At 36.2% G+C, this 72,089-nt stretch overlaps 1 protein-coding gene and 1 pseudogene across 3 annotated transcripts; both read right to left on the reverse strand.

The window, feature by feature from the left end:
- Positions 1-20,462: 20,462 nt before the first annotated feature.
- On the reverse strand, positions 20,463-21,092 carry LOC149811970 (pentatricopeptide repeat-containing protein At2g02980, chloroplastic pseudogene; annotated as a pseudogene).
- Positions 21,093-23,710: 2,618 nt separating this feature from the next.
- LOC149811971 (protein ACCELERATED CELL DEATH 6-like) lies at positions 23,711-48,902 on the reverse strand. 3 transcript variants are annotated; one of them, XM_089993379.1, is made up of 6 exons: positions 48,230-48,902; positions 48,008-48,144; positions 46,954-47,077; positions 45,908-46,359; positions 36,904-36,960; positions 36,736-36,818 (listed from the first exon to the last, which is right to left on the reverse strand). In XM_089993379.1, the coding sequence occupies exons 1-5, from the start codon at positions 48,756-48,758 to the stop codon at positions 36,910-36,912; spliced, it is 1,293 nt and encodes a 430-aa protein (XP_089849505.1). In that variant the 5' UTR covers positions 48,759-48,902; the 3' UTR covers positions 36,736-36,818; positions 36,904-36,909. The 3 variants fall into 3 exon arrangements, with proteins under 3 accessions (XP_089849504.1, XP_089849503.1, XP_089849505.1); XM_089993378.1 differs by lacking the exons at positions 36,736-36,818; positions 36,904-36,960 and adding an exon at positions 23,711-24,420; XM_089993377.1 differs by lacking the exons at positions 36,736-36,818; positions 36,904-36,960 and adding an exon at positions 23,711-24,426.
- Positions 48,903-72,089: the final 23,187 nt, after the last annotated feature.

The raw sequence follows: 72,089 nt of genomic DNA on the forward strand, positions 1-72,089 counted from the left end.
TAACGACTACTTTTTTAAAAGCTATATAAACACACTCAAATAAACTATTCAAAAAGGGAATGGAATAGACGTGTGAGCTTACAACGAGAAAAATTCTATTCATTATTTGAAAAGAGAGCCTTGAAAAAGAAAGAGAAAAAGAAAAGAAAGAAAAGAGAAAAAGTCAAGTCCAGCTCTTTGACAAAGAGTATCCTCTGAGTGACAAACAGAACATTCTGAGAATCCTTCATTCGTGCATTCATATCATTCTGAAGGTTCTATAAGAAGTATTGTAACTCTGTTATTCATTGTATTCCTTCTTTGTTGAAAGAAGTAGACCTCTGAGAAAGAGGGTGTTGTCCTTCTTTGTTGAGAGAAGAAGACCTCTGTGGAAGAGGGTGTGCCCCTTCTCTGTTGAGAGAAGAAGACCTTTGAGGAAGAGGGTGTTGTACTATTTATCCGGTGACTCGGATGTTCAAGTGGTTTGCTTGAGGACTGAATGTAGGTCTGGGTATTGACCGAACCAGTATAAATTCTGTGTTTTATGTGTTGTGCTTTATTGCCTGATTATTTTATTTTATCGATCTTTATCGTATTTCACTATTCATCCCCCCTCTAGTGGAATTTCATTTGGTATCAGAGCAGGTTTGCTGGTTTCGACATAACAAGTCTTCCAGCACAAATGACATCTACCTCTTATGCTCGTGATATTGAAGGTCAACACACATCTCGTCCTCCTTTCTTCAATGGCTCCAACTATGGATACTGGAAGTGCAGAATGGCTATATTTCTCAAATCCATAGATTTTGCTGTATGGAAAATTGTTCAGCATCCATACACATCTCCATCCGCAGACTATAACTTATGGTCTGATGAAGAAAAGAAAATGGCAAACCTAAATGCAAAGGCTATGAATGCCTTATATTGTGCCATTGATCAGAACGAATTCAATAGAATATCTATATGTGAATCTGCATATGACATTTGGCATTCTTTGGAGGTTATTCATGAAGGAACCAACAAAGTAAAAGAAGCCAAAATCTCATCTCTTGTTAGAAAATATAAGTTGTTCAAAATGAACAAAGATGAACCCATCACAGAGATGTTTACCAGATTCACCAACATCACCAACGATCTGAAATCTCTGGGTGTAACATATTCCCAGACAGAAAAGGTGAAGAAAATCTTGAGATCTCTCACAACTGATTGAGAGAAAAAGACTACAGCTATTGAAGAAGCTCAAGATTTATCTAAGCTTACTTTAGACGACTTAATAGGCAATCTTATGGCCTATGAAGTCTACATGAAGGAAAGAAGGGAAGAAGAGCAACCATTAAAGAAAACTCTAGCTTTCCTAGCTCTATCTGAGAATGAAGACTCAGATAAAGAATCCGAAATTGCGCTACTAACCAGAAAATTCCAGCGCTTCATGAGAAGGAACTGGCTTCCAAACATGCACAAGAAAAGAAAAGATCCTAAGGAAGATCCCATGTGCTATCAGTGTAATAAGCCAGGTCACTTAAGGCATGACTGTCCCCTTCTCAAAAGAAAATCCAAGACCGAGGAACCAAAGAAGAGGTTCTTCAAGAAAAAGGCTCTGCATGCTCAATGGGATGACTCAGAACCATCCACCAGTGAAGATTCAAGTGATGATGAAGCCGAAACTGCAAACATGTGCTTCATGGCAAACGAAAGCTCTGTAAGTGAAATTTCTGATTTTTCCTTTGAAGAATATCTAGATGCTTTTCAAGAACTATTTAAAGAATCTAGAAAATTAAGCTCCAAAAATAAAACATTAAAATCTGAAAATTTAGAGCTTTCCCAGAAAAATGAAAAACTCAGCAGTGAAAACTCTGAGTTGAAAAAGAAAAATCTTCTTATTGCTTCTGAAATCTTATCTACTAGCTTCAAGACTAAAAATCTGCAAGTAGAAATTTCAGAATTAAAAAGTAAAACTGAAAACCTTATGAAAACGATTTTCAAGTTTACTAAAGGAAAAGAGAACTTGGATAAACTCCTATCTTCTCAAAAAGTCTCCTTCTACAAGAATGGTATTGGCTACTCTCATTTCAACAAGCCTTCTTGTATGAATCAAAAGACCACGTTTGTGAAAAGTTCGTCTGAACCAAATAAGGAGTATTATAATTTTTTTTACTCCTCTAAGGTTGTAGACAAACCCAAATCCAAATGGATATGGGTTCCAAGGTCTAACAAAAAGGGACCCGATTGGGTACCAAAAAGAAATTTTACTTGATGATTTGCAGGCTCCAAATAAGAAGAACAGATGGATTCTAGACAGTGGATGTTCAAAACACATGACAGGACATCCAGACCTTTTTGCTGTTCTTCATCATAAAGAAGGAGGAACCGTCACCTTTGGAGATAACAACAAAGGTTTGATAATTGACATTGGTAATATTGGTAACATAGATAGACCTCTTATCAAAGACGTTCTCCTTGTTAAAGGCTTAAAACATAACCTACTAAGTATCAGTCAAATGTGTGACACAGGTTATAATGTTAGCTTTAATCATGATGCATGCCTCGTAGCAGACACCAACGAAAACATCATCTTAAAAGGTATAAGAAAGAATAATATATATGAACTATACCTAGAAAACATCACAGAACATTGCCTTATAACTAATAATGACTCTCAACATTTATGGCACATGAGAATGGGTCATGTAAATTCTAAGTACATGTCTAAATTAGCTAAAAATAAGTTAGTACGTGGGTTACCCAAAATATCTTTTAAAAAGGATTATTTTTGTGATGCATGTCAATTAGGAAAACTGTCCAAATCATCTTTTAAATCAAAAAATATCATTTCTAGCAAAAGACCTCTAGAGCTTCTCCACCTGGATCTTTTTGGTCCTTCTACGGTAGCTAGTCATAATCACAATAAATACGTTTTTGTCATTGTAGATGACTACTCAAGATTTACTTGGGTGATATTTTTGAAAAACAAAAGTGATACGTTTTGTCAATTTGAAATTTTATGTAAAAAATTACAAAATGAAAAATCTTGTTCTATTGTTAAAATCCGTAGTGACCATGGAGGGGAATTTAAAAATGAACTTTTTGAAAATTTTTGTAACTTGCATGGTATTTCTCATAACTTTGTCTTTCCTAGAGCTGCACCTCAAAATGGTGTAGTAGAAAGAAAGAATAGAACCCTTCAGGAATCTGCTAGAACTATGTTCCAACACAATAATCTTGCTAAATCTTTTTGAGCAGAAGCTGTTAATACTGCATGCTACATAACAAATAGAGTTCTCATTAGACCCTTATTAAATAAAACTCCCTATTAACTATTCTATGACAGAACTCCAAGAATAGACTATTTCAAAGTCTTTGGTTGTAAATGCTTTATCCTAAACACAAAAGATAGCCTAGATAAATTTGATGCTAAATCTATTGAAGGCATATTTTTAGGATATTCAAGTCATAGTAAAGCATACAGGGTTTTCAATAAGTGTTCTAAGTCTATTGAAGAATCTATGCATGTTAGTTTCTGTGAATCTATTGATCAATCTGTTCACAAGCAAACTAACGATGATGATGTTGAAAGTACAGATTTATTTTTAGATAACACAGATAAGTCTAATGAAGATGATCATCAAAGAACATTTGTCGATATCAAAGATCATCCTCAAAAGCAGATTTTGGGAGAACTGACAAAGGGGGTTCAGACTAGAGCTCAGTTAGAACGGATTGCAAATATGGCATTCATTTCTCAACTTGAACCAAAGAAGATTGATGAAGCCATCATCGATGAGTTCTGGATGCTAGCTATGACTGAAGAACTGAATCAATTCCAAAGGAATGAAGTTTGGGATCTTGTACCAAGACCAAAGGATCATCCGATTATTGGGACAAGATGGATCTTCAGAAACAAGCTAGATGAAACAGGTAATGTTATAAGAAACAAGGCCAGACTAGTAGCTCAAGGATACAACCAGGAGGAAGGTATTGATTTTGATGAAACATTTGCTCCTGTTGCTAGACTTGAATCTATTAGAATGTTTTTAGCATATGCAAGCTATATGGATTTCAAATTATATCAAATGGATGTTAAAAGTGCTTTTCTAAATGGATTTATAAATGAAGAAGTTTATGTAAAACAACCTCCAGGATTTGAAAATGAACAATATCCTGATCATGTTTTCAAACTCAAACGTGCTTTGTATGGTTTAAAACAAGCACCTCGTGCTTGGTATGATAGACTTAAAACCTTTCTGTTAAAAACTGGTTTTCTGTAGGCAAAGCAGACTCTACATTATTTGTTAAAATAGTGAATAATCATACCCTAATTGTTCAAATATATGTAGACGATATTATCTTTGGATCTTCTAACAACACTTTTTGTGAAGAATTTTCTAAGTCCATGCAGAAAGAATTTGAAATGAGTATGATGGGAGAACTCACCTACTTTCTTGGACTGCATATTAAGCAAACCAAGGATGGAGTTTTCATCAATCAATCTAAGTATGCTCGTGAACTTCTGAAGAGGTTCAACATGAACTCAACTGCTTCAAAATCTACTCCTATGAGCACTACTACTGTTTTGGACAAAGATGAAGATGGCAAGTCTGTTGATACAAAGGTATACCGAGGTATGATAGGATCACTTCTATATTTAACTGCTAGCTGTCCAGATATTATGTTCAGTGTTTGCTTGTGTGCTAGATTTCAGTCAAATCCAAAAGAATCACATCTTAAAGCTGTAAAAAGAATAATGAGATATTTAAAAGACACAGTTGATTTTGGATTATTCTATTCAAAATCCTCTACATTTGATCTAATCTCATACAGCGATGCTAACTTTGCTGGAAGTAAATCTGATAGAAAAAGCACAAGTGGAACATGTCATATGCTAGGGCACTCACTTGTATCATGGTTCAGTAAGAAACAAAACTGTGTATCCTTATCAACTACTGAAGCCGAATATATTGCTGCTAGCCTAGCCTGTACACAAGTTATCTGGATGAAACAAACCTTAAAAGATTTTGGTTTAAATTTTGAAAATACAACTATCTTCTGTGATAATACTAGTGCTATAAACTTATCTAAAAATCCTATTCTACACTCACGAACTAAGCACATTCAAATAAAACACCACTTCTTAAGAGAACAAGTCTTAAACAAAATAATTAAACTGGAATTCATACCCACAAATCAACAGTTAGCAGACATTTTCACTAAACCATTGAAACATGAAGACTTTACACGAATTAGAAGAGAACTAGGAATATGCAAACTAAGTGACTTATAAATTAATCATACTTATTATAATACTTCTTAAAATCTTATTTTAAAAGTTTTTTTTCCGATTTTTGTTAGTCAAACTAGATTTCCATATTCACGTACACTTTAAAAATCTTATAAGACACATTCTTTATGTCTTTCAACTTGTCAACTTTTCAAGTAGACATCTATTATGACTTCTTGTCCTATCTCCTTTCACTTATATCCATAAAAACTAATTATATTAAAAGCTATCATGACATTGTTCACATCACTCATCTCATAACTCCTTTATTATTTTTGTCCTTTTGTGAAAACTTCTCTTACGATAAATTGATTCACCTTCAACATAATAACATAATTAGTTTATGAAAAATCTTGCTTTTCAAATTTTTGGTTAAATTCGGATGATTATTTTTTTTGGTTCTTTTACCTTATTCTAAAGATCTAGTTACTATGTTCTCACGTAAATTTTTACTATATCATGTGATATCTCATATATTACGTACACTCTATTATATCTCACATACATTTTTACTATATCATCTTTTATATCATAGCCTAAAGAACCATCTATTATCATCTCTTCATGTTTTACATCTTTTACAAAAAGTATTGTAAAAAAACTTGTACTCCACCCATTAGTACGTTTTGTATCACCTTTTTATCTCTCTCTCTCTCTACATTATACATAGCTCCTTCTCATCCGTGACCATGACTCTCTCACACATTTTATATCTCTCTCCAATCGAGACTCATTAAAACCTTGTCCTTCATATTTTTTATTCTCATTAGTACCTTTAGTACTTTTTCTCTCTCTCATACGAATTGAGCCTCCATTCTTGTCAATTCATGTTTGTGACTCCTCTACTAATTTAAAACTTAACTTTATTCTTTAAAAACTATGAACTTCCTCAAATCGAGTTTCTTTAAAAATATGTTTATCAAATAAACATTAATTCATGTCAATCATAACTTTATCTCATGTCTTTCATCTCATATCAATCATGAATTTTTTATTACTTCTTATCCTACTCGACAATCCATATATGTCATCTCACTTTTCTCCATGACTACTCTCACTCCTTCTACACATATCCATAATTTTTTTTTCTTATACAAACAATTATTACTCTTCATTCTTAAATATCTTTTTGTCTCATCACTATTTATAGTCAAAGCGTGTCCCTCTCATCTTTACGTATACTCATAAAACAATACCAATGTGAAGACACATTAATCATGACATATTTTTTAAAGCATTCTTTTCCTTCAAAAATGTCATATCTTTCAAACCACATATCCGTATCACCCTTCTTTATGTCTATTCATTCTTCTTCCACGCCTATCAAAATATATATTTATTAAATAACCAATTATTGCCTCTCACTCACTCATCTTTGTTTGTCTTATTCCAAAATCACACTTCACGAATTTGGAATGCTTCCATATCAAGTAATATCATGTAGTTAAAGTTGTTTGTTTTATTAGGCCATTATTTTCTTCACTCTCTTCAATAGGTTACTCCATACTCCATTCATAACATTTCTCACTACTCGATACACTCTCCCATAGTATATTTGTTCAAATCTATGTCCTTCTTAACTTACCTACCAATATGATACACTATCTTCCACCATTGATTTGATTTGTCATTCACAAGCCCCTTAACTTACAACTCACGAATTTTCTTATTCAAACTACAATCCAAAAATCCTTCACGTCCAATATCATTCATTTCTTATCACCATTATTTCTCTTCTTCTATTTATTAGATTGATTCATATCTCATTCCCACAATTTTCTCTATTCTCTTACAAACCCTTACTCGTTCCAAGATCTTCTCTCTTGCTCGTTTTCTTTTTGCTCTTGCAATGGCATTCTCTGGCACATCCGACTTACTCCAAGCTTCTGAGTTGAGATTTCCTGATCTCGTTCACACTTATCACTCCATAAAATCTTTGACCATCCTACCAGGCAGCTTGATTCACCTTGAAGCCCTTCCAGCATTTGACTTACAAACTTCTCTTTCTGAACTTATTCTTGTTCTAGCCTCTCCAAAACAAATGCCCATCTATCCTCACCTTATCAAAGTTTTCTACACCAACCTTTCTATCGACCATGATCACTCTTCTATCACTTCCATGGTACATGGAAAAATTTTCTCCTTTGACATATCTCAGTTAGGCAATATTTTGAATATTTCTTCTTACGGTATTGAACTTCCCAACGTTGTTCCTCTCGACCACTCTGTGTTTCAGAAAATCCTCCTCTCCACTCGCTCCACTCACTTCCCATGGCATGAGAGCAATCTCCAACCTCATGCTCTGTTGTTGTCCAAAATTCTTTCCTCCAATATCGTCCCCAAGTCGCCCTCCAGGGGATTTATTGCAAATGAAGTCTCTCTTCTTCTTTATGCCATCTTCTCTGCCTTTCCTATCAACTGGTCCAGTGTCATCTTCCACAACATGATCAACTTTCGTTCTTTTAAGTCTCTTCCCTTCGGATACTTCATCTCACTCATTCTTGAATTCTTCCAGATTCCTCTTGCAACCGATGTCGTCTACTACTCAAACAATATAATTGATGACTCCTCTCTTCATTAAGAAGAGTCCTCTCCTCTAAACTCTGACGACGAAGGCCCTCACGAAGCAGATCACGCAGCAACTTCTGACCTTGACATCTTCACAGCTATTGTCAATATTCAGAACACCCAGGATCTCCTTCTAAAGAATCAAGCTTCACTACAACTCGGCCAAGATGCATTACTCCAAAAGTTTCACCCTTCCTACGGCTCAAAATAAACCTTTTTTTTGGTCTGTAATAACTTTTAATTACTTTTGGTCTGTAATAACTCTCTTACTCTGATCCCTTCCTTTTTGTCCATGACAAAGGGGGAGAAAACCTGTCTCCATTATTGGAGAAATACTCTCTTTAAACATTTTTCAATATTTTATCATATTATTATTTCTATGCATAATGTCTCTTTGACAGGGGGAGCATATTTTGTCATCATAAAAAAGGGGGAGAATGTTGAGAAACTCTGTTTTGATGTCACATAATATGATACACTGTCGTATTTGATTTTATATGATATGATAATATGTCCTCTTGAAAAATGTTATATTATGACTGAATATGTTTTGCCATAAATCTAACGAGTATTTGATGCAAGGATATCTCACCCAAAAAGGATGGAGACTTTCTGTTCAAGTACAACTAGTGCAATCATACTCCTTGAAGAAAAAGCTTGATGAGCCATGCATTCCTAAAGATCAACTGAAGAGATCGGCTACCTCAAGATGAAAATTTTTTCTTCTTTAGAGTCATATGTAACAGAACTTTCAGGAACATGCATATTGCATATTACATACTCATTCATAAAGACTATATCATAAAAGTATACGATAGTTTCAAAAAGCTCCTTTTTGAAAACTAATAATTGTACCTCCTTACAACCATTTATGAAAAAGGTATTTTGACATGATTTCAAAATGTAATAATTGTACCTTACATCATATACAAGACAACATAAAAAGAAATGTAGGAAAAAGACAAAACATGAAATCAGCTACATAACATGAAAACATGAAATGTAGGATATGGCTGCGGATACGGGGTACAACAATTTTTATGAAATTTCCAATATAACTTGTATATGAAGGGATATGGAATGATAGTCAAAATAGACTAATAGAGTGTCTGTGTGACATAACTTGTTGGATAGTTATGTAGGTTGTAGTGTGACAATCTTTTATGGTTCTTTTTGCCTTTTAATCACTATCTTTCTAGGGTGTTGATTTTGTTTTTAGGAAGCCGAAATTCAGAATGCCTCTCTTCTTAATTACCTCTGATAAGCAGATAATATGCTATGTTATTCTTCAGCAGTGATTACCATGAGACTGACTATGAATTACAGAGATTGTAAACTTTATAGCTGAAAATATGGCTATGGATTTGCAACTACATTTTTTTTATACATATATCTTCATAGATGACGATATAAAGGGTGTATCATAGAAAAAAAATCTATTGCTAGGGTCTTTAGTTTGTATCATTTTCTTAGACAGGTGCTCCTTTCACTATCAGGAAATTAGGCCCCTACTTGTTCATGTTGACCCTGTGCAATGAATCCTAAATTGGCTTATTGTCAACAACAACAACAACAACTATGCCTTCATCCCAACACAATTGGGGTCGACGATATGAACCAAAAAAGAATATCATTCTGGGTCTTCCACATGAATCCTTCTCCTCCAATCATTTCTATCCAATGCCATGTCCTCGGTGAGGTTCAAAGCATTCATATCCTTTCCTATCATCTCCATCCAAGTCTTCCTAGGCCTACCCTGACCTCTTTTAACTAATATATTTTCCCATTTCTCCATCCTTCTAACTGGAGCATCATTAGGCCTTCGTCGAATATGTCCAAACCACCGTAAATGATTCTCTCTCATCTTATTTTCAATGGATGCAACACGTACCTTCTTACGTATCTCCTCGTTCCGAATCTTATCTTTTATTGTATTTCCACACATCAATCTAAGCATACACATCTCACTTACACTCATTTTTTTAATATGATGTCTCTTGGTAGCCCAACATTCCGTACCATATAGTAAAGTGGGCCTAATAGTCGTCCTATAAAACTTTCCCTTCAACCACAATGGCATTCTACGACCGCACAACACTCCAGTTGCACTTTTTCATTTCATCCACCCAACCTTTATCCTATGATTTACATCTCCATCAATTTCTCCATACTTTTGAATGATAGATCCCAAATATTTGAAACAATCATCCACCGGTATTTCTTGCTCATCAAGCTTCACTACACTCCCAGCACTACTTCGTTGCTTACTAAACCGACATTTCATATATTCTGTCTTACTCTTACTCAACTTAAAACCTTTTGCTTCCAATGTCTGTCTCCATAATTCTAACTTAGCATTAACCCCAACTCTAGACTCATCAATCAAAACAATATCATCAGCAAACAACATACACCACGACACATTTTCTTGAATTGATCTCGTGAGCTCATCCATCACTATAGCAAATAGGAAAGGGCTTAAAGCAAATCCTTGATGTAACCCAACCGTTATAGGAAAATTGGTTGTCACCCCTCCACAAGTGCAAACATTGGTTACTACTCCTTCGTACATATTTTAATTATACTAATGTACTTGAGAGAAACACATTTCTTCATTATTGTCCACCAGAGAACATCCCTAGGTACTCTGTCGTATGTCTTCTCCAAATCAATAAAAACCATATACAAATCTTTGTTCCTCTCTATATCTCTCAATACGTTGTCTAAGAAGATGTATAGCTTCCATAGTTGATCTTCCAGGCATAAAACCAAATTGATTCTGCGATACCATGACAACCTTCCTCAACCTATACTCAATCACCCTCTCCCAAAGTTTCATAGTATGACTCATGAGTTTTATACCATAATAGTTTGTGCAATCTTGTATATCACCCTTATTCTTATATAGAGGCACCAAAGTACTCTTTCTTCACTCATTAGACATCTTATTTGTCCGCCAAATATTGTTAAAAAGATTTGTCAACCATTCTAAACATTTCTCTCCCAAGCATTTCCAAGCCTCGATAGGTATACCATCTGGGCCAACTGCCCTTCTTGATTTCACTTTTTTCAAAGCCTCTGCAATTTCTTTCTTTTGAATCTTGCACATGAAGTCACGATTCATCTCATGAAAATGAATAGAGAAGTCTCCAACACCCTGAGCATGACTTCCATTAAATAGCTTATCAAAATAATCTTTCCATCTCTCCTTAACCTCTTCATCTTTGACTAAAACCCTTTGCATTTCATCTTTGATACATCTAACCATACTCAGATCCCTCGATTTCTTATCTCTCATCTTTGTAAGCCTATAAATATCCTTCTTGTCCTCCTTGGTATCCAACTTGTCATAAACCTCCTTATATACCTTATCCCTCACATTTTGAACTACTTTTTTAGCTTCCTTCTCAATTGACTTATTGGTAAGAACAAAAAAAAAGCCGTGGACTGTCTGGGTGCTTTTCTATCAACTGAACATGTAATTATTGTGCATCTCCATCTTGGAGCTCTGACCTTGATCTACATGTTGAGCACCTGTTGGACAAGCAATCAAAGTAGTATCACTAAATCGAGGTTTATTCTGTTATCTCGATTTAATTCTTCATGTGGGTTTACATGCTACCCTTTATCACAAGAATGAATCATATGATTCATGGAGATGAACACTACTTTATGAAATGTCATATTTTCATGTACTACACTATAATTCACCTTCAGTGCCTTAGCATATTGAAATTACCTTTATGAATAGGTTAGTCTCTTACCTATTATATTGGTCATTTATACAAAATCAACAATTTACAAAGCCATAAAGAATCAAATTTATATACACAAATGTGATCACTTAATGTATTGTCATACATCAGAAGAAATAAAAAAGACCCATCTCCTTTACATGTTGGGAATACAATCCCGGTGCTAGCCCTTTAGTAAGAGGATCTACAGTCATTTTCTTCATTCCAATTGTATCAATACATACCAGATGATTCTCAGTCATATCTTTAATAACAAAGTATTTTAACTCCATGTGTCGACACAAGATTAAGCTCTTGTCGTTATTTGAAAATAACACGACTGCTTCATTATCACAAAAGATCTTTAGTGGTCTCTCAATAGAGTCCACAATACCAAGACCTATAATGAAGTTTCTTGTCCAAATGGCCTGTGACAAAGTCTCGTATAGAGTAATAAATTCTGCCTCCATGGTATGAGCAACAGTGATAGATTGCTTTCCACTTCTACATGAGACACCACCACCCGCTAGTAGGAAAATGTATCTAGTAGTAAATTTTCTACTGTCAATACACCCTCCTAAGTCCGCATCAGAGTATCCAACGACCTCTAGGTGATCAACTTTCCTATAGGTCAACATATAGTCTTTCGTTCCTTATAAATAGCGCATGACCTTCTTCGCTGCCGTCCAGTACACAATACCTGTATTTGATAGATATCTACCAAGCATTCCCACAACAAATGCTATATCAGAACGAGTGCAGGTTTGCACGTACTGCAAACTTCCAACTGCCGAAGCATATGGGATAGCTGCCATCTAAGCCATCGCAATATTATCCTAAGGATAGTCCTTTAAGCACAATTTATCCCCTTTCACTATAGGTGTCAAACCAGGAGAATAATTCTCCATCCCATATCTTTTAAGAACCTTAAAAATATATGATTTCTGAGAGAGGCAAAGGACAACCTTAGTTCTATCATGACGTATCTCGATTTCAAGGACATATGTGGCCTCACCCATGTCCTTTATATTGAAATGAGAGGAAAGAAAATATTTTGTTTCATATAATAGACTCAAATTATTAGTTGCAAGAAGAATATCGGCAACATATAAAACCAAAATTATGAACTTACTTCCACTAGTATTTATGTAAATGCACTGATTTGTTGAGAAACTCTGTTTTGATGTCACATAATATGATACACTGTCGTATTTGATTTTATATGATATGATAATATGTCCTCTTGAAAAATGTTATATTATGACTGAATATGTTTTGTCATAAATCTAACGAGTATTTGATGCAAGGATATCTCACCCAAAAAGGATGGAGACTTCCTGTTCAAGTACAACTAGTGCAATCATACTCCTTGAAGAAAAAGCTTGATGAGCCATGCATTCCTAAAGATCAACTGAAGAGATCGGCTACCTCAAGATGAAGATTTTTTCTTCTTTAGAGTCATATGTAACAGAACTTTCAGGAACATGCATATTGCATATTACATACTCATTCATAAAGACTATATCATAAAAGTATACGATAGTTTCAAAAAGCTCCTTTTTGAAAACTAATAATTGTACCTCCTTACAACCATTTATGAAAAAGGTATTTTGACATGATTTTAAAATGTAATAATTGTACCTTACATCATATACAAGACAACATGAAAAGAAATGTAGGAAAAAGACAAAACATGAAATCGGCTACATAAAGAAAACAAATATAATATGTTTTGAAAAGACTCTAGTTACCTTCTTTAAAGAAATATTTTTAAATATGGGTAAAAGACAAAACATGAAATCAGCTACATAAAGAAAAACAAATATAATATGTTTTTTGAAAAGACTCTAGTTATCTTCTTTAAAGAAATAATTTTAAATATGGGTAAAAGACAAAAGATGAAAATCGGCTACACAAAGAAAACAAATATAATAAAGTTTTTGATAAAGACTCTAGTTACCTTTTTACAAACCCATAGAATGTCGACTTACTTGAAGTCATCATTCTCTTTGTGCAAGCATTAAATACCTCCTGTAAGAAATCCTTGTTTAATATCCTTCTCAAGAATGTCGACCTTCTTGTAGTCCTCATTCTCTATGAAGACTTTGAAAAACACAACATAAAGAAAACACTTGACATGACTATGTACAAATAAATATCTCAAAGCACTGATTGTACTTACACTCATTTAAAGTAAAGAAGTACTTATGTACCTCAAATCATTAATTAGAATAAAGACAAAACTACAATCCAACGTTCAATGTACTATTATAAGAAATAGACTTTTTACATAAAATATGTATTACCTAAAATATTACAACGACTAGTGTACCCTATATTTTACTTTTATGGAAAAAGGCATTCTCGAATTTCTCTAAAAGATGTTTTTGAAATGACATAACATTTCACATTTCAAAAAGGCTACGATTTCAAAATGTAACGACTACTTTTTTAAAAGCTATATAAACACACTCAAATAAACTATTCAAAAAGGGAATGAAATAGACGTGTGAGCTTACAACGAGAAAAATTCTATTCATTATTTGAAAAGAGAGCCTTGAAAAAGAAAGAGAAAGAAAAGAAAGAAAAGAGAAAAAGTCAAGTCCAGCTCTTTGACAAAGAGTATCCTCTGAGTGACAAACAAAACATTCTGAGAATCCTTCATTCGTGCATTCATATCATTCTGAAGGTTCTATAGGAAGTATTGTAACTCTGTTATTCACTGTATTCCTTCTTTGTTGAAAGAAGTAGACCTCTGAGAAAGAGGGTGTTGTCCTTCTCTGTTGAGAGAAGAAGACCTCTGTGGAAGAGGGTGTGCCCCTTCTCTGTTAAGAGAAGAAGACCTTTGAGGAAGAGGGTGTTGTACTATTTATCCGGTGACTCGGATGTTCAAGTGGTTTGCTTGGGGACTGGATGTAGGTCTGGGTATTGACCGAACCAATATAAATTCTGTGTTTTATGTGTTGTGCTTTATTGCCTGATCATTTTATTTTATCGATCTTTATCGTATTTCACTATTCACCCCCCCTCTAGTGGAATTTCATGATCAACAATGTTTTTAGTGAATCCAAAGTTCATAATTACCTGATTGAACTTTTTATCACTGACGGGAGGCCTGTTTAAGTCCATAAATTGACTTCTTCAACTTGCAAACTAAATTATTCGAGTCATCTATACTGAAACCAGGAGGTTGTTGCATGTATACCTCCTCATCCATATCCTCATTCAGAAAGACAATTTTCATATCTCTCTGATGTAGCTCTAAATCAAAATGAGCTACAAGCGACATGATTATTTTCAATGATTTCTTAGTTGAGACAGGAAAAAAAGTCTCATTATAATCAATGCCCTCTATCCGTGTGAAACCTTTTGCAACAAGCCTAGCCTTTTACCTCTCCATATGACCTTTAGAGTCTATTTTGGTCTTATAGACCCATTTATAACCAACAAGTCTAACTTCATTAGGTCAAGGTACAATATCCCACACTTGGTTCTTTGCCATAGAGTCAAGTTCTTCTTTCATAGCATTGATCTAATGTGTTGATCTTTTACTTTCAATGGCTTCTGCAAATGTGAATGGATCTTCATCAATCTCTATGAAATCATTAGACTCTTGTAAATACACCACATAGTTCAGATGGATAGTAGATTTCTTGATTCTCGTTGACCTCCATATAGGTGCTACAGGTAGTTCAAATGACATGAGAACACATCCTATTTCCTGAGAAGATGCTTATTTCATGCTTTGTTGGTTTTCTCTTGTTCAGAAATGTCTGCAAAGAGTTAGCAATATGTACTGTGCACCAGAATCAATCCACCAACTATATAATGAAATATGAATTAAATTGCACTCATGAGAAACAAATGACTTATTACCTTTATTTTTGAGCCACTTCTTATACTTCAAACAGTCCACCTTCTTATGCCCCTTCTTCTTGCAGAAGAAACACTTTATAGAAGAGCCTCTTGACTGGAATTTAGCTTTAGCCTGAGAGTTTGAGCTCTCCCAAGCAGTTTTCTTCTTGAAGGAGTTTTTTTTTGGTCTCGACCTCTGTTTATTCTTATGAGAGGCCATATGTGCACTTGGCACCCTCTTACCCTTCAATCTCTCCTCTTCTTCAACACACTTGGCCAAGAGGTAACTAAAAGAGTACTCATCATTATGTGTGTTGTAAGAGATTTTGAAGGGTCCATACTCAGTAGGTAATGAGGTTAAGATTAGATGGACCAAGGAGTCAGAGATGACAAACTTCATGTCATTCAGTTGAGTTGCAATATTTCTCATTTTTAAAATGTGCCATCGGATCTGAATATCACCAAAATATTTTATAGACACTAATTTGGACATGAGCGTACTGGCCCTTGCCGTATTAGAAGTGTCGAATTGAGCCCCAATGGCTCTCAAAAATTCCTTCATTGTCTTGCAGTGAGGAATGACGTCTCAAATATTCTTTGTTACTCGAGATTGCAAAAACAACATGCTAAGTCTGTTCGAGCACTCTCACTTCTCAGAGGCAGCCTTCCGATCGGTTGTACTATGCTCTATAAGAGCAGGAGGTTCATCAATTCTAAGGGCCAGATCTAGATCCATATAGCTCAAAGTGAATAACACAATTTCTTTCCAATCAGAAAAATTTGTCCCGTTTAGAAGGGGGGTATTACTAGAACCGTCGATAAGGAAGGAACCTGATACAACAAAGAACGAAAACAAGACATTACTATTATTGCTCAGACGCGATTTGTGTTGAAAAGGTAAAATTGAGACCCTTTATTTTCACCTTTTCTGAGACAAGCATAATTGAGCCATTGTCATTCCACTTTGGTGGAAACGACAATACTCATAGTTGCTCCGTTTCTTCAATTAATAAGGAATTGACTTCAGTTGATGAAAGTAACAGATCATGTAACCAGAGGCAATTCAACAATATACCTTTGGGTACGAGCATGCTTCATGGGCTGGAATACACATCTACTATTACACCCTTTGTGATTTTGAAACACAATGACCTACCTTTGGGTAAAATCGATGTTTCATAAACTCAAACACAATCATAATAACGAATCTTAATACGGTCTAAAGAATTTGCAATCAAGACAACTCAGATCACTTTGGTGATTACATAAATTGGTTAATCAAGATCTTTTACCGAAAACATATTCGTATTATGGAGCATGCCCATGCACACATTTTAATGCATGAATATTCATGACAAAATACAAGTTCATGCTTCAACTTATATGCATAAACTAATTGTTACGAATTTAATCATAATTCATGCCTAAAACCATCATGCATAACCTAACTAACATAAAACACATGAATCAACATACATAAGTCATGCATTCTTTAGAATAAACACTTTATACAATATGAAAAATAACAAAAGCAAGCTCATATGAGTAAAACCCGGGGTTCACAAGTTGGAACCGGTCTGAAAACACCCCAAACTGACCCTGAACTGGTCATCAAAGGGTCTGAATCAGTTTTGAACCTTATGAACCGGTGCCAAGTATGAACATAAGTTTATAAAACCCTATAACCATATGCCAAAATTCTTGTATCTTTATATATTTATGACAACAGGGTCTTAGCATCTCAGAACTGGTGAAAAAACTGAAAGGAATCGATTAAAAAAGGCTTCGAACCAGTCCCCAAAAGGGCTGTATCAGTCCTTTATCCAGTTCAGGTTCAAATAGTGTATGGACCCTATTATGGATCCAGGTTTGGCCAGATCCAAAGAGGATCCGGGTCTGACGTAATCCAAATCTGGATCTGAGTCTTTCGGATTATATCCAGACTCGAATACCTAATGGGTCTGGATCATAACATGGTCCAACCAGATCAGATCAGACCCGAAACCAAATGGGTCTGATTCTGATCTAACTGTGTCGGATCCGATCACTGACCCGAACCCCATAGAGTCCAGGTCCGACCCGATCCACATAGGATCTGGATCAGACCCAGATTAGATCCAGACCCGAATTCCTAATGGGTCCAGATGTAGAGTCAGACCTAAGTGGATCCGAATCCTATGAATTCGACCCCCAAAATGGATCAGACCCAGACCCGGATACCGAATGGGTTCGGGTCCAATCCTGGGACCCGTCACCCAATGGATCCAGGCAAACCTAATCCACCCAAGATCCGAGTTTGAATCAGATCTGCCACCAGGTCAGAATACCCCGTCCGACTCAGGTCACCCAATAATAACATAAAAGATCGTGAGTTCAGTTTCTTAGAAACCGAACTACTTCACGATCTAAACAATGACCCACATCGCCTAAGAGCATTAGTCAGCAACCCACGTCGCCTGAGTGGCAGCCTGAGGTCATCGGCACCGACGGCCAGCCGAAAGGCCACCAGTGATGGCAACCGTCCCCCATCAGTGTCACATTTGGGGTTAGAGGAAGAAAAAAAAGGGAGGGTTTTTCAAATCTTCAATTGCTGCATGTCGCTGGACGGCGAAAGCACTCCCTTCCCCCCGCCCCCCCAATGACATCCTGCGGCAATCCCGATGCCGCCAGACCATCCTACAACCCTACAACGTAGGTAAAATGCGATCCACTGTATTTTTTTTGATCTTCTATTTGATGCCGGTGATGCTTGGCCGGTAATCGACAAGCCACGTCGCCCCACGGTGACGGGCTGCCGCCTTCAACCGACGACCTGTTGTTGGCTAACTGTATCCAGTGCCACCAGCAAAATCGTCGGCGGTCCACTGGCGACAAACAAACGGCAAAAATTGGATCGGGTTTGCCGGGAAACGCTGTCGCCCCATGGCAACAGTTGTTGGAGTCTAGGCAACCATTTGCTGAATACAGATGAGCCATGTCACCCCACGACAACAGGTTCAATCTGTTACAGCCACCCCATAGCACCTGCAACTTACCTCGCCCTATGACGACAGTCGCAACAAATGCTAGAAGGCCCTACACGCACCCACGCGCAGCAGAATGCGTGGGTCGTGAGCCCATAACCCAATGTTGGCGCATTCTGCATAAACAAACACATAAAGCATACCTATAGTCGCCATAAAGTGCAGATGCAAGGTATTCAGCGTTCTCCTCAGCTGGTCGATGCCCATGATGAGCCCATGCCTAAGATCGACGATGAGCAGGACCCTGAACCCAGTTAAACTTTAACGTGAACTAGGCTAAGGCTATGCAATGTCACTCATCATCCATTGCAGCCAGCCATCCCTTTATATAGTGGAGGAGGGAGAGGAGGTACAATGATTCCACATTCACGTAACCTTCTCCCTTACTGCATTAACCGCCTTCTACTATCATGCCCACTGGCCCACTAGCCCACTACCTTATTTTAATGTCCAACCAGGTCACCCAATGGGTTGGACCCAGAGCTGTATGTCCAACATTTTGGAGTAACAAAATCAGAGCGTGTTAATCATCATCTAAACACTATCAACGTGATGAACTTCAGCATGTTTATAGTACTAAAATAGGAGAGCATTGAAGTCCATGAACTTGATTTCTCTGGAAATCAACCGTACTATAAGGAGCTGAACCAGTAAAGACATTTCCTTTCATTGCTCTCATAATACTGTGCACCGAATAACTGCTTACGTCTGAACTTTATATGAGTGCTATGTAATTTAGGTAGCATGTTACTCAAGGCAACAATTTAGAGTGTGGACGTCCGAAGAATGGAATTTATCATTCTACCAATCAAAGCAAAATTTTATGTCAGAACAAGTTTGTCTGTAAGACATTCTTCTACTTGAATGATAATGAAATAGTGACAGCAAATTTAAATAGGGAAGATCCGACACACAAATTCCAGAAGGCAAGGCCCATTTGTACTTGGCAATATCCAGTTGAGCATATCATAACAAGCAACCCTCGAGCTTTGACAACTGGCACCCTCAGTTCTCTTCCTCTCCCTTAACAAGTACTCCATCAACTAATTTTTCTTCTTCTTTTCTTGTAGATTTACAGTTTCTAATCTTCACTTTTCCATTTCCAAGCATGTTTCTGTACAAAGATATGTTACTTCAAAATGCATAGTTTTAAATATTCAGTCATCAATCTCAAGCGACTATACAATTGATTCTTAATCTGATTGTTCCAACAATAAAATGACCCCGAGATGCTCCAGTTGCTCTCTGTCTGCACCCTTGATCCCTCAGGTGGCCCTTTAGATAGTCCATACCACCTTTGTTCTTGTGTTAAAACACGGAAAAGAAAGCTTGACATATAAGGCTAAGGGGATGGTGCCTGGTCTGTCCTACGCAAGCAGGGGGGAAATATTAAGAATGATAATGCCTTGCAGGGAATAACTCAGTTAAGAATAGAGCTCCATACTGTTTTCACTCAAAGGTCCAAATAGCTAAAAGCTCATACCAATCTAGGAGCTTCACCAATAATCTCTGCATGAACATAAACCTCCAGTAAAATGGTGGAAGCGTGCACGGTCTCTGACTATAATTTTCCTCTCATAAATTCTACATGTAAGCTTGATCAGTTCCTGGCGGGCGCTGCATATCCTAAGGTTTTTTCTGACAAGAATGGGAGAACCATGATTGGTGCTTAGAAGACCAAAGGCAACAGCCAACTTCTCACTATGAAAGGAGAGGGCATTTTCCTTCTCCTCTTCATCTTTGTCATGCAACACAAAAGATGTTTTTGGGGCATACCCAAGTAAGTAAGTAACCTAGCCCTTGCACCAATCTCATCCAACTTCTCATAGATCTCCTTTCTCCTTTTGTGTTCTTGGTCTCCCATGACAAAATTATGAATCACACCGTCCACCTCAATGTAGCTAAAACTAGGTGTCTTGATAACATCCACACGCTTCATGGCTTCCCTCGTCCTCCCCACATCTTCCCAACGAGCACACGCAGCATATACATTGGACATGAGCACAAAGTCCCTATTGTTATTGAATTTCAGCTCAACTGCATTGCACGCTCAGCTAGATCAGCATTACCATGAGTGTAACATGCACCCAACAAGCTCTGCCAGAGGACCACCACCGCCTCAATAGGCAAACTGACAATCAGATTATATGCTTCTTCCAGGCTGCCAGCACGGTCCAGTAGGTCTACCATACAACCATAGTGTTTGATATTTGACACAACACCACAGTCCTCCATGAAGGGCAACAATTCACGTCCCTCTTCCACCAACCCAGCATGACTGCATGCACCCAACACAGCCAATAACCTGACTGAGTCAGGTGCCGCCTTTGCCGTCTTCATTCTCTTATACAACCCCAATGCATCATGAGCACGGCCATGCATTGCTAACGCCATTATTATGGTGTTCCACGAAACCAAACTTCTCTGAGTCATTTCATTAAACACTTGGCATGCCCGAATCGCACGCGCGCACTTTGCATACATGTCTATCAGAGGATTTCCAACAAACACATGGCGATCGTGCAAGTGCTCTTGGGCGTACGCATGCACCGATTCGCCATCATCTAATGCACCCAATTGCGAGCACACAGACAGCGCCCCCAAGACGGTGACCTCGTTGGCCCGCAAGTCCTGACTCAGCTGCATGTGGCGAAACATCGCCAGCGCGTCAGTGGAGCGCCCGCCCCGAGCGTAGCCCGTAATCAGGACATTCCAGGCCACGATTTTCTTTATTAGGCATTTCGTCGAACAGTTTGCGTGCGTCGTCCAAGACACCCGTCTTGGCGTAAAGGTCCATCAGAGTCGTCTGCAATAGCGGGTCCGAGCCAAACCCGAACCCGAACCCGAACCCGAACCCGAAGATCTGGGAGTGGAGCTTCTGGCCTTCCCTGATGGCCAGGAGGCGTGCGCACGCCTTCAGGGTCAAGGATGCGGAGAGGGCATCGGGCGGGAGCGGTGTCTGGATCCGGGCGTAGCTGGAAGATCTCGCCGGCGTACTTAAGGAACTCGCCGGCGGAGAGGAGTAGCATGGTGAGGGCGTGGGAGCTGCGGAAGAGGCCCGTGACGACCATGTGGGCGTGGAGTTGCTTGAGGTGGGCGAGGTCAGTGCAGCGCTGCAGCTGCGACAGGGCTGAGGAGGCTACTGGGTCGGATCTTACTGGGTTTAGTGCCTCCATCTCTCCTTCCGTCATAAGGGAGATCGATATCATATCATGGTGATTTAAATTTAAAACAAAAACAAAACCCCGTTTTTTCACACATATAACTGATAAATCTGATTATTCTTTCAAGATATTTTAAACAATATCAGGATATTTGTCGCATTGAGTAGCACTCTCACTCACCCCGTTCTCGAGTGTAAATGGATCGAATTTAGCATACTAGTTTTTGGATACGGACCTTAACATAGAGCCCGAATATGCGCTTTGGCTGTAGGCTTGGATCTGAATTGAAGAACAGCATGTAAATTTCGTCAGTGCTAAATCATTTGTGTGTGATACAGTTTTTTCCCCATAAAACAAGAGATTCAAGTCACTTTGGAATGTCGGAGAGATTTAGCCTGCCCCAATTCAAATACAATTTGTTGGACTCATTCAACCTGTTGCTTAAAAAATGGCGCCATGATTCAGGCCAATGGCGATACACCTTTATCCGATTCATATGCACCTCCAACCATTTGACAAACGTTTTTATCCGCAAAGTCTTGTTTTTCAAAAACTTGCGAGAAATTGATTTTTTTTCTTAAATCTTGCATTTTTTTTTGGCAAAATCTCGACACTAAAAAAATAAATTAAAAAATATTTCTAATAAGAAAATATTAATAAACATTATTTAAAAATAAAAATACATGTTTTTTTCATGATAAATAGCCGTTTAAAACGTAAATATCGCGTTTAAATGGCGGTATTTATGTTTTTTCATAAATCTCGCGATATTTTGAAAATCTCGCAAGAAATTGCCGTTTTAAACTTTCAGGCAATTTCTCGCGATATTATCTCGAGATTTTCATAAATCTCGCGATATTTGTCACTATGCCTCCAACATCGCAGGAGGAAAAAATTCTGAGACATAAATGGGTCGAAGGTCAAACCTAGATCACCGCCAGATCTAGATTCAAGTATCAATGAAATGGATCTAAGTGTTTCTTTTGTGTTTTCGCAACTTGTTACGTGTTGACTGTTATGCGTTGTTAGGCTTTAAAGTGATATTCAATTTTGATTATTAAGTGAAATCTGTTTTCTAAGTTGGTTAAACGAATTGTTAATGGTTAGTATTTCTGTTAGCACAGGTTATATCATTTCACGAATTTTCAGTGTTAGGTATTTAAAAACACTGGTTTTGGTTTCTTTGAGAGAAGCACACCAACTGTTTGGTGAAACACCTCAACGACAAAACTGAACCCGTGAGGTTCAGTTTTTTGGCAGCCTAAACACCCTCTCTTAAAGACTGATTTCCCGTAGCGTTAGGTTATTTTTATCGGCATTTAATCATTTTGGGGACTCTGTTTACCGGACTGATTGGGCCCCTAAAACAGCACCCCAAACCAGTCCCAATTGTTGCGCCAATTAGTCTTGGATTTCTGTCATTTCTCCTTGTGTGCTTCCATGATTGATCATTCTCATTGTCTGTTAGGACACGTCTCTGTATTGTGTCAGAGATAGGGAGCTCCTCGTTTTAATGATATTGAAAGAGAACAACCAAGGTACTCTTGTCTTCTTTGTAAGAGGTGTAAAAAATTGTAAATAAATTTGATTTTTGTATTAACTCTGTTCTTTGAGTTATTTTCTTGTAAGTGAACACGTACATTTACCCTCTGTGTTATACTTGTCTTGACATAATAAAGATATTATTTTATTTTTACTTTTATGATATATTGTGGTGAATGATATATATTTGTCTTCTTTTTGTGATTTGTTTGATCTTTGTTTTGCATTGATTGTTGAGATAAATTTGATCCCATTCTGCGCATCTCGGCTCCAGCTTAACAAGAATTTGCTGCTTAACATTGCGTAAAGTGTATAAAAGTTTTATTATTCCGTATGATTTTAACAAGGCTTTAGTTTTAGTGACATGCCATGTTTAGACTCTATTTTTATTTTATCAAACTCGATCATAAAGCTGTTTTGTCATTCTCAGCTACTTTCTATTGTTTACTGCCTTTTGCTATTTGTTTATTGGCTGACTGCTCGTCCCCATATCTTCCATCCTCTTTGTTCATGCTTAAAAAATGTCTAAATTAGATCCAGTCGGTGTAGAGAGAGAGAGAGAGAGAGAGAGAGAGAGAGAATTACAATTACAAAGTAAAAAAAAACGGAGAGTTGTTAATGTGTAGACACGTTACTTGCTAAAATGCTAAACAAAAACCCCTAGATAAGGGAAATAATGAGTGCTGTTTATGTAATTAAAGCTACTGGTACCAAAGCAGGCCACTTCTTATCACCTTGTATAGGTTATGGATATAGCGTATCAGCCAGTAATGGAAGGAGTATAGTAGGATGAAAACAAGAGTCCATCTAAGCTTGCTTCCTGATAAAAGAACTATAGTTGCTATAAGTGCCAACATCATGAAAAAGATGGACTCGTAGAGATACTCTATCCCTTGCTGTGCAATGACTGAAGCAGACCTACCATTCACAAGGTAGCCCTTCCGAGCATGCCCCAGAACAAGGAGGAAGGAAAGCAGAGCGTTGATGGAGCTCCCAATCGACACGATGTCTGCAACAATGAAGATGATGAAAAAAGCTCTGTTTAAGAGCAGAGGTATGCCTGTATTTTGATTAAGGCCACCAGGTATTGTATAGAGGGCGGCCGAAGCAACGGTGGCTACCAGTGCAGCAACTACTGAATGAGACACTGCTATGCTATTAGCCCACTCGCTATCTTGCTTTATGAACTCACTGTGACAGCTAAGAAACAACTGCTTAGCTGTTTCTCCGTTGCAGTTTCGACGGGTATGGAGCTTTGGAGGCGTGATCTCCTCCACAGACTGCATCTTGGTGGAACATAAGCAGAGAGTCAGATTCAGAAGAATGCGAAACTGATAAGAATAGACAAGATGGAGAACAGACCACTGCGGCGGTTATCGATGTGGTCAGTGGGGTCCTGTGTCAAGCTGATACAAGATCAAACCCCGCTGATGCATGGGGGCTGCCGTTGCTTTATCATGGTTGGGACATGTAAGGCTGGAACCTGGAGTTTTACTAGCAGGGAGACAGGCTCATTACGAAGCAGGTTATATGTCCCCCCCCGGAAGACGGCCGTATCTCGTGTTCGGGGTCTCAATGAGCGCCACATATAAGAGCTCATGGAGCTCGTATCCCTGTGTGTGTCGGCATCACTTAGCATCGGAATTTCGTGCGGTTGCAAAGACTTAAGTACCCTTTCTTGCTATGCTTGCCATGAATCGATGGTTTGATAAAATTACAAAAATATCCTTTATCTAGAAAAGTGAAGCATTGGTTTAAGAAAAGTACAAAAATGCCCTTCATCTAGAAAAGTGAAACACCGTTTCGAGAAAAAGACCAAATTATCCTTGATCTAGAAAAGAGAGGATGATCTTAACTCTTAAATATTCCAAACGTTCTGTTTTCCCCCGAAACCGTAAACTTTTGCAATTTCTGCTGTAACAAGAGATCTCTTTGACGACACACCCATTGTCGTCGTTTACTGCCATCGGACACTCCTTCGCCGTCGTCTGCTTCCACCGAAGCACCATTTGCCGTCATCTGCTGCCGCTGGAGCATCCTTTGACGTCGTCTGCTGCCGTCGAAGCATCCTTTGCTGTCGTTTGCGCAGTGACTGCATTGTTGCCACCATCGACTGTGTCTCCCTTCTGGGTGTTTCTCCTCCACTGTCGGATTACCAAAACTTCTATCGTTTCGGTGGGTTTCTTGTAAGGTTTCATTATGCAAACAAATCAATTTGTAAATCTGAATGCTAAATCTTACAACTGGGTGACCGTCTTCATGCTAAATAACACATATTTTTATACTAAAACAAATTGATTTGTACCTATCCACCTTCTTGGCATTGAAAAACAGTTAGCATGATTTGTTCTTATGAAAGCCAAACATTTCAACGATATGTACTTATGAAGGCTAATTTTTAACAACGATTTGTACCTTTGAAGCAGTAACGATTTAATGAAACTACCATGATTTGTACTTAATTTTGATAAATCGTACAACAATGTATACGTATGAAGCCAAATGTTACAACAATATGTACGAAGGTTGCGATTTATACAACGATTTGTAAGTTTGAAGCATCAACTATTTATATATTTAAAGCACTAGCAATGTGTATTTATGAAGTTACTTCGATTTGTACTTAAGTTTGCTAAATCTTACAACGATTTTTACTTATGAAGTCAAATATTGCGATGATTTGTAATGTTGGTGATTGTTTAATGAATGAAATAATTTGTATTATTATATACTTGGGTAGGCGGTTGTAACGTATAATGATGCGGTTAAATTTATGTGTTGTGCAGGTTAGCAATTTCTACAACTCGTCAGGCAAGAAATAACACTTTATTCCATGGGATGAATATTAGAGAAGTTATCCGTCAATCCTATCTATATGAGCGTTATGAAAGGTACCAAAATATAATGAAAATTGAGAATGATAAAGGCAAGGAGAAATCGTTGGAATTGTATTATGCGGAGGATTATCCATCAGATATTGAGGCTAAATACCAAAGAAAGAATGAGGAAGAACTAAAGATGAAGAAGAAGGATGGTGAATAGAAGAAAAAACAAAGGAATAAGGAGGAGGAGAACAAAAAACAAAGGCAAAGAAAGAAGGCGGAGGAGAGGGAAATGCAAAGGAAGAAGGGGGAGGAAAATGAAAGGCAAAAAAATAATAATAAGGAGGAGGAGGAGAGAGAAAGGCAAAAAAAGAATAAGGAGGAGGAGGAGGAGAGGGAAATGTAATTGAAGAAGAATGAGGAAGATAAGGAAAAACAACTGATGAAGTAGGAATATTTTGAAAAGCAAAGGAGGATAAGGCAAACGAAGAAAGAGGCGAAGGAGAGGGAAAGACAAAAAAAGAATGAGAAGGAGGAGGAGGAGGAGGAGGAGGAGGAGGAGGAGGAGAGGAAAATACAATTGAAGAAGGAGGAAGAAGAGAAGGAAAAGCAAATGATGAAGATGGAAGATGAAAGGCAAAGGAAGAAACATCAGGATGAGGAAGAGAAGGAAAGACAAAGGAAGAAGAAGGAAGACGAGGAAGAGAAGGAAAGGCAAAAGAAGGAGGAGGATGAGAAATAGAATGAAAGGCAAATAAAAAAGAAAGAGGACGAGAAAGATAAGGAAAGAGAAAGGAAGAAACATGAGGAGGAAGAGAAGGAAAGGAAAAGAAAAAAGCAGGAGGAGAAAGATAATGAAAGGGAAAGGAAGAAAAATGAAGAAGAGAAGGAAATGGAAAGGAAGGAAGAAATTGAAAAGAAGAGTAGGGAGTCGAAGGAGCGAAGGAAGGAAGAAGAAAGGCGGAGGATGGAGGGAGGGGGATAGAGAGGAGAAAAGTGTGACCAAAGTACGTAAATCGATCCTGTCTGTCATGATTTACTGTGATAGTTATTACTATATATAGAGATAAATATGATAGCAATTACTATGTATAACGATTACTGTGATAACGATTATTGTGAATGATTTACTGTGATAGTTATTACTATATATAGAGATAAATATGATAGCAATTACTATGTATAAAGATTACTGTGATAGCGATTATTGTGAACGATTTACTGTGATAGCGATTACTGTGAATGATTTACTGTTATAGGTATGATTATGTATAACGATTACTGTGATATCGATTATTATGTATAGTAATTACTATGTATAACAATTACTTTGTTCGCGATTACTGTGATAGTGTGTGTGCAATGATTATTATTTATAGCGATTACTGTCTACAACTAGGTGTATAAGTACAAATGAGATTAATTTACAATTGATACGAATAATATGTTATTTTGTGTTACAGAGAAGTCAGAAGAGAAGTAGAGCACCAGGTGAAAAGCTCGGAGGGCAGTGCAGTGGCATGTAGTTCTGTCGTGGTATGATCAACTAAGTGCATATCAGAAGGATCAATTACGAAATATGCACTTCGGTGGCCTTTTGGACCAGCATTGTTTTGAAACGTGCTGGAACACCATGACCCACTTGGTAAATAAGTAGAATCATCAGACAAACACATTCCAGTTTGATTCTTTTGAGATCACCATGACCCTAGAAGATGTGGCGTGGATTACTGGACTTAAGTGCCATGACAATGTTGTCCTATTACGAGATTCAAACTATAACGCAAGGAAAAAGTGCACGACCCTTCTAGGAATGTCGATGGACGACTGAAGTCAATGTATTTCTGGTGGAAGCAATTCTACATCAATGAAAATTTCTTCTTTCCATAATAAATGGGAAGGCAGGTCCACTACATGTGCATCTGAAAGAGCTGACCAAGAGTTGCATGACTTCCTTTATTTTTTTGGTCTTTATTTTTTGATTGTTCTGGTTCGAGAATAAGTTACTTGTGACTGCAGTACCTGGAAGACTTAGACAAAGTCGACAACTATGCATGGGGTGCTGCTATGCTCGCACACTTGTATAATCAACTTTACCGTGCGAGTAAGGGTACGAAAACCGTCGGGGGGTTTTGGTCATTTGTTCAGGTATTTGTTTATTACATATTTAGTACTTGTAGACTAAGCTCGTTGAAGGTTGTAGTGTTACTAATATATTGTTTTTGTAGGCTGAGGCGTAGGATCATATTGTTGCATTGCGTCCTCAGCGTGGCCCTGCGATTTGTGGTTTTTCAAATATCGATCGGTGGGTTAGACTAAATGTCAAGGAGGATAATGCTAAGTTCATTTTAGATGAGTTGCAACTAAATAAGGTAAATGGTTTAAAATCATTTACAATCGGTTCAACATTTATCATTCAGTAGTATAATTCGTTGAAATGTTTAGCATTCTTAAGTAATCATCGCTGCAAGATTTTGTCTTCGTTAGTACAAATCATTATTGCTTTAGCATTTATCTTTTAGTACTGTAAATCATAGTAATCGTTTGCATTCTTAGTAACAGTCGTTGTAATATATTTAACACTCGTTATTATAAATAATTTTAATATTTAGCATTCATTAGCATGAATAATTGTCTGTACCAAAACCATAATCTTCAATGTACAGGTTGTGTGGAGACCGTATGAAGATGGAGAGGATGAGGACCAAGAGCTTGTTGCTGAGGGTGCGAGACTGTCTGACTGCGGTATTTAGTTGTTTAGCAATTATGAAGCCGAGTTGCAAAATGGTAGCGGAGTTCTCCTACAATCTGGCTTGGGACAATCTATCCCAAAGAAGCCTGTGGAAGTGAGAAGGAAGATGAATAGTGGTGGGGCCAGGAACGTGAATTGGCGAGAACACTACAGGAAACAATTGGATAGCTGGAACAAAGGAGGTGTTCGTGCCATAACATATGATTATAAAGAACAACAATATGATCCTGACTATTTCAAAAAATATTGGGAACCCATGCATCGAAATCTAAAGATTGAGAATATTGGGAACCCATGCCTCCCTCCTGTCCCCCATCATGTCGCATCCCAGCATAGAAAACCCGTCCATCGTCTCCCTCCGACTACAACAATGATTACCTCAGTAACAATACACGATGAAGAGTGAACATAGCTCACAAAAGAGAACGTAGTCTCCGACACAAGGTTCTAGATGTTGGAGAGGAAGAATAAGGACTTACGAAAGGAGGTGAGCAATTTGGGGAGACAAATACAATCACTGTTAGAGAAAATGACCAGTGTTTATAATAAGATCGAGGGAACCAAGAGGCCATCGAGGATAGAGAGTCCACCAAGAAAAAGAAAGAGAAGATTTGTATGCCATAATCCATATGAGTCGTCAAGTGCTACTGAATAAACGATAGCGATTCTTTTTATCCAAATAATTATTTATTGTAATTCTATCATTATTTTTTAAACGTGACATTCTTTAATTATTTAATTCTTTTTTTAATAATTGTAACACACAAGTGCCACTGGACAGATCGTTATAATGTTCGACCTTCATAAATAAAAGTGATCACATTTATTTTTTATAAGAGACCACGATTGACTTGCAATAAGTTGTATATAAGAGATGACAATTTATTTTTTATAGAAGGTGTTCTATCACGATCTGTACAACCATCCCACTTAAACCCATCAAATAATCGAGCCAAATCTGTTTGAATATCCTATTCTGATTTTCCTTCACGAGCTTTGTCCTAAGGAACGATTCTTTCCATCGTGATTTACATAATGACATTCGAAAATGGCAGAAAAGAAAAAATAAACAAATCGACATGATGTTTAAACTTAGTAAAGAACAAATCAAGTTAACTTGACTGATATGGACGTCATTGTGTATATCACTCTGGGCGTGAGAGCATAGTAAAGAAAAAATTGTTGAAGGTTATAGTCTTACTAACATATTGATTTTGTAGACCTGAGCATTGAAGCATATTGTGGCATAAGTATGACCCTGCGATTTGTGGTTTTCCAAAGATCAGCTGGTGGTCTAGAATTAATGTAAAGCAAGATAATGCTAAGGTCATTTTAGATGGTCTATAATTAAATGAGGTAAATAGTTTAAAATCATTTACAATCGTTTTAACATTTATCATACATCAGTATAAATCGTTGAAATGTCTAGCATTCCTAAGTAATCAACGCTGCAAGATTTTGTCTTCGTTCACACAAATCGTTATCGCTTTAACATTTATCTTTCAGTACTATAAATCATTGTAATCGTTTCATTCTTAAGTAATGATCGTTGCAAGATTTTGTATTCCTTAGTACAAATTGTTATCGCTTACGCATATAACTTTCAATACTGTAAAACGTAGTAGTCGTTTGTATTCTTAAGTAATGATCTTTGCAGGATTTTGTATTCCTTAGTACATATCATTATGCCTTTAGCATTTAACTTTCAGTATTGTAAATTATTGTAATCGTTTGCATTCATAAGTAATGATCGTTGTAGGATTTTGTATTCCTTACTATAAATCGTTATCGCTTAATCATTTAACTTTCAGTAATGATCGTGAGCTTTGTGTTTTAGGTTTATGGATTTTTGGTGGAGGAAATTGGATTTAGGGATTAGGGTCACGATCTTTGTCTATGTGAACGATATAGCCTATCACAATTTACAATTTCATGTCGATTTAAGTCATAGTTGAAAATCGATTTCGCTGCTACGATTTGTTTGATCGCGATTTTTGTTGACGAGCTTTGTCTAGTTAACGATTTTCCTATTGCGATTTATATAATCACGTATAAAAGACACAAAAGATGAAAAACAAATCCAAATGGGGCTTGCTATCGTGATTTGACTGATTTGTCCTATTGCTTTGATTAGTTTTGTATAAGGAAGATGAAATGACATTTATTAACTTCATTACTGCGCAATGCAATTTATTGGCTCTCATTTTTTGGTAATTGGCGTTATTTGTTTGAATACTGGCGATCTGTGAAATGAAGTTTCCTTCATATATGAATGACATGTCACACAGGTACTGGATGGTGTGATCATCCTCTGCTTCGTGAATGAGTAACAGACAAACCGACGATTCCTTAATAAACCTCGTGTTCGTGAATCGAACATATAACCTGCTTCATCACAAATGGGATATCAATATCGATGAAGGAGACGAGGAAGGAGACAACGACAACTACACGACCAACAATGGTGATTCAGGCGTATATTGTCTAAACATCGTGTCCATTTTCTTCAAAATTCAACTCTTTTATGTCGTTTATGCGATTTGTATTGTGTACTGTATAATGGAATTTTAATATTGTTTATTGAATATTCTATTAATTTCAATATCGTTTATTGCAAAAATATCAATAAACGATGAAATCGATTTGCACAAGCAATGGCAGTGCACCTTTACCACGATTTCTACACATGAACAGAGCGATTGCCATCCAGTTGTGACCAATATAGATGTCAATCCGTAAATCGTTATACCATAGTGATTTACAAAATGATGTATGTCTTTTAGATAATGAGCTTTGTCTAAGTGAACGATACGTACCATCGCGATTTACACAATGACTTATAAAGGCTATATGGTGTAGCGATTTGCTATTACGGGCAATGTCAATGTCATCGATTTTTCCTAATCGCTTTTACGAGCGATTGGGAAAGATGATTTAAGGATTTCAGGTTTTGCTTCAACAATAAAAGATGAGTTAGATTCTTGAATACAAACGATTTCGTTTAAAAATAAAAACAAAAACATATCATTGTCGTCGTAACTTCGTAACTACAAATCCACATGATTTACAACCACATTCGTATATAAAAAATATTAGTTGTTGGTTACAATGTCTATGAGCAGCTGAGGATACATCCTCTCTAAGTAAATGAGCTCAGTAGTAATGGAATCCCACTATACCATATTTCTCAGTAAACGAGCTCTGCTGCTTTGTTAAACTCTTAACAAATCCGACAATGTGGAAATTGGATCATGCAAAGAGGCATGACAACTAACTTGATGGTAATACTTAAAAATAGTCCACACGCGATTCCTGTGTTCCATAGCTCGCTTTCGAATTGATCTGAGCCTGTCATGAAACAGAAAATATAAGACACTACATTAAGTTTCACAAGAAATGCAAACATCCTCCCAACATTGATTACATACCAAAAGACTTGTAAAACTGAAGCTATCATTCCAGAAAATCTGGTCGGGAGGATCAAAGGTTACAACGTTGGAAATTACGTATATAGGGTATTGCTGCATATTGAAAATTACACAAGTTAGATATTGATAAGCTTCACGTAATGCAATTTACATGGGAAACAATATAATGTCTTACATACCTGTTCATGCGAAGGGCTTTGTTGCTTTTGATTAGAGGTTAGTTGCTTCTTAGACCTTTTCTTGCCAACCAATTCTAGTGCACCCTTTGCCCTCCAACGACTGTGATCAGAGGCATGTTTTCTTTTGATATCCTTCGCTTGGTGAATATTTTCATTATAATCAACAACGTTCACTCCTGACTTGTTGAAGATGATGTTTACGCTTCAACACAACTTCTCAGGATTGTCAAGGGAAACATGATTTTCACCTACGTTGGTCGATCCTATTATCTTGGACTGGTATTCATGAGCTGCAACAAACTGATGGTGAATTAACTGCACGTTTTCAAGTAACTCCCTTGACGCTTTTCTCATGCATACATAAGTTTCTTCACTTTTCAATGCCAAATCTGCAATATGCATAAATGACCTACACAGTTGTTGGTAATGGGAGGCTATGTGACACTTCTCATCAACACTAGATTGACTGACATTATCCATATCCAACAGTTCAATCTTTGCTTGTCTCCTCCATCTTCGCATTAAATATGACTCAGGTATTTCTTGTATATTCTCTTGATTAAGTGCCTTTAATGCATAATGATATAAAATACCTTTGAATTTATACATTTTGCACGTACATTCAACTTTTTTGTTGTCAACATTGTACGTGACATGTGCTTTTTACCTTTTCTGATGCTCTTCGCCCTCCCATAAAATATGGTATTTGTGCATATTCTTGCTTTGCACAAGTCCTTCTATGTTGCAATTCATGACATGTATAACCTCTTTATTAATCCATTTAAATACAGTTAGTGTATACAGATCTACATGTCACATTAATATTTTTATGTCCAAAGTTATAGAGCATGTATTGAAGCATTTCACATCTTGTTCAAGCTCATTTTGTCTTATACCGTCTACAAATAATTCATATTGTTCCATGAAGCGAAACATTATTAAACATGAGTACAAGGTTTTATTAAGCATGGCATGCATAGATTTAGCTCTTTGTGTGCTTATCATACCTGCACAAAAGTATTGTCTTCTATATGACAATGCCCACTTCTTTTTTTCTGTATATAAATTTTCTAACCACAGACAATCTTCAAGTTCGTATATGTGAATCATTTCCTCCCATTCTGACATAAAGGTGACCTCGTCTACGCTCTCAAGTACACACCTTGTAAACTTTTTGTCAAACCTAGTCTTCTAATTAAATATGTGTCCTATGTTCTTTGTTGCGTTTTGAAAGATATGCCACAAACATAGGCAATGATGTGCATCTAGCCACACATGAAACACTGTAGCTGCAATTGAGTGATCACCATCTGTAAGCAGGGTTTTAAAACTCGCCGAGTCAACTCGATGACTCGTCTGACTCGGCTCGGCCCTCCAACGAGTCAACCCGGCAAGGTAAACTCGTTTTGCGAAAACTCGGGCTGACTCGGGCGAGTTTTGGGAACTTTTTTCCTTTTTCATTTTTCAAAGGCTATGGGCAATTTTTTCACATGTAAGCGTTCATTTTTCAAAGAACAAATAGCATAATAACAATAGGCTTACCAACTTAATATAAAATCACAAAATTAGTAAAAGTCTATCAAATTTCATATGTCCATCATTCATTCCTTTTGGTAGCTCCAGGTAAGGAATCAAACCCAGTACCCCTCAATGAACATATAGTGAATCCACTAATCCAGTTAACATAACCGATCCCTCATGCAACCATCTCTGCAACACTGACTTTGTTTGTATATTGATACCGCATACCAGGTGGTTGAAACTTGAAACACAAGATGAAAGTCATCGTTATTCTTCTATATCCTCCATCACATCCCACTTGAAGTGGCTCCTGTCAAAACTCAAAATCCTCCTCCTAAAGGGTTTGAGTTTATTTCTTTCATTAAAAGTTCATCATGCCACTACTTACAAAGAACTATATAAGTACAAAGGTACATAGAGCAAATGTCCATAAGGAAACTTTGTTGCTGTGAGACCTACACAATAGTTGGCAGCCTGTTCAAAACCAACAACATAAAATGCCTACATTTATCATTATAATATATATACATCACAACATTCTCATTATCCAAAGCTCATATGCATTTATGTGCAGATATATAAGGCATGGTCCAATCAACTCTACATCATACATACGCTTACAAATATCAAGATAAAGTTCAATGTTCCCATATTTTTGCAAGGATTTTCTGAGGCCCTGCAACACAACAGCTATGTCCATATATTCATAATGTAAACCACAATCTAGCATGGTTATTAATGTTCTTGAAGCGAGTAATTAAGTCATTCTTTATATATTGTCTTGAAAGACTTGTTCCTGCTTGTGTAGTTTCTTTAGTAAATGTGAGATTTGAATTAAGAGCAGTTTTACTTGATATTATTTTACTTATTAATCAATTAAACTAGTAATTAAGTCATTCTACAAACCTTTATATGGTTAAATGACAATTTATATATTGTATTTCTTTTAAAATCAAAAGTTAACAAAACTTGGTCTGAGTCACCGAGTTGACCCGCCGAATCATGAGTCAATAAAGAACGAGTCGAGTCTCGAGTCACGGGTTTTAAAACCTTCCCTGTAAGTACAACTTCAGGTTGCTTCTCATTCATTGCCTGTGTAAATACTCTGAACAACCACTCAAAGCTTTCATTGGTCTGGTCATGCAAAAAAGCATCGCCTAATATACAACTCTGTGAGTGATGGTTCACTCCGACAAACCACGCAAATGGCCACTGTTCAGTATTAATCTTCATTGTCGTATAAAAAGCAAACACATTATTGAAGCATTCATAATCTACTATTGACTTTGAATCTGCCCAAAGCATATTCACAACATATCCATCTTTATCCAGTTGCATTGCACTAAAGAAACCAGGGTCAATGTTTGATTTCTTTTGTAAGTAATCAACCAAAGAACATATTTTTCAATTCTTCATGTTATCGGTCATCTTCCTTCTCAAAGTGGTTTCTTAGATCTATAGGTGTGAATGGCACATTCTCGCGACCACCATCTATGTGCGCAAACAAATTGTATGTCTTTCTTGGTGCAATGTCGGCGCTATCAGCTATTTCAGCCATTGCAGCATGTGCTACAGTTACTTTACGATGTGACCTTAACATAGGAGTTATAAATAAAACAAATAAATCATGATTATGATAACTGATTAAAGTATGAACTACATATTTCCCATTCGGAAGTCTTCTTAACACCATTCTTGTTGGACATCCACATCTTGATTCTTGCATGCTTCTTTTTGGATTTTCAATTGATTTCTTTCAACCTTCCTTAGAATAAACATATGTCTTTCTCACCATGACACTCTGTGTATTTTTTGACCAAGAAAACCTTCTAACACTGAAGCCAAATTTTAAGGCATAATCATTGTAACATTTATATGCAGCATCCTCAGTATTAAACTACATTCCTTCTACGGGAACAAAGTCAGGTGTACTATCATATACATTCTCAGTGTCTGCACCTTTATCAAGTGAACTGTAAGGATCGTCTACCTCATTATTGAATTACATTTCTTCTGCTGGAATATTCAAGTCAAGAGTGAATCCAATGCTTGTACCCTTGTTATCATGTGCATCATTAGTGCACGTGTTCACTTCTTCAGGTGCGTCATTAATACATATATTCTCTTCTCCATATCTTTCAAATAATTAAGATAGATCATCTTCATTACAACCAAATGATAAGCTCACCACTGTTATAAGCAAGATATCAATTTGCATTAGCAAGCGCATACGTTTAGTACGATTTATTCAGGATGCATATAACAACAGATACTGATAAAGTTAAGCAAGTCAAAGAAACAATTTAATGAATCACAGTATAAAAGCAACTGCGGTTTGTTATTTGCTTATACTATGCATCGAGTTGTTACTTACTATGCCAATAAAAGAAATGACATGTCGTATATGTGTGTTGACGATAGCGCTTTAATTATATCTACGATGCTGTGAAGCGAGTTCAATAAAAATCGCTAAATGGGCAACGATTTGAATACGAAAATCGCCACCGCAAGCGCGTAAAAATGTATTTCTGCACGCACACATTTTAAAAGTCTTTCTACAAATATCTTACAAATATATACTACAAAACACATAATATCTTACAAATCGATATACATATCGCATAATATATTACAAATCAATACGGCAATTCAGCATAATACATTACAAATCAATACTACAAAACACATAATATCTTACAAATCGATAAATATAATGCAAAATATATTACAAATCGATACGAAAAATTCAATATAATAGCAAACAAATCGATATTAAAAAACAAAAACAATATCTTACAAATTGGTATTATGTTACTAAAACCGCGATTTGAGATACAATGCATATACTGAGTGAATGGAGGATATCAGATGGGGTAGAGGCCCTTCCACGCATTTGTAAACAAGTATTCTTGTCAACAGGTCTCCGCGTCCTATAAATATCGATAAGTTTCCAACCATCAAAAGGACAAGATCCACCTGCAATAACAAAACAATGCTTTAATGATACTCAAGATGACATACATTCTTCAACAATAGCAGGATGACATAGAAAGGTACTCACGGTGCCTTAATGACACTGGTTGGAATGTTTGTGCGTCATTGCTTTCTTCCATAATGCCTAAAGACAACGAAAAAGAAGAGAAGACTGTAAAAAAAGATGGCCAACAAATTCGCCTATGATGCCCACCAATGATCAAATCAGTCGATCGCGAACACGAAAATGCTTTTTAACATAAGACAGAAACGAGAAGACAACAATGTGTTATAAAATAGGCTAAAAAATAAGGCGAGAACCTCGACTTGAGACGAGGACAAAGTTTGCGCTGTCAAAGAGAGCTCCTGTTACATCAGATGACGCAAAAGTTTACTGCTATAGGGATAAAACGAAACGTTTAGACTTTGAAGAGTTAACATCATACTTTCTGGATGGAGAACTTTTTTTGTCCTTTTCTCGAACCGTCGTTTTCCTTCTTTTGAATGAAGGATATTTTTATAATTTTCTCAAATCATTGTTTCATGGCGAGAATAGCAGAAAAGGGTACTTAAGTCTTTGCAACCACACCAGATTCCGATGCTAAGTGATGCCGACACACACGGGGATATGAGCTGCATGAGCTCTTATACGTGGTGCTCATTGGGATCCCCGAACACGAGATGTAGCTAACGACCGTCTTCCGGGGAGAACATATACCACCCTCTCATCAGGGGTTTTCCTTCTTCATAAAAGAAAAGAAAATATGGAGAATAGATCAACGATTTTATGTAAACTGATCAAACAGTGGGAAGGCACCTGTCTCAAATACTAGGACCAACTACTTTTGGTACGGTAAACAAGATAGTTGTCACCTCAAGTTGGCATTCGACAGTAACCCTGTAAAACGTCATTTTACATGATCCACTCTCAACAATGGAATCTGACTTGGCCGTATCCGATCTTAAAAGTTTGAAGTGAAAAAGCTGGGTTTTTCTTTTGTCATAAATACTTTTTTCGTGGATAACCAAGCTGGCATTAGGCAGGCCCCAACCATTACAAAAAACAAAAAATACATAATAATGTATTTACAAACAAGGGCCATGATTTTTAGATCTGGCCGAAAAACCAACTAAACACGAAAAAATTCCTTATTGCAATTTATATTTTCCTTAAAGATTTAAGCAAAAAATCACTTGCGGATATGGCATTTTGAATGAATTAGGACAGTTAGGACAAACCTATTATTCTCTCTCTCTGACACACACTCATATATATATATATATATATATATATATATATATATATATATATATATATATATATATATATATATATATATATATATATATGCGTGTGTGTCAGTGTAACACCCCAAAATTTTAACCCATATTTTTAAGGATTTTTTTTATAATAGCGAAATCAAAAAATAATATAGGGTTAAGCATTCAGGGACATTACAGTGGAGAGAAAACCCAACACATTTATTTCATTCTATTTATCAATGAAAATCATCATAGTTTTAAATGATATGAACCATTAAAAATTACAATAAACTCAAGCAATCCCTGGAACAATAAATCCAAAAATCTTGATCCGATGCCTCATCCCGCAGCTGCTCATAAACTCTATTCTTTACCTGAAAAATAGTAAATTGATTTGAATTAGACTACAACTGTCTAAGTAAGAATCACTGTAATTTTTCTTGCAGGTATATCATGTATCAAGTATGTGATGTGGGTGCCGTGAGTGATTTTCAGCATATACAAGATCAAATAAAGAAATTACACAACAACAGTAACATGCATATCATTTAACTCACAACCACAACATTAACATGGATAACATTTAGCTAACAAATACACATCAACAGAATTCAAACATCTCACATGTTACAATTTCTAAAGTATAATGCAAGTAAAGAAATACATTCTGAAAGAAGTATTGAACTGTAACCTATCATTCAATTCAATGTGATACCTAAAAAGTACTAATTAATGTTTATCTTTATTTATCCCGCGGGTACTCACGAGCCGAATCACCCATAACGGAAGAGAACATTCAGGGGTTTATTATTCATGGGTGTTTTATTAACCCGAACGTTCTAACAAAAACTGTAATTCCTAAGGGAGCGTCCAGTGATCGAGAGAGCCTCCCAAAGGCCAAAACCAAAACAGGATGCATCCCTAACTTCTGCAGAAGAACAAAGAGCTACCACCTAGGACATATTGGCAGACTGGGTCCCCCAACTCCGAGGATTGGGGACCAACGAGTCATTTTAGTTCGAAACAATCAAACACATGTCCCCGAAGTTTGTACCACCTACCCTCTCTAAGGTAAGCCCGAATCTGAGTGGGTTAATCTTTTCATTTATTTAAGTTACCCAAAGTACAAGGGCATTTTCCCAAACTATCTCCTACTATCATAGTAGTAGGTCCCCAACTTAAGTCATTTTATTAAGGTACACATACCTCAATTTTTTTTCATATTAATTGCACAAACCCACTTAGAGTGCTCTGGTGCTGTTAAACCAGTCAAGCACACAAGCCTCGGTACCTTTAAACCAGTCAGGCCACATGATTTAAATTTAAGTTTCTCATCAATGTTATGGTTATTACTCAAAGTGCTTCGGTACCTTTAAACCGTCAAGCACCGATGCCCCGGTACCTTTAAACCAGTCAGGCTCACAAAATTTAACCTTTAATTTTCTCACCAGTGTTATTGACATTAAGTGCAAGCTCATCAATCGAAGTACCTGCATCAGGTACCAAAACCATATTGCCCAATTAGGCAAGATTCCCAAACTCCCTATCATTCATTTTGAATTCACAGTGGACAAAGGAAAACAAGTAACTTGACTGTATGCAACAAACAATTTCAATAAATGACATCTTTTTAATATGTCTCACAACTCTTCTACTAAAGGCAGTCAAAACTCAGACATTTTCCAGATTTGAATGTCAACAGTTTACATGACAAAATTTCAGATATAAAGAAATTGCACATTATCCCATTTGTATATCAAGTTACAAATAAAACATAGAGCTCCACAAATAGGTAGCATCACATATTTCCAACTACGAGTAGAATGCTCATATGCCATTTTCAAAGTGAATCACAATTCTTAATGGCAGTAAAGATCTAGACACAATTTTTCACTGATGTATAATATCACTCGATTTTAGCTATAAGCATAATGCCCAAACACGACAACCAAGGACTGACTCATGTTATGCCAGGGTCGACTCTCTGGTCTTCCAGGTATGACATGATGCACTAGGGGTCAACTTCCTGAGAAAGGGTTCGGCTCCCATGCGTAGGGTGTGGGCACATGTATAGTCATGACAGCAATGGGAATCACACATTTAATTTTCTATGTATGTGCAGCAGAACATATCAAAGACGGAGTTCATTCTTCACTAATGTCACAACAGAAAATGTATACATATTTCTGTGGGTGTACAATAATGTGTGCAACAAAATGCATACCAACTGAGTGTGTACTGCAGCAATACAATATGGATACAAATGAAGATTGGACACAAATTTTGATGCATTCTAGAGCAAGTAACTATTGTTATCAACGTTCTACTTTCTACCATCAAATTGGATACAATATCAATTGCTAACCAGATTAATAAATAGAATACAACGGTTTCTAGTGCACCTCAAATAATAGCAAAACATTTTGAAAGCAGTAAACAAATTCCTGACTTCAGTGTATGACCACCAGGGTTAACAGAACAAAACGACTGCTATAATTCTAAAGGAAATTAAATGAGAGTTAACCACCATATTACAAGTGATGTTAACACCAATATCATTAAGACTAATCGTCATTCAAATTGGTTGCAACTGAAGCCCTAGAGGCTCTGCTAGGTAGGATTAGCTCGCCTAAACCCTTTTTTTTTTCAAACATCATTATCGCCAGCTATTTCACAAGTTAACCCTAACATACATATTTTTTTTTTCAGTTTTCAGAATTGACACATTAAGTAGCTGCATTACCATAGCCCTCGACAAGGTCAATTTATTTTTGGAATAGAATAGAACTGCTACATCCAATAACAACACAAAACTTAATTGGGTCTATATTTTGGATACCCAAGCTAAACCTAAAGAATATGGTTGTGTCCTAGATGGGCCAGTTCAACTGATTTGCCCACCCTACTTCCAAGTAAACAACATAAGCAACAAACACCTGAATCCCAGAGCAATCAAAAAGGGAGAAGGAAAAGTTGGACAGAGTGCATACTGCAAGCTTCACACGAGGTACCCTGCAAACCGTAAGAAACCCTACTAATCGAAGTCTGAAATCCCCAAATTGAAGGTCTGGGATTTTCGACAAACCCGCATCGACTGCTCGAACACACCCAATACCCAAAACAAGTAAAAATAGCAGTAAGACCTACCTTTTTCCAGCGTGATGGTGGTTGATGCTGCGAGAGGGAGGTTTCGTCGGCATCAATTTTGCCGCAGTCGAGCACGGGTAGAGAGGGAGATCGAGAAAACGAGAGAGAGAGAGAGAGAGAGAGAGAGAGAGAGAGAGAGAGAGAGAGAGAGAGAGAGAGAGAGAGAGCAGGGGTGAGGGCCTCCCCTCACCCTTGCGTGATTTTAAGGGTGCGGGAGGGCGTTGACCAGGAAACCCCAGCAAAAGAAGGAAGAGGGAGAGCGGCGCAGGGGGAAGTTTTAAAAGAAACCCCTGGCCATGCGAGTTTTAACCCTAACAGGTTGGTAGATCCGGGTTGGATCCAGATTCGACCTGGGTCCAAATGTGTGTGTGTGTTTTTTTTTTCTTTACTTAATGCACCAATGGGGTGCGGGCTCAGTTCGACTGGCTCCGCAACCCACGAACCCCATGCATTTGGGCCCATACAGGTCCAACCGCAGATCTAGATGTATATATATATATATATATATATATATATATATATATATATATATATATATATATATATATATATATATATATATATATATATATATATATATATATATATATATATATATATATATATATATATATATATATATATATTAACACTCCCAATTTGGGTACGGTTTTGGTTTGGCCACACTCATGACCCTCAACCCAAATCTTTTAATGAAACCACCTAGTTGGGCAATTTGGATCCGTCTGAGGATTCAATATATTACAAGCTTTAAATTACTATATTCTTAATACATTTGGTTTATTCTTCGATACGATCTTGTGGGTCTTTCATAGGTTAATATAGATCCATTTACGTTATCCAAAAATTGACTTAAATTAATATGGATCCAAGATCCATTGTGCTTCGTCAATCCTTTTAATAAATCTGGATCCAAGAATCCAAAGTTTTGATTATATGATTTGGAACCATGGATCCAAAAGAATTTTTATGGATCCAACTAAATATAGATTGATCCTTACAATTTCGATACAAGGATCCCGGTTAATATTGAAGTTCTGATGTCGAAGATCCAAATGCAATATTGTGGATCCGAACATCGCCTAGGCTATACCAATCTCACTAAAGTATTATAGACCCCATATAGAAATTTTCTCATTATAATTTCGATTAAAACTTCAAAGATCCAATCCATTTGACCAAAATCTATTATTAAATATTCAATTTAAGGTTTGTAGTCCGATACCTAAGATCCAAATGGAATATCAGAGTTCTGAACAGGATATTAGGGATCCAACATTGAAGATCCAAACAGAATATCCGATATCTGAATACAAAGAACATATACAATACTAAAAATATATCCCTGTACCTGTTCAAGGGCATAAATTTCAAGTTTATTTATCGGATAAAATTCATGGGTATTACAGTCAGAGAGAGAGAGAGAGAGAGAGAGAGAGAGAGCTACAAACCAAATCTAAATGAGCTACATCTTTCATTAGGTCCTACTTTTATGCATGCAGAACAATGTTACTAGATCAGGATGAAGTCCAAACTTGATGTTGATTCAGGTTTGAAAACCAATGAGGACCCATAACCTACTACACACATGCCTCAATGCATTGGTTCTGCACAACTAGCTAGGTATGTCTGCTTAAGATGCTCAAGCGAGAGAGTCTGTAGGTTTTGACACTCAGTGTAGACATCCTTTGCGGCAGAGGCTGGATCAGGTGCAATCACATTGCACAAAATGCTTGTGCCACCGCAACACCTGATCACCATCAATTTTTGTGATGGGTGGTGGTCAGGTGCAGCGGACATGCACTTTGTACAATATGATGAGAGGGTGGTGTATGTTCTCCCCCGATGATTCACTGAATCCCATGTCTGTGTTCGGGGGTCTGAATGAGCACCACGTATACAAGCACATGGGGCTCGTATTCCCGTGTATGTTGACATCACTTAGCATTGAAGTCTGGTGTGGTTGCAAAGACTTAACTACCCTTTCTTGCTATTCTTCTCATAAAGCGACAATTTGAGAAAATGACAAAAATGCCCTTCATTCAAAAAATAAAAAACAAACAGTTCAAAAAAGGACAAACATGTCCTCCATCCAGAAAGTCGAGGATGATGTTGACTCTTCAAAGTCTACACAGCGAAACGAACCTTAATCGTTTCGCCGATGGTGATCCAGCGAAACGATAATGAGCCGACGATCCGATGGTGAGCTGGCGATCCGATGGTCATCCGACGAAACAAACCTGAGCCATCAAAAATGTTTGTTTGAACTTTTTATCGTCATCTTCTTCTTCTTCCTTCTCCGTAAAACACTGTAAAACCCTCTCTCTATCTAGAGAAGAAATCAGGGGAGGCAAAGAGTTTCCTCTAGAGAAGGCCATGAACATCAACCCTCTCACTCTCTCTCCCTTCTCTCTCTACTTCTGTGCACATCCAATAGACGATCCTACATTGCTCCATCAAACACCCACTGACCTGCACATTGACTGTAGCATCATTTAACTTGATGAGTTGTGGAGCCTGATTCATAGTTTTTGCCCTTACAGGAGGGGGTTTGGGGGCTCCTCCCAGTGTGGGTAACATCATTCAACTTGATGAGTTGTGGAGCCTGATTTAGAGTTTTTGCCCTTATAGGAGGGGGGTCCGTGGGCTCCGCCCCGACGCGGATCGCGCTGCGCTGTCAGCGGGTGGGGGTCCAAGGGGGCCACCCCTGGCGGGGGCTCGGGGGGCAACGCTCTCGAGAACAAATTTTTTTTTGAGCCTTCCAACAACGATTTGTAGTATTATCGGGCTTTCCTAAAGCGATTTGTAGTATTTTCGGGTCTCCAATGAGCCCTACAACAATTTATAGTGTTATCCGACTTTTCAACAGCGATTTATAGTGTCTTCTGCAAATCACTATAACAATTTATAGTATTTTTGGGTCTCCAACGAGCCCCACAACGATTTATAGTGTTGTTGGATCTCACTATAACGATTTGTAGTGTCTTCCGCAAATCACTATAGCGATTTGTAGTATTATTCAGTAAGCAAATCGCTGTAAATCACTACCCGAATTAGGACCAACTTGTCAGGGCCATATCTCCCTAACCGGAGGTCATATTCCAAATCCGTAAAAAATGATGTCTTCGTTATTGAGTCTAGTTTATTCCTGTAAATTTTTAGCAATTTCTATTGTCATTTCATTTCCCATTTTAACTAAAAACCAGACACCTATTATTCTGTGTTATTTGAGTTGCACAACACCATTCTCGCTTGACATCCACGTCTTGATTCTGGCATGATCCTTGTTGGATTTTCTATTGATTTCTTCCAACCTTGCTTGGAACAAACATATGTCTTTCTCACCACGACACCCTGTGCATTTTTTGACCATGACACCCGAGACCCGTGCCTAGGGAGAGCCCCCGGACCCCCCTCCTGTAAGGGCAAAAACTCTAAATCTGATTCCACAACAAATCAAGTTGAACGATGCTACCCACGCTGGGAGGAGCCCCCAAACCCCCTCATGTAAGGGTAAAAACTATGAATCAGGCTCCACAACTCATTAAGTTGAACGATGCTACCCATGTTGAGAGGAGCCCCCAAACCCCCTTCCTGTAAGGGCAAAAACTTTGAATCAGGCTCCACAACTCATCAAGTTGAATGATGCTATCCACGCTTGGAGGAGCCCCCAAAACCTCCTCCTGTAAGGGCAAAAACTCTGAATCAAGCTCCATAACTCATCAAGTTGAATGATGCTACCCACGCTGGGAGGAGCCCTCAGACCCCTCTTCTGTAAAGGTAAAAACTCTGAATCAGGCTCCACAACTCTTCAAGTTGAATGATGCTACCCACACTGAGAGAAGCCCCCAGACCCCTCTCTTGTAAGGGTAAAAACTCTGAATCAGGATCCACAACTCATTTAGTTGAATGATGCTACCCACGCTGGGAGGAGCCCCCAAACCCTCCTCCTGTAAGGGTAAAAACTCTGAATCAGGCTCCACAACAGTCAATGTGCATGTCAGTCGATGCTTGATGGATCAATGTAGGATCTTCTGATAGATGTGCACAGAAGCAGAAAGAGAAGAGAGTGAGTGAGTGTGAGAGGGTTGATGTTCATGGCCTCCTTCGGGGAAGATTTCTTTCTCGGATAATCCTACAGTGCAGAAACTAGGTCTTAAATAATCATCTTTGGGATACTTAAGTCTTTACAACCACTCATTTTCTAGAATCGTCAGTTTTTTTTGGCACCAATGGAGAAGAGGGTACTTAAGTCTTTGCAATCGCATCAAACTTCAATGCTAATTAATGCTGATAAACATGGGGATATGAGACACACATGCTTAAATACATGGTGCTTTTTGGGACCCCGAACATAAGATGTAGCTAACTGGCCTGTTCGGGGGGAGAATATATAACCTGCATCGCAATATGATGGTATCTGATCCAAATTCTTTGCTGCAAGACCGATGCAGCGAGTGTCTAGTGGGTGAAAAGAGAAGCCTTGGGGTTTTATGCCATCAGACTTCCAACACGGCAGGTCTCCAGATCTGATGGCGGTTTCTCCATGTATTAAACAGAACAAAAAGAAGTGCTGCAATTTTTTTTTCTTTTTTTTTATGCACGCAAGACCCTACCACAAAGGGATCTCTGTTGAATAAATAAATTTGGGGTGCAAAGGGAAAGGGAAGCAACAGTTTCACCTTGAACCATCGGTGCTCCCAACGCATTGAATGGTTGGTGGCCCATTTATCTTGGTTTGCACTTGACGGGCATAATGCTGCATGGTGGAGAATCGTGTTTCCATCCTTGTCAATTCCCAGGGCTAGTGTGTTTGTCATGTTCATGTCTCTCAAGAGATTGAAGACGAGCTGTTGGCGGCTCTTTATTGCTAGGTGCAGTAGGTTTTCCCCAGAGTCATTGAGATAGTCTATTTCATGTGGGAACTTGCTCAAAATCTTATTCACCACCGTTATCATCCCACTTTTCACAGCCACCGACAGTGGTGCTTCAACACAACCGCACCTTTCATCATGCAGGGCTCCACCGTCATTTGCGTGTGCAATATGAGCAACATTTACCTCTTGAATACTCTTATAGAATGAGTAGTCTTCACCCACCAAAACCTCAACCAGATGTGTCAGCTCAGCAGCATCTGCAAACAAGTGTTTCTAATTATTTCCAACAATCGTGTAGGAATTACGGAATAGGAAAAGAAAGAAATGAATTGGGCCTCTTAATTTGTACCTCTTCAACTTAATTGGGTCTCTCATTTGTGAGCGACAAAATGTCATTGAAGTCATGTTGTAATGAAATCTTTGCATTTTCGCAAAAAGAAAATCTGGAAGCCGGATAATTTTTTATTCAGTACTTATTTTGGTTCATACCAAGAATATTGGGGTGAATGGCAGTCACAATTTACTTATTAAATTTAGATTTTCAGTTTTCTTTGATAAAGCTATGGAGCGGAGCACTGAAGGAGGCTTTCATCATGTATTGGTGATTTCCCTATAGCCATAACATGACGGTAAATTGACTTTGTTTTCTAAATAATTTAGTTACATCTGTTCAAAAGCCATGTTGGATTCTAGTGGATCGAGCTCTAATGGTCATTCTGCAGAGTGAGATCGCCTGACCCATGATCTGTAGTTTTTGATATAAGTATCAGATTTGGTTCATTAAAGGTGGTCCATAATTAACTTTTTCTTAAAGGATGCAGACAAAAGGAAGCAAGAAAATTTCTATATACCCTGCTCAATTGCAGACTTGAGGCATAGCTTGTGAATTAAGTGATGCATCCTTCCCAAGGTAGTGTGCAGGAGGAATTCAACCACGACCCCAAACTCCGCAACGTTGCCATCAGCAGCATCTGTCTGATGGAGAGAACTAGGATCAGTCATGGCCCCAATGGCTTCATTGGGAGCTTATAATTGGGGGAAAGGGGGCTGTAGATTTTGGGGGATCATACTCCCCTCCTCTCCCCTTAAATGGCTTCTGGCAGATGAAGACTTGCAAAAAACAAACGTTTGTCATGAATTCTAGGAATCAGATGCGTTCTGTTCCTCCCACATCCATGCACATATTCTTTCTTCTTTTTATGAATTATAGTAACAGAAATGCATTAATCTGTAATGGAATTACAGCAACAGCGCACAAGAAGTCATCTCCATGCATAAATGCAGGAGAAACAAGGAGAAATAGGCCATGTCCAAGCAAATGTAAGAGTGTGAAGTCATAACAGAGCAGAGAAATGTGAGTAAGAAAACTCCCATGCCCATCTTCAAAACAGGGTCTTGGTAGTCGCGTTTTCAGGACTATGAAAAGCCATCATGAGAAAAAAAGAAAATTCCTGCATACATCTTCTCAACATGGATTTTTATATGAAAACAAAATTCTTCAAAACCTTTTTTGTATGGAAACTTTTGTGAGAGAGTCCACGACGATATACACATCACACTTGCCAAAGTCTAAGATACTAAAAAGCTATCATATGAAGCATTTCCATGCGTGAAGGGAATTTAATTTTGACAGTAGCTAGAGTGCCATCAGAAATGCATGTAAAGGTATTGTTGCCCTGAAAGCCTTAGGGAGACTTTGGGTATCAAACAGGAGGAAGGGATTCATAAAAATCTTGTCTTCAAAAAGGAATTTTTGGGATTCCCTTTCTCACACAATGGGAAAGGCCACATTTCTTCCCAAATACTTCAGCCCACAAGTATCTCTACGCTGCCCAGCCAAGCACATGGGAAAAATTTTAACTCAAAGAGGACCTGCATATCTAATGTCTAAAGTAGTAAAATTACAGGTTCTAGTCTTGGAAGACAGGACCGGATGACTAGGGCCATCGGTATTCTGGCCACGAGATGCAACCCCGTCATGCCCTTCCCATCCCTCAGGTGAATGAGATGCGGGTACAGTTGGGCAACTCTCAAAGCAGTTCCTGTGTTGAAGATAAGACATGCAGGATGAGAAGAAGATATTGAAGTTACAGAGAAAGAATTCACTTTATTGGCCCTGCCACTAACCATAGAACCTGTTTAAGATGGAGACATGGAGAGCACTGCCACCATCATCTCTTATCAGTGGGTCATTTGTAGAAGAATCAATTTCTCTTTGAAGCAGACTGTGGATTTGCATTTGGGCATGAAAATAGGCAACCAGCTCTGTCTCTCCATTGGCTGCAGCAGTGAAGATGGGAGTCTCACCATGCTTATTGCATCCATAGAGAAGAGAAGGCTTCTTGTTGATGATCATCTGAGTCATCTCAAGGCTGCCCACCAAGGCTGATTCATGAAGGATGGTGTTGCCCAGCCCTTGGCTTCTCACCTCCAGAACCTCAGTGTGGACAGTGGTGACACTCAGCATGTCTGCCAACAGGGGGGCCTGATTAGAACGGATGGCTGCATGGAGAAGGGTGCCACCGAGAACCGTGGTTGGTCGTCGTACCACAAGCAGCAATCTCATCTCATGGTGGTGTATCTCAAGAAGCCGTTCCCAAATTCCAGCCAAGATGGCTTTCACTACAGCTGCGTGTCTTTGCTCTGCGCTCTCCATCTCATCTGCAGACTGCAGAGATTGGTATCGATCCCCAATCTTATTGGTCGGTTAGGAATTACGATTATAATGACGTGGGAGTGGCCCGTTCACTCGCTAGTCACGCTTCGTGATAACATGCACCCGGTGGAAACTCATTGACTTGGCAGACAAAAAGTCGGCTATCACTTTTCATCTACCTTGATTTCATTTCATCGTTTGTACTCGGTTGTAACTATAAAGTTGGAGATAAGAGGTGGATATTTTCATCACTTACTTTCATGTAACACAGCACAGAACACCTTTGAGATTCATTCTGGCGCTAGAGAATTTTACGTTCTTTTTTACTTACGACGCCAGGCCAGTCTAGCCACAACTCCATCCGACTTTTTACCTACGGCCGTAATCGGGTCTGGTTGGGATCGAGTCTTATCAGACCCGATTCTGAATCAGGTTTAAAATTAAGACTCAAACATGGCTCAATCTAATTCCGGTTCAGGTACAACTAGAATTTGTGCACCCATATGGGTTAACAGGTTCGGGTACATATTGGGTAGGGTACAATCGAGTCCAGTCTTTAATCGACCCGTTTTGATTCAGACCCATACAATTTTGAATAGAACGCTTGCCGAGAGCCGGCTCCCCTACAAGGAATCCCGAGTAGGGTCACCCACACCCAAGCCCTCGTAGAGCCCACCAGATAAATGCAGTAAAATACATGTAAATTAATATAATTAACTATCATTACGAAGCATTATATACCAACAAATGAGAAGTTTATTAATTATTCTAAATAATGCCAAAAATTTAAATATAAAAAATTATTTTCATACCAAACAACCACTTCAAGTTGAAATAAAAAGACTTCAATGATGCATCATATTCAGAATGTATTAAACTCATGAGTTCTTGAGAATTATTCTTTAGAAAATGGATTCATTTCAACCCAACAATTTTCAAGCCAAAAGGGTAATAAGAAGTATCTATAAAAAAATGAATCAAAGTTTTAATCACTAAAAGTTAATGCATATTAATTCTAAGTTTATCAACATCTTTAAATATTTAGTTAATTAGATAACATAATATTTATCAATTATTATAGTTATTTTATGGAACTACCAACTATAAAACGGGTTTGGGTAAATAATTGCTTCGGATTCGGGTCAGTTCAGGTACGAAGCAGGCTTGAGTTTGGGTTGGTTCAAGAATAAAACGAGTTTAGGCACATAAGCGGGTCAGGTTTTGATTGGTTCAGTTTTAAAATATGGGGAATCATTTTGGTTGGGTATAAAAAGCGAGTTGGGTCCAAACAAGTTTGGGTCTTCATTTGCAATACCCAAGACCACACATGTTATCATTATGGGTCTATATTTTGGATCATAATACAAATCATTCTATAACTTTATCTGAATCCATCAAGCAAGGCTCAACTGGGCCCATCGCCACAACACTCATATCCAAATCTATATGCATTACACCAAGGGACTTGGATTGATCCAAATGATTTTACATATCCTGTTGAACCCGAATCTGAAGAGGCATTAGACGAAGCAGATTAAGGACCTGGACCTCACTTGAATGGACTTGGATCCAAGGAGCGCTTGGAAGGGCCAGCTGGCCCTAATGGAGCCCACATGGATGTCAATCCCCCCTTAGAGGGAGCCTTGGTAGACGTGTGGTTGAAGTAAAGAGGGGCTAGAATTAGTCTCTAATTCTAGCTAAGTCAAAAAAGGAGCTTCCTAATTTTGAGAAGTCTTACCTACTCTTGGATATGAGTTAGGGAGTATATAAGAATGGCCAAGGCTTACTTAGTTTTAGGTTTGAGACTTTTTCTTGTTTTAGGATTCCTTTTATAAGTGTTTATAACGTGTGTAGAGGTGTAAATACCCTTTCTACACTTTATTTGAACTCTCCCTTGTAAGGTGTTTGAAAAAAATGAAAAAATGAAGTTTGAATCTTAAAATCGTCTCTCTCTTTCTCTCTCCTCCCTGTAAAACCCAAAAATTTTCAGGAATTTTTGGAAATAAATAAAAAGAAAATTTTTCTCAAAGTGGTTAAGATAGTATAATAGTATATTAAATGTATTGAATCCAAATGAACCTTGGATCTGAATAGGGTTATATCAAATCCAATATGTGGATTTGGATATAGCAAGTGGATTCGGATCCCAGATAGATCTAAAACCCAATTATAATTCAATTTGGATCCCACTGGATCCAAATGTCATATAACCCAATCAAGATCCGAAAACCAATTAGAAGATTCTATGGATTTGTAATATTTGGGAACTCAAATCCGAAAATTTGAGACCCTTTGAGAAAAACCCAAATAAAGGTATATTTAAATTAAAGTAGACAAAGCTTGCAATGAAATGAGATGTGGTGTTGTGAAGAGGTTCGTTGTCTCTTGGGGGTTTGACACAGGTTCAAATCTCACCACATCCACGCGCACGGCTTAATGAAGAAACATTATATTCTTTTTGACAAAAATGCATAATGCCTACACATGTATAAGTAAATTAAAGAAGACTCTAATTGCAACAAAATAAATCATAGTGTAGTAGAGGAGGTTTGTTGCCTGTTTGGGGAGTGACCCAAGTTCAATTCCCCCCTCCCCCCGAGGGCACATGGGTTTTTACTTTTTTATACTTTGGTTTCTTTAAAAAAAAAATCTGGAATCAAACGGTGAGTTACACATTTTATTTATTCAAGAGATAAGCTAGACGTAAATTCTAAAATGAGAAACTCAATTAGAGTTTTAACATTCAAAACATTGATTCTTGAAAGATGAAGAAACTACCTTACTTATCACATGTTTTTTCCCTCTATGGGTTTTAAGATAGCATTAAGATAAGGTTTAAAAAAAAATGAGAAGGGTGAAAAGTTTGAATTGGGAAGTTAGCTATCTTTTCTCTCATATCCACAATTTTCGTGTTTTGGCTTGTGTGCATAGCTGAAAGGAAGGGCAAGAGTGAAATGGATAGTGAGAAATCAAATAAGAAAAAAGTTGTATAGGTGTGAATGAGGAGAGGGGAAAAATAATAATTATCATTTTGATAGCTTTATCAAAAACGATAATCTTGAATTATGGTTAGAGGAAGGGCGATTTCAAGAGTTCAAAATTTTAGCCATGAACCAAAAGATAAAAAGGAAAAAATTGTGAGTTGCCAAAAAGATAGTACACGATTTTCTTGGTGGGTTATCTCTCTCTCACCTCACTCATCTCTCTCGATTCTCCTCTCTTCCTTTTCCTCCCTTCTATCTTCTTCTTTACCAGCTACCAACCATACCAAAGTTGCTAGACGAGCAAACGTAGATCCGGCCAATTCGTGTAAGAGTATTTGGTGATTCGCCCATCAAAAGAGGTAGGGGCATTTTGTTCCTGTGTATTTGCTTAGAATCGTGTGGTACACGTAGTCATTGATAGTCCGGATATGCACGACAACACATATATGCGAGACTAGAAGAATGTATGGTACTAAGTGAGTCACCTCTATTCAAACTACAAGTTTTTAATTGTAATCTTTTGTTGTCGTGTCTTGCTTAAGCCTATACGATAAGAAATTGAATATCTGTAATATTAGAGCAGAAAGCATCTATCATGTTTCATGTGAGATGTTCAAATCAACCTGATCACGAACTTAAACGACAACAATTATCATGTTTTGATTATGAATTTCTCAAATTTGTAGTCAAGAAAATGGAAATCTGCAGTAATAAGTCATCAATATTTGTCAATATATTATCATTTTTTTTTCTGATTCTGAGATTGTCAGCAATAATTGTTTGCTTATTATCGTTTTTGTTTTCGATTTGCAGACTGTCATCAGAAATTTATTTGTGTATTATTGTTAGCTTTGATTTGCAAATTGTCATCAAAATTTAAATTTGTGTATTATCATTTAGCTTCGATTTCTAGGTTGTTACCAATACTTGTTTATCGTTTTGTTTTCGATTTGCAGATTTGTCATAAAAAAATAATTTGCATATTATTGTTTTGTTTCCGATTTCGAAACTATCATCAATATGGTCTGTGTATTATTGTTTTGTTTTCGATTTGTAGATTTGTCATAAAAATAATTTGCATATCATCATTTTGTTTTTGATTTCCAGACTGTCATCAATATGGTTTGTGTATTATCATTTTGTTTTCGATTTGCAGACTGTCATAAAACAAATTTAATTTACATGTTATTATTTAGCTTCGATATGCAGTTGTATAAAAAACTTTTATATATGCACAAAATTATCGTTCATTGCTTAATCAATATGCAGTTATGTAAAAAAAAAAACAAAAAAAACAAAAAAAACAAAAAAAACAAAAAAAACAAAAACTAATTATACTTAACACACACGGTTGGGTGCACAACACTGAGTTAGTATCGCTATTCAAAGTATAATAGACTGGGTTTGCCTATAAGCAGTCTACAATCTGACGTTGCGGGTAGCTGACGACTACTCTGCAATGTTGATTGGGGTCATCTTGACCCTAGCCGTTGCCAACTTTTATTGTACCCTCAGTGCGAGTTAATAAGACAAATCTAACTCTTTACCTCATTACTTTTGTACTGTTGGTTATTCGGGATGATAAATGTTTGAGTTCAGAACTTGGTGAATTGTTACTATTGTGCAGTTTGTGTAGTATATACAAATGTAGACATTTTATTTATTTAGACAGTTGCATGCTACCAGTGCAAATGATACTATGCACATATACAATTATAAAATGTTACTTAGACTGGTTGTAGTTTGTCGCTTGTACTTCTCTTGTTTTTTGTAGGAAGCAAATAAGGCACATGGAGCGTATTATGGTGTCGTCGTGGATGGAGCCATGAGATTCATTAATTATGATCCTGCATAAATCTGATAAATATTTTGGTATTTTATTTATGATTTTGTAATAATATTGGGCATTTAATTTATTAATGATATTAAACTTTACATGAGTATTCTCTGTTTTACCTTGTAACTCGCCTAACTGTTTGACTGGATAAGTTAACCGTTAGTCCGTTGTGCTATCTTTAAAAAAAAAAATTTAAAATTTTTGAGTCAATTTTTTGGGGCGTTATAACTTTGGTATCAGAGCAGGATAAAAATGTAAACTCATGGCTCTTCTGGGGACCTGCAATAGTTTTGTAAGTAATTGAACTATTAAGTATAGTGTAAACATGGTGGATGAATAGTTATGAAATAAGGACTTAGACTATTTTATTCTTTTATATTTGGTGCAAATAGATGATGTGGGCAAACATATGTAATGACATCATGAACACTTTACACAACCTGGCCGAGGTTGTTGGACAACAAGCAACGACCATGCAGCAAATGGACAATAACTTACAATAAGTGACACAAGAGAAGGCAACCAATGGTGGAAGAATGTCCTACAAGAAGTTTATGGACATGGACCCACCTGCCTTTCTGGAAAAGACAAATCCTGAGGTGGCAGAGAATTGGTTAAGAGAGATTGAGCAAATATTCTGAGTGCTCAAGGTTCCAGAGGACTGTCAGGTCTATTTTGGAACCTATCGCCTTAAAGAACATGTAGAGAAATGGTGGGAGACCACCCGCGAAGTTAAGTTTCAGAATGGTCATGTGACTTGGGTGCAATTCGTGGAGGTCTTCAATGTTGTGTATTTTTCGAAGCACGAGCGAACCAAGAAGATGCAGGAATTCTTGGACCTGCAATAGGGGAAAATGTCCCTGGTAGAGTACATCACTAAGTTCCATAGCTTGAAACAGTATTGCCCGAACGTGTACACCACCAATGAGGGCAGAGCAATGAAATTTGCCCGAGGATTAAAGGCGGGTCTAAAGAACTGCCTATATACTAGAGGGGAAAAAACTCTCGATGAGGCCATCCAGGTAATAAAGGCCTACAGTCTTAAACCCATTAATTAAAATAAAATAAAATAAAGTATTGTTTAAGGAGTGTTATAAAAATCTAACCCTCAAATCTAATATCATCTGAACAGGTTGCTACCCTGCTAGAGGATGATTGGAAGGAGGGACAAAGGTCCCAGAAGAACCGAACCGGGGTACAAAAACCTGAGATCAAGAAGAGATTTGGAGGAAAGAAATTCAACCCGCTGGCCAAAAAACATAAGCACAGTGAAGGAAACAAGGAAAGACAAGTACAAAATTTGAGGTGCCCAAAGTGTAATCGCTTCCACCCCAGACCGCAGTGTCCTCAAGAGACCGATGCTTGTTATTATTGTGGAAAGATGAGACACTACATCAGGGAGTGTCACAAGAAGCAAGCTGATAAGGCGAGACGTGCAACCATGGGACAACAACCACAAGCAACTCAAAAGAAGGTGGCGAGCAGAGTCTACGCTACCTTGGTGGAGCATCTGCAGAAGGGAGATTTGGTGCAAGGTACAATGCATGTATCTGGTCGAGCCACCCTTGTACTATTTGATTATGGTGCCACACATTCCTTAATAGTTGTGAATTTTGCTAAACAACTTAGGCTAACCAGTGAATCATTGAACCAAGAACTGGTAGTGTATAATCCCATATGACTTAATGAGATATGTGTAAATTACATGACAAAAGTAGAAGTCATACTAGGAGAACAAAATTTGCCTACCAACCTAATCCTACTCGACATGACTCAATATGATGTCATATTGGGTATGAATTGACTTTTTGAACATTATGCTAGTCCCATGTAGAAAAGAAAAGGTAATCTTATCCCGACCAGGTATACTAGAGGTGAATTTCTAATTTTTGAGACCCGTGGTAAAAAAAAGGTGATCTCTGCTCTTAAGGCTCAAAAATATCTATAAAGAGGAGATATGACTTTTCTGGTAAGTGTGATAGGAGGAAGAGCCAAGCACATATCGATCGAGGAACTGAAAATCACCTGTAATTTTCTTGACGTATTCTTGGAGGAACCTCTAGGATTACCTCCACAACAGGAAGCAGAATTCGGGATCGAGTTAGTGCCTAGTACGAAACCAATTTCTAGAGTACCCTACATAATAGCATTAGCAGAACTTGAAGAGTTAAAGAAGCAGCTGCAAGAATTGATGGAGCGTGGTTTCCTTCGACCAAGCATATCTCCTTGGGGAGTACCAGTTCTGTTCGTGAAAAATAAACATGGGTCTATGAGGTTATGCATAGATTACTGAATGCTTAATCAGGCAACAATGAAAAATAAGTACCCATTGCCAAGCATAGAAGATTTGTTCGACCAGCTAAAAAAGGCAAGGGTCTTTTCAAAGATCGACTTAAGATCTGGTTACCATTAGTTGAGATTAAAGGATGAATACGTTCCAAAGTTGGCATTTCGAATAAGATACAAACACTATGAATTTGTGGTGATGCCATTAAGACTCACAAATGCCCCAGCTGCCTTTATGGATATGATGAATCAGGTGTTTCGGCCAAATCTAGATACCTTTGTCATCATTTTCATTGATGATATATTGGTGTATTTCGAGAATGCGGAGGAACATCGTGAACATTTGAGGATCGTCCTGAAAATCCTCTAAGCATACGAATTGTACGCCAAATTCTTGAAATATGAATTTTGGCTCATGAAGGTCATGTTTCTAGGGCACATGATCTCAAAGAATGGAGTCTTGGTGGATCCAGCAAAGGTGATTGCTTAACCCTAATGAAATTTTTATAATTTGCTTGACACATTCTTTTTATTTAAAATTTATAATTCAAGTATTTTTATAGGTTGAGGTCGTAATGAATTGGGCACAACCGAAGAATGTCAGTGAGTTATCAAGCTTTCTCTGACTGGTAGGGTATTAAAGGCGATTCATACAAGATTTTTCCTTAATCGCTATGCCTATGACAAAACTCCTAAGGAAAGAAGTGAAGTTCAAATGGAATGAAAAATGCGAAGAGAGCTTTCAGAACCTCAAAGCGAAACTCACAACAACACCAGTACTAGCCTTTCCATCAAGAAGCGATGAATTTATGGTTTATATGGATGCTTCTGGTACCAGTTTGGGTTGCATGTTAATACAATATCGCAAAGTCATCACCTTTGCATCATGATAGTTGAAGACCCATGAAAGGAATTATCCAACCCGCGATTTGGAGTTGGCAGCAATAGTTTTTGCCTTAAAAGTCTGAAGGCATTACTTGTACGTAGAACAATTTAAAGTTTTTACAAACCATAAAAGTTTGAAGTATTTGTTCTCACATAAGGAGCTTAACATGCGGCAGAGAAGGTGACTTGAATTCATAAAGGACTATGAGTTCACCATTTCCTACCATTCGAGAAAAGAAAATGTAGTAGTTGATGCCCTTAGTCACAAGGCTGGGGGTACTTTGGCCAATCTGATGAATATAGGATGGAAATTGGTAACTGATTTCGCAAAATAAAAGCCTTGTTCAGACGATCAAGATGGTAAGTCTGGCAACACGACTTAAATTGCAAGAGAGAATAATAGTTAAGCAGTAGGAAGACTTGCAGTATGGGAAGATGGAGGCACTAGCACAATAGGTGGATATCTCATTTCAATGTAAAGAGGATAGAAGCATATGGATGCGAGAGCGACTTTGGGTACCAAATGACTCAGAATTAAGAGAAGAATTGCTAGAAAAGGCACACAAAAGTAATTACACCATCCATCCAGGCAATACCAAGATGTTTAAGGATCTACAACGCAGGTACTGGTAGAATGGAATGAAACACAATGTCAATAGGTAAGCGAATTCTTGAACAAATTCTATAGATGATAAATAGATTACCTCCTTGTCAACTCAAATTAATAATATAAAAACTTTAATGTGCTTACAGATTTGTCGCAAAATGCTTAACTTGCCAACAAATCAAGATTGAACATTAGAGACCAGGAGAAATAATGTAGTTGTTGGAGATTTCTCAATGGTTCCTCATTCGATTGCAGGTGAATCTTCATATGTGAATGAAGTCTCTGGCCTTTTCGTCTTCTTTCTACCTTAGGCTGCATAGATGGTTCAATGTGGGCAAGGCCTCAGTATTGAATAAGAACCGTTCGATAAACAAGTTGACCACCTTATCAAACTCTCGCAACTCGATTAGATTAATATGCTTAGAGTACCATTTGGCTGCTGTGCCTTCCAAGCTGCGTGGAAAGTATCTGAACAAAACCTGATTGTTTATCTTGAATCGATTGCATTCCGCAAAGAACATGGCTACCGATTTCAATCCCTAAGAATCTATCAGTTGAACTTTGTATACAATGAATATATTGTAAATAGTTTTAATTCTTTTATTTTTATTTTAGTTAATTATATTCTGTAATGTGAGTTTTAACAGGTCTGATCGGATCTAGCTTCTGCTGGTTCGATTAATGTTGTATTCTTGCAACCGCCGATTAGAGTTAATTAGGTTAATCTTAATTTTTCAGCAAATATTAACTTTAGTTTTAATTTTGTAATTCTGTTTTAGTAGTATATTAACAGTAGATGAACATAGCTACTAAGTTTATTTGATGGTTGTATAATTAGCATTAACATAGTTAAGACATTAAATATGATAGTGAATTTTTTTAGCATATCGAGTAGTATAAAATTTCATAATTCTTAGTTTTAGAGTATTATTCAGTTGTCCTTAATGCAATTTGGTCAGAATAGGTTCAATATAGTTAGGTTAAATTATTTTATTGCACCCAGTAGATTTGAATAACTTTTCATTCTTTGCTTTTCAATTTTTTTTAGCAAGTTTAGATTGTTTTTGGATATGAGCGTGCATTGTATTTTAGGTAGTCGTGCTTTCTTTGTACAACACTTAGGTAAATTCTAGATGTGCAATGTTATGTTAATGATTAGATATTGCCTTCTAGGGTTGAGTGTTGCAAATATGATTTTTTGGAAGGATGTCACTGGTAATTAGAAAGGTAGGCATTGACTTTGCTTAGAGTTTGGAATTTTAAAATTGTGTAGGATTATTTAAGTAGTTGATATTTTTTTATGTCTTAGTGTAACTTCCATTTTAAATATTTGATTAGATACTGATTTTGAATTTTGTTTTTTTTGTACATATTAACTTTCAGGTAGGGTTTGTAAAATCGTGTGATAGTATTTTGAGTAAGTAATCTCTTTCTTTCTTAGGTATTAGTGTAAAGTCCATTCTTAGTCTTAGATAGATTCTGAAATTGAATTATGTAAATTTATTTCTAGCATTAACTTACTTGGGTCTAATTAAGGTTAGTATTAGGTTTTCAAAATTCGTGTGATATGTCTTGCCATGTGGTTTTTAATTTAGTTTCCCACTTTACTTTTAGGTTAGATTTTTATTTGGAATTGTTTCCTTAAATTTGCATACTCCAATTGAATTGCTTTAAATTATTGTTTTACTTTGTGAGTTAGCCAAAATCGTGTATAGTGTCAATATAGGTAAGTTAGTATATTCCTTTAAGCTATAATTGCATGTGTGTTTTGAATTCTTAGGTAATTACCATATTTGTGAATTGTGTAAGTAGGGTAAAAGATAGCATTAGTAGACGTGTGCATTTATTCCATTTCTTTCTTGCCTTCCCAATTGTGCTTTAGTTTAATCATAGTCTTTACTTTCTTTCTTAAATTATTAGCGTGAATTAATGTTTTTTTTATTTCTGTAAAGTATCATTAGTCATAGAGGGGTCCACTAAGAGGGCTTGAGCCTCTAAGTCAAAGTCAACACATACCCGCCCCCTTGTGCCCTAATTAACTAACTTAACCTTAGTTAGTTTTACATTAACTTTTAATCTTAAGTCCAATTAGTTTTATAATTCCAGTTAGGTTAGTTTTGTATTGTAAGTTAGGTTCTTAGAATTAAGTTACCATTGTAGTTCGTTTAGGGTGTTAGCTATTTGTTGCTTTGACTTGTTAGTTCTTTCAATTAACATAAGTAGTTATGTTAGATTTCATTTTCTTAGCGTAATTAATTTTATTTACTGTTATTTAGTTAGCTTTAGGACTGATAATGCATGTTATTTCATGTGTTTTACTTTAAAAGTGTATGAATTGAATTATGGAAGGTGAATAGTGCACTGAATTTCAAAACCGGATTTTGCTGCATGTTTCACTCATCATTTTATGTGCATTTTTTTTGAGTTTTTCTAAAAATTTTAATCTATTCTCTTTATTGGTGTGTTAACTGTCAGCAGACCAAAAATCAGCTCAATTGAAGTTGATTTGGTCTAATTTTTAAGCATTTTACAAAAATTGGATTTTAAGAAATTCCAATTTCAGGATAGGTCTGTTTTTAGAATTTTTCTGAACTTGAAACGTTTATATCTAGAGATCCCGTATGAATTTTTGAGATCCATAAAATCTGTCAGATTTATGAATGTGTCAAGAAGAGAACAAAACAAAAATCATCTAATTCAAACTCTGTTTGGGCTTTCAAAATCTATGTTTTCAAAAACCTGTCAGGAATTGATTCATGCACTATATTGAGGGCAAAACAATTATTTTGCTAATTAGTTAGTTTTCAATAGTTTTTCCTATTTTCCTACATATTAGATAGTGTGTTTACAGTAGTTATCTTAGTTATAATTAAATTAATTAGTTAGTTTAATTAGAAATTGCCTTTTTATTTTATTTTTAGCTTAATGATAATTTTAGATTTAGTAATTAATTTTAGAATTAGTTTTAGTTGTAGTTTAGAATTAATTGCTAGAATCATTACTGACTTTTATTTTATGTTGTTTTAGGTTGATAAGTCTCCTACAGGTTCCAGGTTAATCACGTCAAGCATGGTGTAAACACCCTAAAATTTTCAAAGTTTTAAAATTTCCCTTTTTGCCCCTAAGACCCACCTTTTGAGTCAGTCAAAAGGGGAATTGGGTCAATTTCTAACTATTTCTCAGATTCACTTCCTTGTTGAAGATCTGAAACCCAATTTCATTTTCTATACTTGACCCAATCTCGGATCCAGTTCAGACATCCAAATCCAATTCTGAGCCCGGATCTTCTATTTTCAATACAAATCTAAAAATCTAAAATCAATTCTCTGTATGGCTCAGGTATTTCATTCAAATCCAATCTCTATTTAGATTCATTCCTCTCATTTTTCTCAGTTCGAGATCCAAATTCGATCCTTACTCAAAACCTCAGATCCAGATCCATTTTTTTAAAAAATTCAATTTGTTTAAATTTGATTTTAAAAGCTCTCCTTTGCAAAATCCTCAAATTTAAAAGTCAATATTTTATAAAATCTTTTAAAACTTCATCGGTATCCCATCTCTTATATTTTAGGTTTTCTTTCAAGAAAAACATAAAGAGGCAAAATTTCAAAAAATAACTCTTGGCCCTTTTGAAAATCTTTGTAATTAAACCTTCTCTTTGAAATTTTTAAAAATTTGAAAGGATTGTTTTTGAAAATTTTGTAACCGCCCTCTCCTTTATAAACACAAACAAAGGAGAGGGGAGGGAGGTCAAGCTTGGGAGAAGAGTTTGTTTTGTAGAGCGAATTCCCCTCCTCTCCTTCTTTCCACTCCTTCCTTCCACTCCTTCCTTCTTCCTCATTCCTTCCCTTTCCTTCCTCCCCACCGGAAGGCATTTTTCATCTGCTCTTCTTCACCGGAGGACATTGAGAAGTCGGCCAACTCATTCTTCACATTAGTCTAGCCGTGGTAAATCTCTTCTCTCACCCTTTCAATCTTTTTGGTTTATCTTAATGTCTTCAATTAGAAGTATGCTTGTGTTATCATTGCAAAATTTTACTTTTGCAAGTCAAACTGACCTTTGATTTTTTTTTTTGAAAATAACTTGCCTCCGTTTTAAAATGCAAGATAATTTCTAAAAATGAGACTTGCTTATCAGTACGAGGTTCAATTGTTCCTGGCACCATAACCAGGGGTAATCGAACCAATGATCAATCGTGTGCTTTGTTGTGCTCAACTATCTAAATCGATGTTCTATTTCTTAAATGCACAAAGAATCAGGCATGTGCTATGAAATTCTTAAAAATGTAGATTGAAAACATGGTGTATGTTTCAAATGTTGGAGAATTCTAGGAAAAGGGATGATTGGGAATAGTGAATCACATTTGGAAAATATTTCTGAAGAAAAGAAAATTGATTTCTGAGGAAATCTTGATGTTTTAGGAAAATCGATTTCTGAGAGAACTCAAAATGACTTAGAGAAAATTGATTTCTCTAAATTTGAACTTTGAAATTGAGGATATTATAACTTGGAAAATTGTGAATTGAGTTTGGGAAATACTTGAAAAATCCTTGAGAAACCAAGGGGTTTTTGAGAAAAATCAATTTTGAGGGAAATCAGGGCAAATTTTAAGGAAAATCAATTTTCTGAAATGGAGTTGAGAAATAAATCAAAAGAAGGGGCATATGGCCCTGTGAAATATGTTCATGATGCAATCTAAACCTAGATGGTGCATGAATGCTAGTTGAGAAAATACTTTTCTGAATAATTTTGAGAAAATCATGTGATAAAAAGGATTTTTGTGTTTTATAGAATTTAGATGAAATGAATTCTTCACATATCCCTGACTATGACCATGAATATGTATTGAATATATCTCATTTGATTCTAAAAGAAGAAAAAAAATTCTAAAAGATTGAAATATGCAATGATTTTTGAAGATAGCCTAAGAGTGTAGGTTGATTGTGGCTTAAAAGGAGATGATAAATCGGGATTTTGTTCGTATTCTAAATATGGCCATAAATACGAACTCGATCGAGTTTATAAACTCACTAGAAGCTTGTGCACGTGCCATTCATGTAGACCATGGTAAATTTGAATATGCATGAATCATCATTCATCACACATTGACATTATTATAAAATTAAACTATATGCACATGCAAACCCTAATCTAAGCGAGAAATTAAACTCTTATTCCAAATTTGTATTTAATTTACATCACTAATTGAATTTGAATAAAGGAAAATAAAATAAATATAGCCTTGCATATCCCTAAAAAACTAAAAAACTTGTTAGTGAAGATATGTTGGCTTTTCTGGATTTATCCAATAATATCTGTAAATTACTGGATTTATCTGAATATAAGCTTTTTTTCATGTTTTTCTGAGATAAACATAATAAAACATGATGTAAAATTGAATAAATAATAAAGATAAACAACTTTGAAATTTGAAATTTAGAGAAAAATAACAAAAATACCCTTGAAAACAAGACTATAGCCTTGAAATCAGGGTTTTCAAAAAAGTTTTTTGTAAAAAATTAATTTAAGGATCAAATGGATTCAAATCAAAGCCAAATCGGGTATGAAGTACCATAACATGATTATAATCATGATCAAATATTAAAAATATAAAAACCATGCATAAAAAATTAAAATATCATAAAAAGAACAATTCTTAATAGTGTTTTACTTGAATCGAGACTCCGCGAGCATCCTATTTTTGTAATTTAATCAAATAATATATCAAATGAACTAAAAAATAAACAAAAATCAACATAGATAGTTTTGATAATCCTAAAATTAAATTAAAATTAAAAAAATGTGTTTTTGACATTATTTTAATATTAAAATCACATAAAACCCTAAAAATATGCATTTTTTCCCACAAGCACTTACCTATCATAGTGTCAGACTGGAATCAGGGATCAAATCACCATAGAAATTTATAAAAATTTACAGAGAGGTACTATACAAAAAAACATAGATTTCCCTTTTTACAGATTAGAAAAATCATCTTCGGTTAGGTTGATATTGTTCCGGCCATATTCGATCAATTATAACGAATATATAATGAGTTAAAATACATGCATCCGGTTTCGGGTATAGGGAAAAATAGCAAATCACATTAAAAAATTATTACATTTTAGCAGTAAATAGTAGACACGTAGAGTAAAATTTTACTTTTACAGATCATCGATGATGTAATATCCGAAAATTTCTAAGTTCTTTTCTATAGCATTGTGAAATGTCTTGAATTTCGTGCCAATATAGAACCCTAATTTCTTTAAAAATTAATGTTTGAGTATATTCGTAAGGATTAAGGGGTTTAATTATATTGAATTGTAGTAAATATAAACCCTACATGGTTTGGATATCTGAGAAAATTCTAAGTGATGTCTAATTGAAAATGTCTTACTTAAAAAGAAAATGTTGATTTTTCTTTTAAGTAAAATTATTTAAATAAAGTAAATTAACAAAAGTAGATTTTAAAAATATACATATTAATATGCTTAATAAGATGGAATTAACTTATATTCAATTCCTTTACATTTTCATATGAGTTGTGGTTATATAAAACAAAAACGATTTTTAATTGGAATTTTATGATTATTCAATAATAGTTTAATATAATAGTTTTTTTTTTATAAATTAAAATCCATTTTTATTAGTTTAGTAGGAGCCCATAGGTGGGCCGTCCCATCCTATGTGGCAACTTACTTCAAATTCAAATTGAAAATAAAGGTATAGTGATTTTCAAGGTTATTTAAAGTTTGAAAAGTCAAAGTGGAGATCAAGGGCTCCAAATGAATTTCATTAATGAGATCAAGGGCTGGAATTAATTCCAGCACATAAACTAGTTTAAGAAGGGTTATAAAACCCTCCCATAGCCCTTGCCCTCCTCATTTGTGCTGGAAAAAAAAGGAGAGCTTCTCTCTCCCCCAAAAACCCTCTTCTCTCTCCCCCCAAAACCCTCTTCTCTCTCTCATCTCTTTCCCTTCCCTATTCTCTTCTTTTAGGGTTTCTTTTGGTTCTTGAGTGCAAGATCCAGGCCTCAAGGGGTGTGGAGAGGAGATCTAAGGTCCTCACCTTGCTGGAAGAAAGGGTTGATCGGTGGATCGAGCAGAAAGGGCCGTTCATCCATCAAGAAATACATTTTTTCAACAAAAGGTAGGGTTTCTATGCTTTTCTTGCAAGAACAGAGTTCTTGGCATGGATTTTGATGCTTTTTCATGAGTTTAGATCATGATCAAACCCTCCTAACCGTGGGTTTGACTCAGATCTAATGATCCATGGCAAAAACACGTTTTCCCCTAAAGAAAACCATTTTTGAAATCGGGTTTATCATAAAAATCGGTTTCTTAGAAATAGATTCGTAAAATATATTTGTATTTGATTTATTCCATGATTTTTATGCAAATATTAGTTTGGATTGATAGATTATGAAGTGTTCTATCTACTGTGAATATTTTAGAATTTTCGAAATTTTATTTCAGGCGTATTCCCTATTTCTTTTAATTTTTCTTGGGATTCGGGTGACTCGGTTTGATTCACCCAAATGCAAATCTCGGAATTCCAGGTTTTCCACTTGACCTCCGTTCAGTAAAATGGTCGTTTCTCCCTCGTCCGAAAAAGTTTTGATGAACGGATTATTGCGTTGGAAAGCTAACTCCATTGTGCATCTAGTGTATAAATTTGGGCTCTGTTCATGGACCAAGCACGTCTATGTGACAGTCGAAACAAAAACAAATAGGTCTGTAGTAAAACATGCATAACTCTCTCATACAAAAAAGTTTTTACGAACAGTTTGCGGATATGGATAGCTGACAACAATTTCTACATACTGTAAAAATTTCAGCTCTGTTCATGAAGCCAAAGATTTTCTGAGCTCTGTACCAGTCGGATATAGTTATGAAATTGAAAAAAAATTAGGGCAAATTCATAAATCAAGGCTCAAAGGGTGCATAGTATATATGTTTTTATTCAATTTCTTTATATAATTAGTATGCATTATGTGAATGATTATGCAAGTCTGATTTTATGCAATCTTATATGATTATGGCATGAATTGTAAATGGAAGGTTACACATTAAAGATTTTGGATCAATAGGTCCAATGAATACAAGTTTATGTTTTAAATTCTAAAAATGTGTTGACTACATGTATGTCCATGATATCGTGCTGATATGATTGTTTCATTGATATGGATGTTCATATATATTCTCCTTGTTGCATTGGCCATATACATGCATATGCATTATGATGTGTGAAAATGAATAAGATGTTTATGCTACGCATGTGCTCAAATGTTTGTTACAAGTTTAATTATATGACTTTGTTCAATGCTTTATAAGAATGCATCCATGACCATAAAGTGGTTTAAGTTTGATGTTGCATAAAAAGTATGACTATAATCAAGTAATCATGTGACATTAAACTCAAGATACTTGCTTGGAGAGTAGCAGGTGATACAAAACTTCGTAGGGCAAGTTCTGTTACGGGCACGAAAGGTTGCTCCTCCCCTCCCACGATTTTAGGGGGAAAACCTCTGCATTAGACTGCAGCGTAGAGGTTATAGTACTCATGTGAAAAAACTAATGCATCGGGTTGAAAGGTGTTGGGAATCTCTCTCGTATTAACGTCCCTCACCCCGTCTTAGTGAATGGACCTGGCTAGGCTAAAGCCACCCCTGTATGTAAAACACGTCCTGTGTCATGGTCCTGATCTGAGAATGTCTGCCTGTGTCGTATCAGCAGGGCTAAGAAGTGATAACTTAAATGGTGTGTGCATTAATTTGGCATCGCATGCATCATCTAATTAAGAAAATGTAACTAAAGATAAGAAAATATGCATGCATTGAAAGAGCTTATGCATATGGTAAGTCATGCATTTTAATGGTTCATGCATTTTGTATTTTGAATGTATGGATTTATGTTTTTCTGTTATATATAAAAATTCTGAACATGCATGAGTTGTTGTATGATTGTTTAAGTTAAATTAAATGTTAAACTATGAAATTTCTATTGAAATCTTTGTCTTGTTATTCTGTCTTACAAGTTTAGCATAATTACTCTACTGAGACATGTTGTCTGACCCTATATGGTTTAAAAAATTTCAGGTAATGAGTAGGGACTTACGTGTGAAGGCAGAAGGTTGTGACGGGGACTGAGCCTACCTTTCCTTTGCTTCATGAATTCTGAACTCTGATTTTAATTTAATTCAATTCAAGGACAAATGTGATTAATTTTGAATATTGTGAAACTTGAATTTTATTTCATGCATAGTTAATTAGTTGTTAAAGTTTAAATTCCATAAGTATATGTTTGCAAGCATTCATCTGAAGTAGCACGCCAAGTTTTATGCCCAATGTGTTTTTCCGCTGTTAACTGCTAAAAGATTTAAATGTATTTAAAAAAAAAAAAAATTCCACCAATTTCGGGTTATAAAAATTGGGGTGTTACAGATCGGATCTCCGGTTAGGGAAATGCGATCGACACAAGTTGACTTAGAGTTTTAATGAAGTATAACGAGCTCTGAGAAACTGATTCTACTTTTTGACAAAAGAAAAATAGAATACAGATGCATAAAAATATTAAAAAAACATAGTTAATACTAGACATAAATATAAAACTAATTCAATTTACGGATCATAAATAGGATCTTTGACGACGAAGATATCGCTTCTGCAAGTTGTGAACGAATTCACGTAGTGATTTCATGGGTTAGAAATCATGATTTGGTTTTCTATTTTTTTGATAGGGTTAAAGAATCCAAAATAATCTGATTTTTTTATGGGAAGTCACTGACAAATCCATAAACTAACCCTAAAAAAATTAAATTTTTTGACAGAAATTTAAACATGAAATAGTGCAACTTTCACATGCCCAAGATTGAAATACATAAATATTTGATAAAACATCAAAATCCTAGTCTAAATATGAAAATAATAAAAAAACATGTAAATAACACAACAAATCATGATTTGACATTTGAAAACATGAAATAAGCATTAACATGGTAAAGTAAATAAAAAAAATAAGGGAAGCATGGTAGAACACTTGATTTAGCCATTAAAAGATGGATTCAACCCATTAAACGGACGAATCCCATCTTTTTATGGACTTAAATCTAAAAAACATTAATATAAATGATTTTAATGGTTTGAAATCATGGAAAACGTCCATACACAGTTTTATATCATCTTATTAAATTGATTCCATAATTCTTGAACGAAATCCAAGCTGAATCCAGTACATGAGGGGCGGCAATGGCTTGAACATCAAATAAACATTAAAAAATTATTGAAAATTAATAAAAACTGAAAGAAAGTTTATCTTGGATTGTTGCAGATTCAATGGAGGAAGAAGAGGATGCTGGGAGGAGAGAGAGGCCACAAAAATTGAGAGATAAAAGAGAGAGGAAAAATATCCCTTTGACCCTTGCATTTGGTCCCCTTTTATAGCTTTTGAAAACACCTTAATTAGGGTTAATTTGAAGAGTTTTAAATTTTTTGAAGTTTTATCAAGATAAGCTAAATGGGGAGGACGATTTTTGGTGGGTTCCTAACCCTAAAGAGACTCTAACTAACCCTAATTAAACTTCTAAATGTTTTAGGAAACTTCCCAAATGTGGTGACACATTTGATTTTTAAAACCCTAATTTTTAAAACTTTAAAAACCTAAGTTAAAATTTAAAGTGAAAATGAGGTTTTAAAATCAAGTTTTTGACTCTTGTAGACTCCTAATCTAATTAGAACACTGACTAACCCTAAGCTAACCCTAACTTCTTCAAATGTGGTGCCACTCAGAGTGGTCCCCACTTGATTTTTCAAAAACGATTTTAAAACTTGAAAACGAAAGGTTTTCAAAAAAGGTTTAGAATTGGAATGAAAATTGAAAGTTTTAAAACCAAATAGAGTTTTAACTGGATTAGAACTCCTCCAGATATGGCGCCAACTGAGTGGACCCCACAACAGGGTTTTGAAAAAGTTGGAATAAAGATTGAAAATGGTTTTGAAACAGAATTAAAATCACCGAATGAAAATCAAAAGTTTTAAAAATAGAGTCCTAAGCGGACTGAAACTCTAGGCTAGAGTCCTAAACCAACTAAAACTCTGAGATTTAGGTTTTTGAAAGCTAAATAATGAAGTTTTTGAAGGATTTTCTCAAAACTAGTGAAAACAAGTCAGAAAAAGTAGTCAGGATTAGAGTCCTAACTCAACCAAAACTCTGAAATAGAGTCCTGAATCAACTGGAACTCTGCAAAATAAACTAATTTTTGAAAAACAAGTGGAGAAAATGAAAATGGAGGTAGAAACAATAATCAGGATAGAGTCTTTATCGGATTAGGACTTTGAGATAGAGTCTTGATTGGACTGAAACTCTGAATTTTTGAGAGATAAACAAAGGAATTTTAAAAGGTTTTCTCAGAATTTGATAAAATGAGCTGAAAAGCAAAGTTAGGGTCAAAATTTCAGTTCAACTAAAACTCTTGAAATAGAGTTCTAAGTTGACTAAAACTCTATAAAATTGTTTTTTTTCCGAAAAATAGGTGAAAAGGTTTTTAAAAACAAGTGAAATGGGAGTTAAAACAAAAATCAGAACAGAGTCCTGATCCAATCAAGACTCTGAGACAATGTCCTAATTTGACTAAAACTTTAAAAATTTAGGGTTTTTTAGAAAACAAATGAGAGGGTTTTAGAAAACAGGTGAAAATAAGATAGAAATTGAAGTTAGGTTCAGAGTCCTAATCTGACTAGGACTCTAAGAAAGAGTCCTAATTAGATTAGAACTCTAAGAATTTTTGGTTCTCTAATAAGCAAATGATGAGATTTTTCAATAGGACTTTTGAAAACAAGTAAAAATGAAGTAAAAATTGATATCAAGATAGAGTTCTGATTCAATTAGGACTCTGGGGCAGAGTCCTAGTTCGACTAAAACTCTAGAATTTTGGCCAAAATGAAAGGTTTTCTCGAAAAGAGATAAAAATAGAAGTGAAAAGTAGAGTCCTAATTCGACTGAAACTCTGGAAAAGTGTCCTAATCCGATTGAGACTCTGAGATTTTGGCCAAAATGATAGAAATGGACAAGGGATAAGACTACCTCTGATTTAAAACTAAAATAGAATTTTGAAAAAGGTTTAAAAAGTAAAAAGATAGAGTCTTGATTCAACTAGGACTCTAAAAACTTGAGAAATTTGAGGAATGAAGAAATCCAGAAGCAACACCACCTAGATGGGTCGCTTCTGAGGTTTGAAATAGATTAAAAATTGGTTTGGAATGAATCCAGATTATTTTTCTGAAGAAATACTTTTGAAATGAAGCTGTGGGGGTTAGCCAAATGGCAAATGTCAATTTAAAATCCCAGATTTTTGAAATTGCTTTTGAAAGAAAGATTTTAAAATCAAATCTAGATTAGATGTTTTAGAAAAACCAGAGTGCTAGATCTAAAAAATGAGATGAAATGCAATGAAATGTTATGAAATGATGAGAAATGATGAGATATGACATGAAATGTCATGTGAAATGCAAACCCTGGATAAAGGATTTCAGGTATTGGACCCCGATTGATAGTTGTACCAATTAAAAAGTGACAAAATTGCTAAAAATGACCAAAATGATTCAAGAAATGGTTTTTGTCCCTGTAGGGCCAGTAGTGACACTAAAAACTGAGGTTTTAACTAGAATGAACTAAGTTCTAGGGTTTCAGAACTCAAGTGAACTGACATGACATTGGCTCAACTAAACTTCTAGACTGAACAATCGAGAAATGATATCATTTCTTAGAGAAATGATCATTGGAGTGAAGTGAGTTATGAACAAGAACTGAGTTTGAGCTGGAATAAAGATCAGTAATACTGAGATGAACTAAAACTGAAGCTCAAACACTAGCTCAACTGACTAGACTTAGCTCAATTTCAGCTGAAATGGGTTAAAATGGACTCCTAGACTGTGGAAAATGGATCTAAACTGAAACTCTGCTACTTGAGCTCCTGGTGAGCTTAGATTAGACTCAGGAGAATAAGGTCGACTGGATTTGACTGACCCGAGAACAATTGACTGAAATTCAGGTTAGAAATGAGCTAATTTCTCATAAAACAAACTCATTTTGGCAGGAATGGTCAGAAATGAACATGATCGGCTCATCGTGAGCTCAGGTGAGCTAAAAATAACTGACATTCTAGCTGTTCTGACCTTAAAAATGAGCTTGGTCGACTCTAATTGACAAGGATCTAAGGTGACTGTTTTCATCGCAAAATTTTACTTTTGCAAATCAAACTGACCTTAAAAAAAAGATTTTGAAAAGAACTCGCCTCCGTTTTAAAATGCGGGAAAATTCCATAGAATGGGACTCGCCTGTCGATACGAGGTTCAACCGTTCCTGGCGCCTTTACCAGGGGTAATCGAACCAAGGATCAAAAGTGTACTTAGCTTTGCTCAATTTGTCTAAATCGTGTTCTATTTCTTAAATGCACAAGGAATCAGGCATATGCTATGAATTTCAGAAAATACAGATTTGAAAACATGATGTTTTCTTCAAAGTTTAGAAAATACTTGGAAAAGAATCCCTTTGAAAATCGTGAATCCTGATTGAGAGAATATTTATAAAGAAATCTTGAAGTTTTGTGAAAATCGATTTTGGGAAAACTTGGATAATTCTGAGAAAAGTTTGAATTTTGATCTTTGGAATTGAAGATGTTAGTATTTGGAAAATCATGAGTTTGACTTTGAAAAATACTTGAAATATCCTTTGAAAACTTAGAATTTTGAGAAAATCGATTTCTGGGTAAGTCCTAGAAAATTTTGAGAAAATCGTTTTCTCTAAATTAGAATTGGGATTTGTAAATTGAATAAAATGAATGAATATGGATTTGAAAGTCATGATTTTGATGAATTGAGAAAATCCTTTTATATTTTTAAGAAATGCAGTGTATTTTGAAGTTAGCCTAAGACTGTAGGCTGAATATGGCTAATACGAACATCACAAATCTGGGTCTCATTCGCATTCTGACTATGGCCATAAATACGAATTCCACCAAGTTTGTCAACTGCCTAAGAGCTTGTGCACGTGCCATTCGTGTAAACCATGCTGAATTTGTAAAAATGTGCATGAATGAAACACTCATCAGATATTAAAATTTGCAGAATCAAACTATATGCAATGCATCCTATTCTATGCAGGAATTGAAATTCTTATTCCAAAGTTTACATTTAATTTACATCACTAATTGAATTTAAATAAAAGAAATTAAAGGAAAATAAAGTCTTTAATATCCCTGCAAAACTAGAAAACTTGTTAGTGAAGATATGTTGGCTTTTCTAGATTTATCCAGTAATATCTAGAAATTACTGGATTTATCTAGACATAAGCCTTTTTCCATGATTCTATGAGATAAACATAATGAAATATGAAATAAAATAGAAGAAATAATAAAGATAAACAACTTTGAAATTTGAAATTTTGTGAAAAATGATAAAAATACCCCTGAAAACAAGACTATGGCCTTAAATCAGGGATTTTAGAAAGATATTTTGTAAAATACAAATTTTGAAATTCAAATGAGAATAAATCAAACACAAAATGATATGGTATGATTAAAAATGAGAAAACCAAAGTTTGGAATTTCGAAATTGAGGTCAAATGACCAAAATGCCCCTGATAGCAAGACTATGGCCTTAAAATCAGGGTTTTTAAAAAATATTTTGGTAAAAACTTTGGGTTTAGGGTTTAAAAAGATTCAAATGAACATAAAA

The sequence above is a fragment of the Nuphar pumila genome, chromosome 17, assembly GCF_984573655.1.
Source record: "Nuphar pumila chromosome 17, dmNupPumi1.hap1.1, whole genome shotgun sequence".
In the NCBI taxonomy this organism is placed as follows: Eukaryota; Viridiplantae; Streptophyta; class Magnoliopsida; order Nymphaeales; family Nymphaeaceae; genus Nuphar; species Nuphar pumila.

Excerpts from the sequence above, each read along its gene's own strand:
- LOC149811971 (XM_089993377.1), bottom strand. The coding sequence starts at position 48,758 with ATGGAGAGCGCAGAGCAAAGACACGCAGCTGTAGTGAAAGCCATCTTG. Across the intron at positions 48,145-48,229 it reads CATCTTAAACAGGTTCTATG|GAACTGCTTTGAGAGTTGCC; the intron begins GTTAGTGGCAGG and ends TCTTCAACACAG. Across the intron at positions 24,427-45,907 it reads GGGAGCACCGATGGTTCAAG|ATGCAGTCTGTGGAGGAGAT; the intron begins GTGAAACTGTTG and ends TGTTCCACCAAG.